Here is a 72089-nt window from a genome sequence, read left to right on the forward strand (position 1 = left end):
TTGGTCTGCAAATGCCATCCTTAAACCGGTGCCATCAAACAAAAATGTAATGCAAGACGTATCTATACTCTTAAAGTTTCTATTACACACATTAAATAGGTGAAGAGAAACAGGTGAAATCAATGTTAAAATACATTTTATTTAACCCAATATATCTAAAATATTATTATTTTAACATGAAATCAATACACAAATTATGAACAAAATATTTAACACTTTTTGTAATAAGTCTTTGAAATCCACCCTAATAAAACAACCATGCTGACTGAGTTGATGGGGGAGAATAAAGTCAGGGAAAGGCAGCAGCAGACTCAGACAAGAAGGCCACTGACTCCTGCTTTCCTAGCATGTTTTTACAAATGTTTATTAAACATAATTGTTAACTCATAAATATATTGTTTGTCTTTGTTTATTTCAGAGCCATGAAAGAGTTGTTTTGGAAAAAAAAAAATAGCCAGATTTATTCTTGTTTTGGGAGGGGATTAGAATTTTCTGAACTTTCACCTTTTTGTCATACCCAAAATCTGACTATTTTGATTTTGGCTGATTTTAATTTATTTTCCTGTGTGCAGGATGTTCTGGAAAGCTCAGAACATGCTACCATGTCATATATTCAGACCTTCTCTCTTGCTTTCTTTTTGAAATTATGCTTTATTTTGAAGATTTTTGTTTAATGTTTTAAAACTCTAAAATTTCTAGTGCAACTTTTCAGCAGGGATTTTTTTTTTAATTCTTATTTTTTTAAGTTTTTTTTAATTGAGATTGTTCACAAACCATACAATTGCCCAACAATCCAAACTGTACAATCAATTGCCCAAGTTACCATCATACAGCTGTGCATCCATCACAAGTTTTTTTTTTTCAATTTTTAGAACATTTTCATCACTCCAGATAAGAAATAAAGACAGAAAAAGGAAACTCAAATCTTCCCATACCCCTAACCATTCCTACTCCATTATTGATTCATAGTATTGATATAGTACATTTGTAACTGTTCATGAAAGATGTTAAAATCCTGCTAACTATAGTATATAGTTTGTAATAGGTATATTTTTCCTGTATGCCCCTCTATTATTAACTTCTAGTTATAGTGTCATACATTTATTCTAGTTCATGAGAGAGATTTCTAATATTTGTACAGTTAATCGTGGATATTGTCCACCACAAGATTCACTGTTTTATACATTCCCATCTTTTAACCTCCAACTTTCCTTCTGGTGACATACATGACTTTGAGCTTACCCTTTCCACCACCTTCACACACCTTTCAGCACTGTTAGTTATTCTCACAATGTGTTACCATCACCTCTGTCCAATTACAAATGTTTAGGTTCACCCTAGTTGAACATTCTGCTCATAATAAGCAACCGCTCCCCATTCTTTAGCCACTTTCTATATCCTGGTAACTTATATTTCATGTCTATGTTTTCACATATTAAAACTAGTTAGTATCAGTGAGACCCTGCAATATTTGCCCTTATGTGTCTGTCTTATTTCACGCAATATAGTGCCCTCAAGGTTTCTTCATCAAACCATTTTTTTTTTAAGATGGCTTTCTTAACACACAATACATTCAATCCTAGGTAAACAATTGATGATTCCCTGTATAGTATGTATTCACCACCATCACCACTATCTATATAAGGACATCTCTATTTCTTCCACAAAGAAAGAGGAAGAGTCAAAAAGGTAGAGGGGCAAAAGGAAAAATAAATAAATAAAAAAAAGACAAACATGGCAGCTAGGAAGTAACAAAAGAAAAGATAGCATTAAACCAAAGTAGAATAGAGTCAGACAACATCACCAATGCCAAGAGTCCCATACTCCTCCCATATGCTCCCCCCATATACATTTAGCTTTGGTATATTGCCTTTGTTACATTAAAGGAAGCATAATACAATGTTTCTTTAATTATAGTCTCTAGTTTGCATTGATCGTATTTTTCCCCCAATCCCACCCTATTTTTAACACCTTGCAAGGTTGACATTCATTTGTTCTCCCTTATGTAAAAACATAGTTGTACCTTTTATCACAATCATTGAGCACCCTAGGTTTCACTGAGTTATATAGTACCAGTCTTTATCTTTCCTTTTTCCTTCTGGTGTCCCACATGCTCCTAACCTTCCTCTTTCAACCATAATCACAGTCAACTTTGTTCGGTGCACTTGCATTGCTGTGCTACTATGTCCCAAAATTGTGTTCCAAACTTCTCACTCCTGTCTTTTCCTTTATGTCTGTAGTGTTCTCTTCAGTGTTTTCTGTAGCACAGTTACCTTGTTCACAAACTCTGTCATTGTCTGTATGTCAGAGAATATTTTATGCTCTCCCTCATATTTGAAAGACAGTTTTGCAGGATATAGTATTCTTGGTTGGTGGTTTTTCTTTTTCAGTGTCTTAACTATATCACACAACTTCCTTCTTGCCTCCATGGCTTCTACTTAGAAATCCACACATAGTCTTATCAAGCTTCCTTTGTATGTGATGCATCACTTTTTTCTTGCTGCTTTCAGGATTCTCTCTTTGTCTTTGAGGTTTAATAATCTGCTTATTAAGTGTCTTGGCATAGGCCTATTCAGATCTATTCTGTTGGAGTACACTGCGCTTCTTGGATCCGTAATTTTATGTCTTTCATGAAAGATGGGAAATTCTCATTTATTATTTCCTCTATTATTGCTCTGCCCCTTTTCCCTTCTTTTCTCCTTCTGGGACTCACATGACATGCACATCCCTGCATTTCATGTTGTCATTCTATTCCTGGAGATGTTGCTCGTGTTTTTCCATTCTTTTCTCTGTTCTTTTGTGCATAGGCTTTCAGGTATCTTGTTCTCCAGTTCCTGAGTGTTTTCTTCTGCTTCTTGGGATCTGCTGTTTATGTTTCCATTGTGTCTTTCATCTCTTGTGTTTAGCATTTCATTTCCATGGATTCTGCTAGTAGTTTTTTTCAAACTTTCAATTTCTATCTCATGTATGCCCAGTGTTTTCACTGTATGCTTCCTCTCTTTTTCCATATCTTCCCTAAACTTTTTGAATTGACTTAGCAGTAGTTTCAATTTCTGTATATCAATTGAAGTGTAAGTTTGTTCTTTTGAATGGGCCATAACTTCATTTGTCTTAGTGTAGGTCGTAGTTTTCTGTTGTCTAGGCATGTGGTTTCCTTGGTTACTCCAACCAGTTTTTCCCAGACCAGAAGAGGCACAGGTTTCAGAAGGAGGCAATAGTATCATGTCTCTCTGAAGGTGTGTCTTAGAAGATTGGTGCAACTTTTGAGGCACCAAGCCACTGTGCTTTTCTGCCTTGCATGTGTCACCTGTCAGCCTGTCACTCCAGACTAGTGTAAGGAGGTGTGGCCCATGGCTGTTTTCCCTCAGGTTCTGGGGTCTGATTTTGAATGGAAGGTGGATAATAGATCTTGGCACCACCTCTTTCCTCCTTGGGAAGACACACTCCTTGGGGAGATGTCATTTGCATTTGAATAGTCTCTCTGACTGCTACCTCCATGCTTGTCTGGGTCAGGGCACTGCAAACAGAAAATGGCTGAGGCTTTCTCCACTGAGCCAAGAAAAGGGACAGAAAGCCCCCCTTCAGGGCCAGTCCATGGCTACCATCAGTTTCATCCATCAGCCAGAGATAGCACCTGGTTCTCTGTGCTCCCCATCCCTCCCAAAGAGGTCCTTCAGCTCTCTAAGGTCAGTCATCACCAAAAGCCTCTGTCTGCTTGTTGGGGATTTGTAGCTTGTATTGAGCAGTCAACATTTGTTAATTACAACCTTAGTTGGAGCTGTGCTGATGTATATTTGCTTTTTCAGAGAGTGCTACCCCCAGCATAGGAAGCTTTGCAGTTTGGCCTGCCATGGGGTAGGAGATCTCAGCTTGGGTCTGAGTTTTTATGCTGTGATCTCAGGCATCCCTCCCAATCCAGGTTAGTGTATTATGTATGGATGGTCACATTTGTTGCCCAGCAGTTATTCCAGATTATTTACTAGTTGTTCCTAGTTGTTTATTTGTTTTTCCAGGGGGACTAACTAGCTTCCACTCCTTTCTGTTCTGCCATCTTCTTCTGACTCTAATTCTTACTTCTTTTAAAAGATAGATTGTTTTACTGAGAGAAATATCTCTTAAATATCTATTAAATATCTATTAAAGAAAATATGTCCTCTGGGGTTAGCTCCTCTTTGGTTTATCTTAGAGTCAACATATCATTGGATTTCCTCCACTATTTGATGGTACTTGGTTATCAAAGCATATTCATAAATGTGTTAATCGGTTATAATCTTTGTGAGATTTCAGTAGAACAGATAAACATTATCAACCTTTTGAGATAAAAGTTAATATTTATAACCAGATCTGGCTGAATTGAAAGGACCAAATTTTCTACCTATTTCTCAAAGAACATGGGCTCATTATCATCCTATGACAAACTGGAATTCCCAGTTTTTGAGAGTTACTCTCTAGGATGTATCCCAGAATCAAAAACCACTAAAGAGAAACTTGTGAAGAATGTAGATAGATATGACTGTCCTAAACCTGCTATTAAACTGCTATTAACCTGTTGTTGACTATCCCTGCAACAATTCCCATTCCTATCCAAAGATGTCTCTGTTTAAGTTACTTTGTAGGATTTAATTTTAGAAAAAAAGATTATTTTATTAATCTGTGTGATGGAAATGACAGGGTTCCTTCACCTATTTTTATGCCTTTTGTACTTCCTGGCCTATAGAGTCTCACCTGTTGAGTGAATGTTGTTCACTAGTTGATCGCCACCCTCAAATGTCCACATCCTAATCTCTGGTACATGCCAGAGGGGAATTGAATTTGCATATGGAATTAATATTCCTAATGATTTGACCTTCAAATAAGAATATAATCTGGGATTATCTGTGTGGGCCCAATACAATCATAAAGTTTCCTTAAATGTGGAAGAAGGAGGCAAAAGGGTCAGTATCAGAGTTATGCGGTGTAAGAAAGATGCCACCTCAAGAAGCCGTTGCTGACTTTCCAGATATAAGGGGACCACTAGCTGGGGAAAGCAGGCAGCCTTTGAAGTTGAAACAGGCAAGAAAAAGGATTTTCCTCTAGATCCTCCAGTAAGGCACACAGCCTTGCTAACACTTTGATTTTAGCTCCGTCAGACTTTCCAGAAAGGTACAATAATAAATCACATCATTTTAAGCCACCGTCTTTATGGTAATTTATTATAGCCTTCATTGGAAACTAATATTTTCTTATATTGCTGCTGGAATGCAAAATGATACAGCCAGTTTGGAAAACAGTTTGACAGTTTCTTTGAAAACAAAAAGATGTATTTATCATACAACATAGCAATTGCACTCTTAGGCATTTATCCCAGAAAATTGAAAACCTAAGTTCACACAGAAACCTGCACATGGGATACTCATAACAGCTTTGTTCATAATAACCCAAAACTGGAATCAGCGCAGATGCCTTTCTGTAGGTGAATGGTTAAACAAACTGTGGTAAATCCGTGCCAAGGAATTCTCCTTGGCAAAAAGAAGGAACAAAATATTGATACATGCAGCAACACAGATGAATCTCCAAAGAATTGTATTGAGTGAAAAGAAGTCCAATCCCAAAAGTTTACATACTTTATTATTTCTTTTACATAACACTTCTAAAAATAAAAAGCAAAATTGGAAAGAGAACAAAGTAGTGACTACTAGGTGCTAGGGAGGAGATATAAGGGAAAGAGACTAGGCAAAATGGTGGGTGTGGTTACAAGAATACAATAAAATGGTTCCTTGTTGTATCTTGACTGTGGTGGTGGGTACACAAACCTGCACAAGTGATTGGATTATATAGATGTAAATACACCCACATACATACTCTCAAACTCACACATAAGTACAAGTAAAACTGGGGAAATTTGAATAAGATCAATGAACTACATAACCATAAATGTACTGGTTGTGATATTTTACTATATAGGTATATAGTAAAATATATATATAGATCTCTTTATGTTACAGAAAACTGCTTATGAATCTACAGTTGTCATAAAATAGGGTAACATAAAAAGGGTATGCTTCTGCTTTACTATATAATGTATGTGAAAATTCATTTAAATGGTGTTGCTAGTCAAGTAAAACTTATAATTAGTTCTCATATATAAGAGACCAAGTTTTAGATTTGTTTACTAAGACATTAGTATTAAGCAATAGAAATTAAGCCAAACATGTGTTAAAATATAACAAAATGACTATTCACAACTGGAAATATCTCATGTACTAAAATTCAAGGATTTAAGCTTAATTAACATCACTTAGGTAAGGGTCCATAAAAGTGCTATGGATACTAAAGTATATAACAAATCATTTTGGTTGACTAAAAGATGTAATTATTTAATCTTTATGTATAAGCTCCCACAAAAACATGTGTGGCTCTTAAGGGCATAGTCTGTGACATTATATTTCATATATATCATAATTTCATAGCATAATATCCTAAACACAAATATATCATTAAATAAAAACAAATATAAATTATGAAAATTATTTTATTGTTCATCATATTCCATTTGTGATGTAGGCCTGATTTTATATTAAGAAATTTCAGCAGGAGAACATATAACACTTTTTTTTTTTAATGCTATTTGCAACGTCTTCAAACTTTGAAGCTCAAAAAGGTATGGGCAGATAAAACACACCTGAAGAAAATAAAAATATCACAAGATAGAAATATAAGAATAAGCTAAAAGGGATTATATTACACAGGGTAGCACTTAATTTCCAGATATTGCATTAATTGCCCCTCATTTTTCTGCTTCACAAATACCTTAGATTTCTCAAATAATCATTATATTGGAAATATCATTTGGACATATTAGAAAGTACACCTATTTTAAATTAGTTGTATTAAAAGTGAAATTTTACATGAATTACTTCATATGGCCACAGGTAGTTTTGAAGAAATATATTATATATAATTATATATTTATAATTAAATTATTATATGTGTATGTGTAACATATATGTATATTTACATTTAATTATAGTATAATTATATGTATATATAGCATCTTTTAAAAGTGCTATGAATGTGGTCAGTTATTGCTGGTTTCCATCACATTTATTATTATAGTTCCCGCTTCTACTGTTATGACAGCTGTTTCTTTAAGTAAGGGTATCTTACAACTCTCCAGTCGTCCTACATAAACCAGTTGTTACCTTTTCCCCTAAGTGCCCATTTCACCCTCAATCTTCCTGTTCATTAGGAAAGTTTCTTGGCAGGTATTACTCTTCTATTGGAGCCCTACATTTAGAGATCTTGCCCCATTACCATCGTGACTATTGTTGCTGATTCTCTAAGTACGTTATTTCTTATCCTTGCAACTCTGGGCTGTACCCTGAAATTTCACTCCTGCTGCTTAGAGAAATCAAGCTGTGAAGGCAACTGCCCACCACTGTTGGCAGAAAAGAAAGCAAAGGATCAAGAATGTGGCATCCTAAGATACTATTAAGAATATATTTTCCTTTAGAAAGAAATGGGGATTTAAATTTAAATGGGGGGTTAAGTCCTTAGTAATATTAGACTGTAACATAGCTTATAATAGATTTACTCTAAAGAATTTCTTAGACCTGGGAAGGAAGGGTGTTCCCATCCTTGTAGAATACAAATGTGTGGAGGCTTCTGAATCAAATTTTAGAATACGTTTCATTCAGAATATACTGATCATTGTATGTAAAAGAAAAAATCTAATTTGAATTTGAAATAGAAATGTTCTGTAGGACATTGCTGAAACTTGAAGTTCTTAACTGCTAATAACTGTGTTACTGTTGAGAGGCTAAGATTTCATCAAAGTTTAAGTCTAATACAATACAATCATTTTGCATGTTTTTATACTTAGAATACTTTGTACCATGTCAGGGAAATAGAGGTCTTGTACATTTCTTATGAGATTATATATGTGATGTCTAACTATAATTTTAAAAAATAATTATTTTTTTGCACAAAGTGAAATGGTCAATATCTTTAATATTCTACTGAATGCAATGATATGTGTGTGTGTATATATATAACATATATTTAATACCATGAGAGCATGTTATTTCTTATAACCATTATTTAATATTCATTATATACATTAGAGCTCTGTAAACAAATATACCACCATACTGATGGAACTTACTCAAGGTTGATGTAGACATTTAGTAACTTGAAACATAATTACCCAAATCATCTTGCCTTGCTCATGTTCTTCCTTTTCTACTTGTCACGTGCATACCCAAACTTCTACCTTTTAAAACCCTACTCCTCTATTGCTGCTGATCTCAAAAGCCACTATAAAATATATCACTACTTCATTTTTCACTGTTTCATTTTTTGTATATAGAATATTTAAAATATTGATTTCTTTTACTATATTTAAAATGATATGGAAACAAACTTAGTTATGAGCGCATCCTTGCATTACTTGACACTGAGTAATTCCCTAATTAATTCTGTTTAATTAATGTACATGGATCAATTCAACTCAAGTAAAATCTTTGCCTCAGAGTGTACAATATCATGCATGATTAGATTATAAAATTTGCATGTGATTTGGTCCATGTCCCAAATGTGTGTCTTGCAGACGTATATATAAATAAGTAATTGCAATAGATGCAGGGAGAAGAATAAGGAGGAAGAGTTAGACATCTGTTTCATAGAAGTGTTCTATTATTTCTGATGATCTAGAGAGCTCATATCTCCACATTTATGTGCTAAGCGATTTGCTTGTTCCCTGATCCCAAAGACTTTAAACTTATTCACTTTGTCTTAAACACAGTGCAACTGAGGCAAACTCATGTTGCTTCTATATTTTATGCACCCAATACCTCACATAGGTTGCCTTTCTAAATGTTTTCAAAATTCAATCTCATACTCATTACACAGATATCAAGTCAAATTAGACTAGATTCAAAATCTTCTCTGTACATAGATGAGCGCATAGTACGATTGTTAAATGTATTTCTTCCCGGTGCAGGTAGTAGCTTCCCTGAACAAACTGTTTTAATAAAAGTGAAAATATTAAGATTTATAGGAATATTTTACTTAAGTAATCAATTAAATAAGTAATATGATTTGGTCATTCTGGAAATGCTAATATGCTTTATCTATTGCTAATGCTACTAAATATAAATGCAGTGCCAACAAAATAATTATTATTTTCAAATGAAACACATATTACTCTAATTGATTGAATATCAAGGGCAATGACCCTAATAACCAAACAACATAAAATAATGGCTTCAATAATGCACAACTTGTTTTTAATTTATGAAAAGTTCATAGAAATAAAAAAGAACCTCAACATACAAACTCCTCTTTTGAAAACTTTGACAAATTTTCACACGGTATATTTTTGAGTGTGTTTCAAGATAAAAATTGTGAAAATGACCTTTACTTTTATGCTTTTATTTTCTTGATATGCTAGCTTGGATCATCATTTTATGCACTATTTATACTCCTTTTTTATGGGAAAGCTGACCTTTACTGGAATTTAGATATGGACAGAATACAAATGTGTAAGCATACATCTTATGAGCTGGAAAAAAATAAAGCGAATGATAAGCAGATGAGGAGAGTATCTGTGAAAGATGTCATAAAGTATATCTTTCAGGCTAGGGTTTATAAAAACCAATTACAATTTCTTAACTCTTTAGATTGTTTCATCAGTATTTAAAAATGAAAGATGAGGCAAGTACCTACAGGAAATACCCTTGATCAAATAACTCTTTAAATTACATATATGAATGCAATTTAGTAATTGTAAATGTTTTCTTTAATATTGTATTAAATAGGTATATGTTTGAAGCTCATAGATAAAGCCTCAGCTTCCCTTTTACAAAAATGCATCATAGTTAATTTTTAATTATGCTGTCTGAGTTGGTTTTGTAACAGTAACAAAATTTTGAGAACTGTAACTCTGCTTGAAGTAAAATGTTGAAAAACAACAGTGGCAAAATAAAATTGACTTGCTGAATATTAAAATTTTTCCTCAAAATTAAACATTGTTTTGACTGAGAGATACTAGAGATGGCAGAGATATTAGATTGGCTACAAAATGCTTGCTTGATCATTTGAATGAGTGTGCAGGACTGATTAGGGGATGCTTGAAAACCCTATGAAGTCATCAACTAACCAAATATCCTCACTTTACTTTATCAGTAAGGCAGAAAATTCTAGCTGTCTACCAAAATCCTTTCTGCTTCTCTGTGTAAAACAGAAAACATTTCACAACTAAATTTAGACATGGTCATGTGAGTAAATTCACACCAATGGAATGTGTTGTGAATAATGTACACCTCTTACAGGTCTGAGATTAAAAAAGCAAAACAACCTAAAACAGCCCAAATCAAACAAAACAACACAAAAATTCCCATCCTTCCAGTCTCCTCCATACTTTTTATTTCTTTCTATAGTCTAGAAAACAATAACCAGAATATCTTGAAAGTGACATATTGAAGCTGGAAGAGAAAGCATCAGGTTGGGCATTTGAAGGCTACAGAGGGTTCTGTGCCTGGTAATCTACCAACCCTGATTTGCTGTGGGAGAGATAAGTAAATAATTATTTCATTTAAGCATTTTCACTTTTTTATAATCAAGAAGAGAGAAAATACTAATTTTTAATTATTCAAGATCTAGAACCTCCCTAAGAAAAAACACAATTTAGATAATTAGTTTGATTTCTATCCAAAAAATTAGAGATTTACATTCACAAAGACAAATATGACATGAGATTATAGTGAAAGTAAGTGACCTGAAAATGGTTAATTATGTTTAGAGATAGTAACCAGGAAGTAAATTTGAATTAACATCAGCATCAAATCATGTCTCATTTTGGAAACAATGATTTTTCTTTTATCTTTTTAGTTTGATCTTCTCTTTTATTAAACAAGTAATAAACGGAGAACTATAGTGAGAAAAATAGGAAAGATCTTGTTTTTAACACTTTTCCTAATCTTATTCTATTCTGCACAGGTGACCACTGTCATTCGTTTGATATGTATCTCTTCAGTAATCTTGACTGATAGACAGATATAGTCATATTTATCTGTGATTAGAATTGTTGCCTAGGATTCACAGGACTAATTCACATACACTGCTCTAGCTTTTATGGGCCCTTTTATTGTTTTAAACATTTTTCTAATGCCATCAATGCATCCATGAACACCAATGTACATTTATTTGAGAAGATGGAATTGTTTGAGCTGTTTGTTCTTCAACATAATCCATTTACCTATTCAGTACATTTATTAAAATATAAATATTCATGTGTATACATATATACACATGGATATATGTATATGTGCACATGTTTGAAAAAATCCATGTACGTAAACCATAAACTTTATATTATCATTTTATTTATACAATCAGTATTTGCATCTATCTTAACGAGTAGCTCTCATTCGAGGTCTGGTTCTGTTTGTTCCAGTGTATCAAATATTTCTATGTCATGAATTTGTGTGCCTCCCTGCAATGATACAGGATTTGCTCAAGTGTTTGTTGTGTGCACATCTTTCCTTTGGACAATACTTTCCTGAGTATCCATTCTGTCTATCATAACATACTATGAGTTATTTGAGAAGAGATGAGGGGAAGAAATGATAACTTAAATACAGAGGCCTGACTTCACTGAATGCAGCCAAAATAAATAACTGAATAATTTTCAATACTTTGCTACTTATTGTATTCATTGACTCTATGCTTCAAGCTTTCTTAAATACACCTACATTTGAAATACACCGACTTGGGCTGATAGCTGTGGTATCCTGGTGTTATTTTTTTTCTGTTAAATTTATCCTATGTTGTGTCAGCATTTTCTCTATATATTTATTTCAAACATAAACTGATACTAGTGTTTTTCTGTCTTTTTTGTTTTTTCCTGCCATTTCATGGCATTTTTTTTTCAAGTAATGCCTCCTCAGGGTGACATAGGATTTCTTCATTATATTTCTTCCAGTGTTTTTCAGGAAATCACAGGAGATTTAACTTATATGCAAATTATTTTCAGCATACAACTGACTGTAAATACCAGAGTTTCTCTGTGCTACCAGCTCCTGGAGTTGATTCATTGCATACACATTTAAAATCAAATGAAATTCATAGTTCATGATAAAATACTTGGCATTCTAGAGACCATGATGACTTTGAATGAGGGAATATTTCTTTACTATTCAGTAAAAATATGGGAAGAAAAATATTTTTCTCATCTATTTGGAAAACCTGTGAGAGATGATGATGGATTGGATGGAACAAGTGGTAAATACATTATAAGTTATGAAACATTCTTGGTTCTGGATTTATTTTGACAGATATTACTAATAGTTTCTATGGGTGTTATAGAGAAAAAGAATAATAACCCAAATATTATTGACTGAGAAACTAGGAAATTTAATTGCTATTTATGAAGATGGGGAAGATTACTGGAAGATGTAGAGATAGGAAAAAAACATCAGTTGATGGAGGTGGTATTGATCTTGTTATATTCCATTCACAACACAGTAAACAGATTACTCTTTTAAAATGTCCTTCAGTTTATGTTACTTTTCTGCTAAAAAATTCTTTGTGGTTTACCATATCACTTTAGAGTAAAACTAAAGGTTCTTTTAATAACTCATAGCCTCTGTGTAGTCTTGCACCTTGCTAATTCTTTTCCTATCTGCAATCTCCTCTTTTGATTGGTACACTTGTGCTCTAATTGAATGCTCTATGTCTGCGTTTTTGCACTTAATGGTCCCTCTGTTTAGATTGCTCTTCCCCGAATCTATACATGACCCCTTACTTTATTTGTTAACTATCTTCTTACTAGTTTAGGGTTTCTGTCTTATCATTATAGAATTTCCATCCCCACCTACTTAAATTTTTCTTCCCTTTTTACCCTGTTTCATCATTATCTATTGCATGTATCATATATCACCACCAAATATCTCCCACTATTAGCACATGTGTTCCATAAAAACAAACTCTATTTTATTTAGTGATGGGTCCCAGTTCTAGAGCCACATAATAATACAAAATAGCTGAATATTTTTTGAGAGTGCGAATTATGATAAAAGAAATACCAAATATAAAGTTCCATATATGGACCTGGAGACAGAGTGAAAACCCCAAGTTTGAGATTTGGAAGTCATACATATATAGAGCCCTGAAACTGTTAACTCTTTAGACCTTGTTGCCATTTAGGAAGAGGAAAAGGGAAGACTGCAGATTTATTAAACATGCCATACTAAAGAAATGCTTTTTCATATGACTTTGTGTTATGTTCTTAGTAGATAGGCATTGGCAGTGTTGATGTCTTATAAAGGTTACTCCTGCTTTCACCAACTTAAAAGTTAAATGTGTATTTGCAATATTTTAATCAATGACATAGACAGTGTAAATGAAGCTGATGTTGCAAATTATTATTTAATTGAAGTGGAATATGTTTTCAACTAAGAATATCCTGGAATATTTAATGATCAAGCCAACCTAATCAGGCATAGCCAGCTATAAGTGCTCTTAGGTCATTGGCTACAGGGCCAATGTTTAAGATAAAATTTGGGAGTCTGAAAGACCATAAATCAACTTCTTTCTCTTTCATTTTACTAGAGTAAGGACTTTTGGGGGAAAAAATATTTAACCTATTTAAGCCTTAGTTTCTTAAAATGTGTCTATATAGTCTTTACCAAGCATCAATTGTGCCCAAAATATATTTGCTTTAGCATTGGCTTTAGTGACATTACATAGATACAAATTCATCTGACACAATTCTTTTCTGTCTAAATTATTGCCTAAATTGTATAATGAACTTTATTTAAAGAGGTCACTGGCATAAAAGTTTACTACCACTCAAGTTCCATATTTCATCTCATAGAAATGTTATTGGATTCCAATATTATCTGTTTGGTAACTATTAGGTATTAGAATATTAAAATGAAATAGGATATGAGAAAAATAACAAAATATGCTTGAATCAAATTTGGGATTTTAGTCATTAAAAGTCCAATTCTTATTAATTCTGTAAATCTGAATAATACACCTAGACACTGTTCATCTTGAATACAAGTCTTTGGATTTATCCAATGTAAATCATGTGACATATTTCAGCAGTTGCTTGAGATTTTAAGTGATTTTAATTAAAAGGAGTTAGAAAAATTCAATTTGCAATTGTGTGAGCAGCCTTGTCTTAACTGCTATAAACTATCACTGTTTAACTACATGAACTTAACTCAGATTTCAGTTTAACACTTCAATGAAAACTGTCCCATTTAGAAAACGAAATTGTCTTTATTTTTCAGTTTGTTTTTATACCTTGTTTTTATTCAAGGTTCTACTTGAATTGTGGTTATTTTTTCCCTTTATTTTGCATAATGACATTTTTCTCTTTACTTGTCTGCAAATTATTTATTAAAAAGTCAAAAACTCTTAAAAATTCTTTAAATGTAAAGATATTTAAAGAATTATTGACATTGATTCCTCACTGCCTAAATGAAGTTCTTTCAAATTGTGTTAATCAGACAACAGTTGTCTAGAAACTTCCTTTTATTTTCCCCCTTCAAAAAAGTTTTTCTTTATTAGAGAAGTTGTGGGTTATCATCTATGCTATCTAATATTTCTCCCCTTAATAACATTCAGATATATATTTCAGTGCTGTTAATTACATTCACAATGTTGTGCTGCTGTCACCACCATTCATTACCAAAACTTTTTCATCAACCCAAATAGAAATTTGAGAATTGAAGCATCAGTTTTCCATTCCCTATTCCCACACCATTTCCTAGTGACCTATATTCTAGATTCTGACTCTGTGAGTTTGCTTATTCTAACTATTTCTAATTGGTGTAATTATACAATATTTGTCCTTTTGTGTGTGGCTTATTTCACTCAACATGATGTCTTCCTGGTTCATCCATGTTATTACATGTATCAGGACTTCATTCTTTTTTTCTACATTTAAGTAGCATGATTTAATTTAGTTGCTGCTTTATCCCAAACCCTCTTCTTACAAAAAAAGTTGTAATTAACTATTAATGTTAATGAACTAAAACCTTCCAGAAAGCATGACTCCAAAAGGAAATGTCTAACAGGTGATATGAGCCAGATATTGTTATGCTCTTTCCTGTTTCGTTCTCAAACATTCTAAACATCAATGGAAAAAATTGTCTAGAGATTTTCAGTTCTGTTCTTCCAGAGCACAATTTTTCTGGCCTGTCACTGAGTATGGTCTTCTAATAGGTACACAATACATTCTATCAGTAGAGAATACAATGGCAGTATTCAGAATCTGCCTGATGAGCTGGGAGAAGAGTCCTTCATAAAAGGCAATTTAAGAGAGAGCTTGGCAAGATGGTGGATTGGTGAGGTGTATGTTTTAATTACTCCTCCAGGGAAGTAGGTAGAAAGCCAGGAACTGCGTGGACTGGACACAGCAGAGCAATCTAACTTTGGGCACACTTCATACAACACTCATGAAAACGTGGAACTGCTGAGATCAGTGAAATCTGTAGGTTTTTGTGGCCAGGGGACCCGCGCTCCTCCCTGCCAGGCTCAGTCCAATGGGAGGAGCGGTTGTCAGCGCCAGGAAGGAGAAGGAAGAACTGCAGTGGCAGCTTTTCGGAAACTCATTCTACTGATCCAAACTCCAACCATAAATAGACTGAGACGAGACGGCAGAAAATCTGAGAACAGCCAGCCCAGCAGAGAGGAGATAGGCATAGCCAAAAACAGCAAGAAATACTCAAAAATAAAAGCGGAGGCTTTTTGGAGTTCTGGTGAACATAGAAAGGGGAAGGGCAGAGCTCAGGCCCTGAGGCTCACTTACAAATCCCGAAGAAAAACTGATCTCTCTGCCCCCTGGATCTTTCCTTAATAGCCTTAATTGCTTTGTCTCTTAGCATTTCAATAGCCCATTAGATCTGCCAGGAGGGCCCTTTTTTTTTAATATATCTTTTTTTTCTTTTTCTAAAACATTTACTCTAAGAAGCTCAATACAGAAAGCCTCAAAAACTTGCAATTTGGGCAGGTCAAGACAAGAGCAGAACTAAGAGAGCTCTGAGACAAAAGGCAATAATCCAGTGGCTGAGAAAATTCACTAAACACCACAACTTCCCAAGAAAAGGGGGGCATCCACTCACAGCCATCATCCTGGTGGACAGGAAACACTCCTGCCCATTGCTGGCCCCATAGCCCAGAGCTGCCCCAGACAACCAAGTGTGATGGAAGTGCTTCCAATAACATGCATACACCACCATGGACATTAGCCTTCCCTGCACCCTCAGCTGTTTGTTCCAGAGTTGGGAAGGTGGAGCAGTGTGAATTAACAAGCACCATTCAGACATCATTTCAGCAGACTGGGAGCCTCCCTACACAGACCGGCAGCTCAGAACTGCCCTGGGGGGACAGCACTCACCTGTGACATAGCACAGTCATCCCTCAACAGGGGACCAGGGGGTGCAAGGCCTGGAAGAGGGACCCACTAGAAAGTCTGAGGGGCCACACGCTAGTACCAAGGACTTGTGGGTCAGTGGCAGAGACAAACTGTGGCAGGACTGAACTGAAGGATTAGACTATTGCAGCAGCTTTAAAACTCCAGGAACACCAGGGAGATTTGATTGTTAGAGCCGTCCCCCCCTCCCTAACCACCCAGACACACACCCCTTACACAGGGCGGGCAACACCAACTACACACCCAAGCTTGGTACACCAATTGGACCCCACAAGACTTACTCCCCCACTCACCACAGAGGCAAAGCAGGGGAGAACTGGCTTGAGGGGAGCAGGTGGCTCATGGATGCCACCTGCTGGTTAGTCAGAGAAAGTGTACTCCACAAAGCTGTAGATCTGACAAATTAGAGATAAGGATTTCAATTGGTCTACAAATCCTAAAAGAACCCTATCAAGTTCAGCAAATGCCAAGAGGCCAAAAAACAACAGAAAATTTTAAAGTATATGAAAAAAACAGATGATATGGATAACCCAAGCCCAATCAACCAAATCAAAAGATCAGAAGAGACACAGTTCTACAGCAACTAATCAAAGAACTAAAGATGAATGAGACTATGGCACAGGATATAAAGGACATCAAGAAGAGCATGGGACAGAATATAAAGGACATCAAGAAGACCCTAGAAGAGCATAAAGAAGACATTGCAAGACTAAATAAAAAAAAAATAGATGAACTTATGGAAATTAAAGAAACTGTTGACCAAAAAAAAAAATTCTGAATACTCATAGTACAAGACTAGAGGAAGTTGAACAATGAATCAGTGACCTGGAAGATGACAGAATGGAAAATGAAAGCACAAAAGAAAGAATGGGGAAAAAAATTGAAAAAATTGAAATGGACCTCAGGGATCTGACAGATAATATAAAACGTCCAAACATAAGACTTATTGGTGTTCCAGAAGGAGAAGAAAAGGGGAAAGGTCTAGGAAGAGTATTCAAAGAAATTGTTGGGGAAAACTTCCCTAGTCTTCTGAACACCATAAATTCACAAATCATAAATGCCTAGCGAACTCCAAATAGAATAAATCCAAGTAAACCCACTCAGAGACATATTCTGATCACACTGTCAAATACAGAAGAGAAGGAGCAAGTTCTGAAAGCAGCAAAAGAAAAGCAATTCACCACATACAAAGGAAACAACATAAGACTAAGCAGTGACTACTCAGCAGCCACCATGGAGACGAGAAGGCAGTGGCACGTCATATTTAAAATTCTGAGTGAGAAAAATTTCCAACCAAGAATACTTTATCCAGCAGAGCTCTCCTTCAAATTTGAGGGAGAGCTTAAATTTTTCACAGACAAACAAATGCTGAGAGAATTTGCTAACAAGAGACCTGCTCTACTGGAGATACTAAAGGGAGCCCTACAGACAGAGAAACAAAGAAAGGAGAGAGAGACATGGAGATAGGTTCAGTACTAAAGAGATTTGGTATGGGTACATTAAAGTATATGAATAGAGAGAGGGAAAAATATATAACACAAACATAAACCAAAGGATAAGATGGCTGATTCAAGAAATGCCTTCATGGTTATAATGTTGAATGTAAATGGATTAACTCACCAATTAAAAGATACAGATTTTCAGAGTGGATCAAAAAAAATGAACCATCAATATGCTGCATACAAGAGACTCATCTTAGACACAGGGACACAAAGAAATTGAAAGTGAAAGGATGGAAAAACAATATTTCATGCAGGCTACAGCCAAAAGAAAGCAGGTGTAGCAATATCAATCTCAGATGAAATAGACTTTAAATGCAGGGATGTTTTGAGAGACAAAGAAGGTCACTACATACTAATAACAGGGGCAATTCAACAAGAAGAAATAACAATCATAAGTGTTTATGCACCCTATCAAGGTGCCACAAAATGCATGAGAGAAACACTGGCAAAATTAAAGGAAGCAATTGATGTTTCCAAAATAATTGTGGGAGACTTCAACACATCACTCTCTCCCATAGATAGATCAACCAGACAGAAGACCAATACGGAAATTGAAAACCTAAACAATCTGATAAATGAATTGGATTTAACAGACATATAAAGAATATTACATCCCAAATCACCAGGATACACATACTTCTCTAGTGCTCATGGAACTTTCTCCAGAATACATCATATGCTGGGACATAAAACAAGGCTCAATAAATTTAAGAAGATTGAAATTATTCAAAGCACATTCTCTGACCACAGTGGAATACAATTAGAAGTAAATAACCACCAGAGACAGAAAATTCACAAATACCTGGAGGTTAAACAGCACACTCCTAAACAATCAATGGGTTAAAGAAGAAATAGCAAGATAAATTGCTAAATATATAGAGACGAATGAAAATGAGAACACAATATACCAAAACCTATGGGTTGCAGCAAAAGCGGTACTGAGGGGGAAATTTATAGCACTAAATGCATATATTAAAAAGGAAGAAAGAGCTAAAATCAAAGAACTAATGGATCAACTGAAGAAGCTAGAAACTGAACAGCAAACCAATCCTAAACCAAGTAGAAGAAAAGAAATAACAAGGATTAAAGCCGAAATAAATGATGTAGAGAACATAAAAAAAAAAAAAATAGAGAAGATAAATAACACCAAAAGTTGGTTCTTTGAGAAGATCAACAAGATTGACAAGCCCCTAGCTAGACTGACAAAATCAAAAAGAGAGAAGACCCATATAAACAAAATAATGAATGAGACAGGTGACATTACTGCAGATCCTGAGGAAATTAAAAAAATTATAAGAGGATACCATGAACAACTGTATGGCAACAAGCTGGATAATGTAAAGGAAATGGACAATTTCCTGGAAACATATGAACAACCTAGACTGACCAGAGAAGAAACAGAAGACCTCATCCAACTAATCACAAGCAAAGAAATCCAATCAGTCATCAAAAAGCTTCCCACAAATAAATGCCCAGGGCCAAATGGCTTCACAGGGAATTCTACCAAACTTTCCAAAAGAATTGACACCAATCTTACTTAAACTCTTTCAAAACATTGAAGAAAATGGAACACTACCTAACTCATTTTATGAAGCTAAGATCAATCTGATACCAAAACCAGGAAAAGATGCTACAAAAAAGGAAAACTACTGGCCAATCTCCCTAACGAATATAGATGCAAAAATCCTCAACAAAATACTTGCAAATTGAATCCAAAGACACATTAAAAAAATCATACACCATGACCAAGTGGGGGTCATTCCAGGCATGCAAGTATGGTTCAACATAAGAAAATCAATCAATATATTACAACACATTAACAAATCAAAAGGGAAAAATCAAATGATCATCTCAATAGATGCTGAAAAAGCATTCAACAAAATCCAACATCCCTTTTTGATAAAAACACTTCAAAAGTTAGGAATTGAAGGAAACTTCCTCAATATGATAAAGAGCATATATGAAAAACCCACAGCCAGCATAGTACTCAATGGTGAGAGACTGAAAGCCTTCCCTCTAAGATCAGGAACAAGACAAGGATGCCCGCTATCACCACTGTTATTCAACATTGTGCTGGAAGTGCTAGCCAGGGCAATCCAGCAAGACAAAGAAATAATAGGCATCCAAATTGGAAACAGAGGAGTAAAACTGTCATTGCTTGCAGATGGTATGATCTTATATCTGGAAATCCCTGAGAAATCGACGATACAGCTACTAGACCTAATAAACAAATTTAGCAAAGTAGCGGGATAAAAGATTAATGCACGTAAGTCAGTAATGTTTCTATATGCCAGAAATGAACAAACTGAAGGGACACTCAAGAAAAAGACACCATTTTCAATAGCAACTAAAAAAATAAAGTACCTAGGAATAAACTTAACCAAAGATGTAAAAGACCTATAAAAGAAAACTACATAAGTCTATTAAAAGAAATAGAAGGGGACCTTAAAAGATGGAAACATATTCCATGTTCATGGATAGGAAGGCTAAATGTCATTAAGAAGTTAATTCTACCCAAACTCATCTACAGATTCAATGCAATTCCAATCAAAATTCCAACAACCTACTTTGCAGACTTGGAAAAGCTAGTTATCAAATTTATTTGGAAAGGGAAGATGCCTAAAATTGCTAAAGACACCCTAAAAAAGAAAACCAAGTGGGAAGACTTACACTCCCTGACTTTAAAGCTTATTATAAAGCCACAGTTGTCAAAACAACATGGTACTGACACAAAAATAGACCTATAGATCAATGGAATTGAATTGAGAATTCAGAGATAGACCCCCAGATCTATGGCCGACTGATCTTTGATAAGGCCCCCAAAGTCACTGAACTGGGTCATAATGGTCTTTTCAACAAATGGGGCTGGGAGAATTGGATATCCATATCCAAAAGAATGAAAGAGGACCTCTACTTCATACCCGACACAAAAATTAACTCATAATGGACCAAAGATCTCAATATAAAAGAAAGTACCACAAAACTCCTAGAAGATAATGTAGGAAAACCTCTTCAAGACCTTGTATTAGGAGGACACTTCCTAGACTTTACACCCAAAGCACAAGCAACAGAAGAAAAAATAGATAAATGGGAACTCCTCAAGCTTAGAAGTTTCTGTATCTCAAAGGAATTTGTCAAAAAGGTAAAGAGGCAGCCAACTCAATGGGAAAAAAATTTTGGAAACCATGTATCTGACAAAAGACTGATATCTTGCATATATAAAGAAATCCTACAACTCAATGACGATAGTACAGACAGCCCAATTATAAAATGGGCAAAAGATATGAAAAGACAGTTCTCTGAAGAGGAAATGCAAATGGCCAAGAAACACATGAAAAAATTTTCAGCTTCACTAGCTATTAGAGAGATGCAAATTAAGACCACAATGAGATACCATCTCACACCAATTAGAATGGCTGCCATTAAACAAACAGGAAACTACAAATGCTGGAGGAGATGTGGAGAAATTAGAACTCTCATTCATTGTTGGTGGGACTGTACAATGGTTCAGCCACTCTGGAGGTCAGTCTGGCAGTTCCTTAGAAAACTAAATATAGAGATACCCTTCGATCCAGCGATTGCGCTTCTCGGTATATACCCGGAAGATCGGAAAGCAGTGACACGAACAGATATCTGCATGCCAATGTTCATAGCAGCATTATTCACAATTGCCAAGAGATAGAAACAACCCAAATGTCCTTCAACAGATGAGTGAATAAATAAAATGTGATATATATACACGATGGAATACTACATGGCAGTAAGAAGGAATGATGTCGTGAAACATATGACAACATGGATGAACCTTGAAGACATAATGCTGAGCGAAATAAGCCAGGCACAAAAAGACAAATATTATATGCTACCACTAATGTGAACTTTGAAAAATGTAAAACAAATGGTTTATAATGTAGAATGTGGGGGAACTAGCGATATAGAGCAATTAAGGAAGGGGGAACAATAATCCAAGAAGAACAGATAAGCTATCATGGGTAAATTTAACATTCTGGGAATGCCCAGGAATGACTATGGTCTGTTAATTTCAGATGGGTATAGTAGGAACAAGGTCACAAAAATGTTGCTATATTAGGTTACTTTCTTGGTGTAGAGTAGGAACATGTTGGAAGTGAAGTAGTTATCTTAGGTTAGTTGTCTTTTTCTTACTCCCTTGTTATGGTCTCTTTGAAATGTTCTTTTATTGTATGTTTTTTTTTAATTTTTTTTAATTTTTTTATTTTTCATACAGTTGATTTACAAAAAAAAGTTTAAAAAAAAAACAAAAAAAAAACAAGGTAAAATATATGCAGAGCCCCCTTGAGGAGCTGGTGGAGAATGCAGGGGTATTGGCCTGCCCCACCTCGATGGTTGCTAACATGCCCACAGACATAGGGGACTGGTGGTTTGATGGGTTGAGCCCTCTACCACGGGATTTGCCCTAGGAAAGACTGTTGCTGCAAAGGAGAGGCTAGGCCTCCCTATAATTGTGCCTAAGAGCCTCCTCCCGAATGCCTCTTTGTTGCTCAGATGTGGCCCTCTCTCTCTAGCTAAGCCAACTTGAAAGGTGAAATCACTTCCCTCCCCGCTACGTGGGATCAGATACCCAGGGGAGTGAATCTCCCTGGCAACGTGGAATATGACTCCCGGGGAGGAATGTAGACCCGGCATCGTGGGATGGAGAACATCTTCTTGACCAAAAGGGGGATGTGAAAGGAAATGAAATAAGCTTCAGTGGCAGAGAGATTCCAAGAGGAGCCGAGAGGTCACTCTGGTGGGGCACTCTTATGCACAATATAGACAACCCTTTTTAGGTTCTAATGAATTGGGGTAACTGGTGGTGGATACCTGAAACTATAAGACTACAACCCAGAACCCATGAATCTTGAAGATAATTGTATAAAAATGTGGCTTATGAGGGGAGACAGTGGGATTGGGGGGGCCATGGGGATCACACTCCCCTTTGTCTAGTTTGTGGATGGATGAGTGGAAAGGTGGGGGAAGGAAACAAACAAACAAACAGACAAGGGCGCCCAGTGTTCTTTTTTACTTTAGTTGCTCTTTTTCACTTTAATTATTATTCTGTTTATTTTTGTGTGTGTGGTAATGAGGGTGTCAGGGATTGATTTTGGTGATGAATGTACAACTATGTAATGGTACTGTGAACAATCGAATGTACGACTTGTTTTGTATGACTGCGTGGTATGTGAATATATGTCAATAAAATGAATATTAAAAAAACAAAAAAACAATGAGAAGGGTTGTCTGAAGTCATGTATCTCACCGATTGATACTAAAAATATAAATAAGTTCTTGCATGAATTACTTCAAATGCATGACACTTGTACAGAGTTAATTAAAGAGTTGTATATTGGGAAAATTAAAAAAAAAAAAGGCAATTTAACCTTCTTCCAGAAATAACTGATAAGCAGTCTGAATCAAAGGCTAGCACTTGGCGCCTTCGTCACCAAACCATGCCCTTATGACTTCCTGTGGATAAGTGATACAGGAGCCACATCCCTTGGAAATTGCAGCGGCTTTTATGAGTTCAAAAAAGTGTGGATTTTTTCTCAGTTCCCTTTGTAGAAGAGGCTAATGGACCTTCTTTCAGATATTTCTGTAAACTTTCACAAATAGCAAAACAGATATTTTCTGAAATCCCAGCATATTTGGCAGTTAATCCTCTGCAGAAACACAAATGCCTTCTGTCTGTTAAACACAGCGAGCACACTGGAGTGTATTCATCTGCTTGGAGCCTCACTCTCCATTCTCACTGCATCCATGCTTCAACCATCCATATAGGATTCATTAAGGAATGTGTGACAAAGGCTGTAGACCCAGCTGAGAAAATATGCACAACATTGCTATTAAGCAAGAAAATGCTGTTAAATTGCTCTTTGGCTTCAGAGTAACATGCAAAGTATACAAGCCCTTATAGGAGCAACTCTGGCCAAATTTGGGCCCAAGCCTCCAAAATGTTACTTTGGACCACCTTCTCCAAGATGGACTTCAGAACCTGTAAGATCCCAGGTGTCATGGAGGTTGGTCTCACCATCCCAGCTCCTCTAATGGTCTCCAGATGGACCCATCGGTAGAGAGGTGTAGCTGCTTCTGTGGAGTGCCAGTTGCCCTGGCCGTGCTGGCTCTGCCGCCCCTGGTGGCTCCTGGGGACCTGATATACTCGCCCAGTGGGCCGTGCCTCCTGCCTGTGCAGTGCCGGCTGCGACCCACCTCCCCTCAGGTCAGCCCAGAATCTCCCTTAATGCACCCTAATTCAATAAAGCAATAAGTAAGCAGACATAAGTGTAGCTTATGTGAGGATGGTTATTGATATTGTCTCCATGTTTCTACATAGGTTTTAAAGGTTTGATAAAGTCTTCAAGAACATCATAGTCATGATAGGTGAATGCATTTTTCACAATTTCATAACTATACATAATTTAAAGAAACCAAGGAATGGATACCAGTATAAAATAAACCATAGAATCATAAGAATAAGAAAGAGACTATTCTTTCCTATCGGAATATTTCCTATTCCTGGTAGGGGGGAAACTGCTGAAATTTAGGAATCTATAAGTTTTCATTGAGAGTCAACAATTTTCTGTGTTTCTAAGTGATCAAAAAACTGACTAATGCTGTACTTGGGACTTTTGGATCAAAATGCTCACCTTTGCAAATTTAATTATTGAAGGAATACAAACTAGAAATTTAAAGAAAAAGTCAACTTCAGAAATGCCCCCATTTAAATTTTCTTTTTTAAACTCAGAGTTTTTATAACTTGTCTAGATTCTGTTCATTCCAAACACAATAAAAATATGTTAAATTTTAATTCATTTCTCTACAAAACTACATTTATTCCCATTAAATTAAATAATGTTAAAAGAAATCTTGGTTTTAACTTTCAACACTATCCTTTCAAATCCTGTTCCTGTTTTCCCAATAAAATAACATTTCATTTAATAAATAGAAGTTTTTAGTAACATATTTTCTTGCAAGTTATCTCGGAGAATAACATTGAACACTGCATTTCTTCAAAATATTTCAACATATATAAACATTTTGTATTATTTTTGTTCAGTTTTTCAGCAGACCAAATTGTTCCTTGGAAAGACAAAGATTTATAGCCTCCACCACACCTAATCTTTTGAGTGATTTGCCTTAATTGCAAAGTAGTTTGGTAAAAAAAAATACCAGCAATTTAAAGTTAATTGATCTATCATTGAAAATGTTTAACTACAATTAAGGAACTAACACGCTGTTCAAGAGGTGGTTTAGAGTGAACGTAGAGTGTAGGCTCATCCATAATAAATACTTAGATCTAAATTTGCATCTATAGTTAGCCATGTAAATATTGGATGGACCTTGAAATATCAGCTCAAATCAAATAAAAGCAAATAAATAAACAAAACCATAACATCCAGAATAATATTTTGGCTTTTATTTTTTAAATACTATTAAAATAGTTTAGCTTTATATTGAAATATTGTACAAAGTTATAATTATTCAGTTAGCACAATCTTTAATTATAAACGGTAGCACTTACTCCTTGGGTTATGATTAAATTGCTAAGTATGATGGCATAATTTCAAATAAAGGTCATTGAACTCAGTAGCTACAGAGTTATTAATTGCAAAAACTTAGCATTTCTGTCTTGTCAGTCAGCTCAAGTCACAGGTCAGTCAGGTGATAAATATAGGAATCAAGGTCAGAAAGAAGCATAATTTCTGACTATAGTAAAATATATTTCCTGTTTTTAGTGGAAAATAATTATCAATTGTTTTTGTCATGGCAGAAGTTCAGTTTTGAATATGCATGTCTTCTATCAATTTCATGGTTCAACATTCTATTAGTTTTCAACCATTTATACTGTGAAAATGCTTCATTTTAACATTTCAACTTTCTCCGTGTCTTACACTTTCATCCCTCTCAACACTTGTCTTATTTTCCTCAGTAAATAGCAAAAGATAAAAATGACTCATACTCATAATCTAAATGAAAAAGTAGGAAAGAAATATTTTTCTTCATAAATAATGTAGAGCTCAGAATTTAGACAAAAATTTTCCCATAAATATTTCAGTGCTTTTGTAACAGATATTTTATAGTCATTGGTTTTTATGTTTCTGTGTTGAACAAACAAATTCATTCATGATTTCATTCAGAGTGAAATAATTGCATTTTATTAGGTAAATTTTGTGTTATTTAAATTTTACCAAAAAATTTCCATTCTTAGTAAAGAATGCACTCTCTGATTCTTAAATTAGCATCTAAAGATGATAATGCCATAAGACTATTGAATCTTGTATTAGTCAGGTTTCACTAGGGAAATAGAACCAACACTGACTATAAATATCTCCTCATGTATATTTATAAAATGTAAATATTATGAGGTTTTTAATGGGGATTGTCTCACACAACTGTGAGGATGGGCAATTCTGCAGGACAGGCCACAAGCTGGGAACTCCAATGAAGGTTTTCAATGATTTCCCCGGGAGAAGCTGGCTGGTTGAAGTTAAAATGGAAATTCTCTCTTCTTACTGCTGAAATCAACAGTTCTTTTAAAGCCTTCAACTCACTGAATGAGATTCCCTCATTGTTGAAAGCAATCTCCTCAACTGATTGTAGATGTTAGCAGCCATAGATGCAATCAACTTACTGAAATTTTAAATCCATAAAACATCTTCATAGTAACAATCAGGATGGTGCTCGCTCGAACAAGTAACTGGACACTATAACCAGCCAAGTTGACAAAATAACTTAATCATCATAAATTTCTCAAAGCATATTTCAAACACAATATAATTATTTTATATAAAATATTTAATATCTATTTAAGTGTACCACGGTATATTTTTTTACTTCTCATTTTCAGTTGATATTAGTTTAATGAAAATGCTTCTAGAAGATATGAAACACATTACTGTTAAAATCTGAATTGAAATGAAAAAACATACATTGCAAAAGGAGACATTTCATAGAAAATTGATTAATTTTATTCATCCTATATCATTTCCAATTAAAAAGATCTTCAAATAGTAGAGCAAAAATACTTTAAAATTTTACTATTTTATAATGATCTCTTTTTTCCTTCTCATATTTTCCTGCATATATAATACATCACATTTGCTTTCAGTTTCAAATAGGTTTATGATGAAATTATAAAATTAAAATGCATATCTAATATACCAGGTTATGTATCCATTCATTGGTATTTAACAAAAATATTATTAAAAAGATGATCAGATGTTGGCATGTTAATAGCATATTAAAAACAAAAAAAGTGGCTAACATTGATGTACATTTCCTTTAACAGTAATATTTAATTAACATCTTATGTTTATTCAATCTGTGTGGAACTCCTTCTGGATGTACTCTTTTGGCTAGCAGTTCTGATATGAGCCTCTACCATGAAACTATAAACTTCTGCTCTTTCTCCAGTTTCAAATTGCTACATAAAGTTTAATGGATCATTGCACATCTTTCTAAACACTGACTATGAAATGCCTTTCTAGGTATATTCAGACAATATCAATGCCTCATATATGTGGCACTGCAATTGGGCCTTCTAATGCCAAAAAAAAATATGCATATGTTAAACTATTTTCAACACGCTAGACAGATATGTTTAAACCTTGTTTACACCCTAATGTAAAGATCATAGAAAAATGTAGATTGATTTATTTGACATGCTGAGTATGTGCTTTAAACAGAAATGCCAAACTTTTGTACTGAAAACAAATTGTGGTAAAAATAGTTGATTTTATTGCTTTCCTTTTTTTCCCTCTTACAAAAGTAAAATAGAAACTGAAATCCTGTAAGATATATTCACATTTTCAAACAAAGCATTTAAATAAAATATAATAAACATATGATTGATTAAAACTTGAAATATCCTAATGAATAAGACTTGAAGATAACATGTTATTAAGATAATAATTATATCCATTACATTTAGTGTTGTACTCCCAGCTCTTTCTAAATCTTGGTGGAAGAAGATATCATGGTATCAGTTGAATTTTTTTTTTTTTTAATTCTTAAGTCATGGAGGTTGTAACAGGAATGGAGGAACAAGTCAATGATGTAATGGAGGAGTCAGCAAATATATAGGCATTGTGGGCCATAAGATCTCTGCTACAATTACTTAATTCTTCCATTTTTAGTGTGTAACTGTGCATAACAGAAATGTACATAAATGGATAGTGTTGTTTTCCAGTAAAATGTTATTTATGAAAACAGATGATAAACCTTAGCTTGTTGAACCCTAATATGATGGCAAGAATTGACAACAACAAAAACAACATAACAAGAAAAATGACTGGCTTTATCCTCCTCTCTGTAGCTTAGAATCACTTAAGTAATTGAAGTCAAATAGAGTTTGCTTTTTGTTGTCTTCTTCCTGGAACATACATTATTCCCTATATGTTCTAACGACTCCATAAATTGATTGATAACCAAAAAATTATGTTGCCAATTTTATTAGAATTAAATTACAAAGTTCCATGTCATATTAAAACCATACATGCTTTCTCATAAATCAAATAAGCTATTCCTTGTTTAATGGCTTAAATTCACTCCTGGGTTCCTTGTTCTGATTTAAAACATTTTTTATTAATTTAAATAGGGAGACTATGAAATGCTCCATTCCACTCTAGATACACAAACCATTTCACACATAAAATTTATCAATTATACAATGCAAATATATCTCATATAAGTAATAAACAATAGCACAAATATTAATTAATATGGTTTCTACATATGATACAATGTCATGAAGGATTATTAATAAGTTTCAATCTTTTGTGGACATGTTAATAACTTGCATTCATATTAAACTTAAATTTATTGCACAGGAAATATTTTAAGACAAAATAAAGACTAAATACAAAGAACTTTGAATCATGGATGTGCCAGTTTGGAAGTATTATGTCCCCCAAAACATCATGTTCTTTAATGCAGTCTTATGGAGCAGATGTATTAGTGTTAAGTGAAATCTTTTGATTAGGTTGTTTCCATGGAGATGTGACCCACACAACTGTGGATAATACCTTTGATTAGATTATTTCCATGGAGGTGTGGTCCCATCCAGTCAGCATGGGTCCTGATTAGTTTACTGCAGTACTTTAAAAAGAGCCACACAGACCCAGATGATGAAGATGGCTGGTGAAAGCAGAATTTGGCTATGCTTCAGAAATGCTAGCCCAGAATTTGTTCCAGAGCAGCTAAGAGAGGATAAAATGCCTGAGAGCAACATTTTGAAGAATGCACAGGAGCTAAGAGAGGAGCTGGAACACAACCCAGGATCAGCAGACTCCAGTTATGTGCCTTCTCAGCTAACAGAGGTTTCCTGGATGCCATTGGCCTTCCTTCACTGAAGGCATACTTGTATTGATGCCTTAATTTGGACATTTTCATGGCCTTCAGACTGTAACTTTGTAAACAAATAAATGCCCTTAATAAAAGCCAATCCATTTCTGGTATTTTGTATAATGGCTGCATTAGCCAACCAGAACAATAAGGAAATAACAAACATTCCAACATACTGAAGAATATTTAAACATCCATCCTTCTTGCTTGGCATATGCATGTAAAACAAAATATTTTGTGTTTATCCAACATGGCGTTCTATTGAAATGACTCCATTTGATAATCTCAAGAAACTGTTTTGTTGAATAAATTGTTAAGAGCCTTTGTCTAAGACCATGAAAAGTGAAATGGCCCTTTACAGCATAATTATTTACTATTTTGGTGTGAAAACATCATTGGAAGAGCTTTATGTTGCCTAGAAGCAGTACAATAACTTTATCTGAATTAGATGTCTTATAAGATAAAAGTTGCTCTCCCCTTGATCTTTCCTTGCCTCCACTAATTGTTACATGACAAAGCAGCATGGACCAGAAATTAAAATTTCTCCTCCATAGAAAATAGTTTCTATGCCAAGGAAATTATAGTTCATGGATAAATGTGCTAGAAGGATCAGAAGGAATTTGAGTGCAAATGGATCTTGAGAATGTTGGATGGTGTGGCAAAATGGCACATGGGGCTGACTATAGGCTTAATAAGAAAAAAAATAATACACACACACACACACACACACACACACATATGTACATATATATATATTTTTTAATATGGGCACATTCTCCCATGATTGAGAATTCTGCATTTTAGGACAGAAACTTGGAGCAAATCTTAATAATCTTTTGTTATGCTTGTAGTTTGGGCATGGAAATACATACCTTAAATGAGGGGAAAATGTCAGAAATTAATTGTTATATTAGTCAGGAAGGGGAAGGTTCTGGGGTTGGGATTATTAAAATTCCTTTACTAAGTAAAATCTGAGTTTCTTTGTATGCATACATTTCTTGGGAGAATCTAGATGACACTCCTCACACAAAGGTAATAAGCAATGCATTGACAAGGTGGAGCACAGTATTTTTAAGAAGCATGGTCTTAGCAACCTCTGTAGGTTGAAGTTGGAGATAAGAAATATTTGCATAGATTTAGTATCCTTAGTGAGAATGTAGATGATGGAATTAGGAACTAAATAATGTAGAAAGAGCTATAACTGATAAAATGGGTAAAAAGGTCAGGGTTAAAATCATGGTGTCCTGACTTGCATATATTTTTAGCAAAGCCAATAGACCACAATGTTCCAAGGGACAAGAGATGACATTTAACTAGGATTTACCAGATATACATAATATTGAGAGCTAGGAAGTAGAAAGCTAACATAAGAGTCCTCAGTTGAAAATTGTGGTTCTTTACATAATTCCCTGATCTAAGTCAGTTTAAAGACCTAAAGCCCTTAATCCAATCCCAAAGGGATATATGGCTAATGTTTTGGCACAGTAGCTCTGCACTGGAAAAGGGTAACATACAAATACTATGAGACATTTAAATATGAGGTTTGGACTGACACTGAAATTAGAGGATTAAAAACAACATCCCTCATAACTCCCAGTTTTTGAGGGAGCTTACTGAAGATAGGAGACAAATGGTCTATTGGCCCACATCAAATAGTGAGTCAATGTTTCAATGAAACCTCTCTGTGGTTTTCCTTGTCCCTGAGCATGTAAATGGGATAGATATAACTAGCAAATGGTAAAGGTATTACTTTGGTTTCTACTCTTTTAAAATAAAGACTACAAAATAAGAATATGTTCAATATAAAACAAAAACAGACAAACAAACCAAACACTGACTACAAATAGTTGTACTGACAATATGTGGATGGATGTTGTGATCACATTCAGTCTTTAAAAGCATTATGTGAATTGTGACAAATAAAAGTGGAATAACTTGGAAGATACCAGGTGGTTGTTCTAATCACAGCTGTTCTGCCAGATGTGATAGCTCACTGGGATAGAATAACACAGCAACTGGCACTTTATCTCTTCTAATTTTCTGGTAAATGTGTTGACTTTAATTTCCATCACTAGGGAATATCAAAAGTATGAAATATAACAGACTATCACTCCTGTCCACATATTAATAACATCATGATAATTGGAATGGTTTAGCTAAAATTGGAAAGTAACTTAGATGCCATAGTAACATACATACATATTAGAGAAGGAGATAAATGTTAACATTTTTCATGGTCCTATAAATTGGTAAAGTTTTCACAGATCCAGTGTTCTCAGGAATAATGTGATATCTTCTCTGAGGTAGAAATTCAACCATCAAAAACTAATTCTACGGAAAACATCATCTGGATATCAGTCAGCCTTTATCATCAGCATCCTGATTTTTGGAGCAAAGGGTCCATGAACTTAGTGCCTATATTGTCAGAGATGGAAGCTAAAAATATGTTCAACAGCATTAGCTCTGTTTTGCCTACTTGTATATTGCTACTGCTAATTGTGAATAACAAATCTCACAGTCTCTGGGACAAAAGTTAAGCACCATTCTTCAAGGAGACCAAGCAAACATTTGGTGCCAGTTTGATTGTATCAGACTTCTTTTTTAGTGGAGAAGCAGTGATCTCATCCCACTAGAATGTATGTCAACACCAGATGTGGATTTACCTTCATTACCTGCAATGATTACATTGCCATCTTGGGGCTCACAAAATACCTTTATAATAATAAAGTATTTATACAGAATTTACTCAAACTAAGAACACATTTTAAGGCAAAAAAAAATGTACATCAATATGACCAAGACTTAAGTATCCACTGACTTTTCAAGTTACCCAGTCACATGAAATCAATTGGCATAATAAAAAGTAGAATAATTTGTCAGAGATAATTCCATCTTGATGGAAAAAATCCTTCAGGATTCGGGTGTTATTCTCCAGGATGAATTATATCCTCTGTAGTAGATTGAATTTAGACATAGTCTTAATCTTCATCTGCATTGCTGTGGATGTGAACCTATTGTTAAGGTGTGATCCTACTGCATGAGGATGGGTCTTAATCTGGATTACTGGAGGTTTTATAAAAAGGACCCAGAAGTTACAGAAGCAGAAGTCAGTGCAACCTGCAAATAATAAGAGAGGACAACGCCATGAGACATGATGCACATATACAAACAAGGTACCCTAGAGATTGATGTAAGCCAGCATCAGGAGCTACCGATCCCAGAAAGAAGCAAGCCTCTAGCCACCAAAACTCTGAGACAATAAATTCACATTGTTTAAGACAACCTACTGTCAAAACTTATTGGTATTTATCAAATCAGTCTGGCAATCTAAGACGTCTTCTGAGCAGATGCTATATTATCTTTTCCCATACAGGTTAGAAAATGCTGGATTAGAAACCAAAGGATATAAGTAAGATTGGTTACTTTCACTATCATTCCTAGTTTTCAATATGCATAATTTGGGCTTTCTACCCCCACAATGTTAGGTTTGGTCAGGTTACTGGTTCTGATTACCTATAATTGAAATTTCATTATCTTTTCATTTTGGGCTGCTCATGTTGGTAGATAAATAGACAAAACAAACAAAACAAACAAAACAAAAACAGTCATTATACATCTATATAGGTGAGAATACTAGATTCTGATTAAAATAAGGGATTTATGTGGGAAAGGAGAAGTATATTTGGAACACAATATTCACTGGGTCAAGTGTCATTTGATAATACTGAACAGGAAATTGCAACAATCATTGCCCAAGAAGGAAAAGGTAAATGAGGAGTCAGACACACCAGGGATAAAGGGCTTGACTACTCAGAATAGCTGAAGTTCCATCCAAGGGTGGGGGAAATAAAAAAAAAAAGGGGAGGGGGTTGATGCCAAGAGATTATATATACAAATTATGTCAAGGATCAGCTAAGTAGCAGGAATTATAGCTTTATTACTAAATTGTTACCTTAAAACTTTTTCAAGCTTGTATCTGGCAATGAAATTGAACGTTTTCTGTGATATATTGGACTTTTGCTTCTACTTTTAAATAACAGGTGAAGGTATCTTATGTCACAAAAATTGGACACCTCAATATTGTTTTATGAAAGTGAAGGGACATGAGTATATCTGAGCTATAAAAAGGTTGTATTGTATTTAAAATCATGTCTTCCATTTTACAACCATTTGGCTTCACCTATCACAGCATTTTGGATACTTGTTCCAACCAAAATTTGAATTATGGACACAAGCTCATGCAAATGTTAACCACATCTACAAAATACATTCAGAGCAGCCCTTTGACCAGTGTTTTATCAGTTAACTGGATATTGTAGCCTAGACAATTTGACACATAAGATGAACTATCACAATGCCTTGACATTAACTCTACTGAAAAAAGTCTCAAGCACAAAAGAGGAACAGTATGAGAGAGAGAGACAGAAACTCTGTGATAAAGTTGAATTTTATGACTATATGCAGTAGAAAATTTCCCAATATGAGTAACATGATAATAAACATAGTGTGATAATAAATGACTCCATTGGCATGGGGAGAACTAGCTCCATACTGATGCAGATCTTGCGCATGCAGCACAACCTGTGACATAATGGGATCCAGGAACATCTTTTCTACTGATGAAGTACAGACACACACATGCACACACACACACACATACATATACAAACACACATGCAAATATATAATATATATACATTATTAATGTTATTCAAATTTCCTGTTTTTAACTTTTTGCTTGAAAAAGCATGGTACTGAGTATCAAATGCTGACCTCTGGAATTTTCCCTTCAAAAGTGTACAAATTTGATTGGTTCACTTTGTAAAGCAATTTGTGCTCCAGAACATTGTTGAGAACAATAAAGCAATCAGCTGGCAATGAGGGGAATTAAACAGTTGGGTTTTTCAGAAAACAAGAGGAATAAAGTCTTATCAATACTTCTGTCATCCCAGGAGTCCATTAAGTGCACCGACATATATGTAATGAGATTACCAAAAGAGGAAGAGAGTAATAATGAAAAAGGAAAAATTTTGAATAAATAATGGATAAAAGCTTCTGAAAATTATTGAAAATCAATAACCTATACATCCAGGCAGCTTCCTGAGCTTCAAGTAGGGTAAATGCAAAGAGATCCACAAACAGACACATCATAGTAAAAATTCTAAAATTCGAAGTCTAGGAAGAATGCTGAAGGCAGCAAGAGGAAAAACACCAAATGATTTACAATTAGAAAAATAGCTGACTTCTCAGCAGAAACAATGGAGGCAAAAATGTAGTGGTATGGTATATTCAAAATGCTCCAAGAAGCAGCTGTCAACCAAGAGTATTATATCCAATAACGCCATATTTGAAAATGAAGGCAAAATAAAGTCTTGCTCAAATAAACATAAACTGAAAGTAGACCCACTTTATAAGACATACTAAAGGAATTTATTCAGTATTAAAGCAAGTGAAACCAGGCAGCCATTCAAATCCCCCTCCAAATGAAAACAAGAAAGAACATCAGTAAAAATAATTATGTAATTATAAAAGACAATATAAATGCATATTTATTTTCCCTTCTAACCTTATTTTAAAAAGAAATTATAGGAGGGGCAAGATGGTGGCAAAGGAGGAGTGTAATTTAGTCTGTCCCCTGGAACAACTAAGAAACAAACAGGAATAGCTAGTAAATAATCTGAAACAACTGCTGTGTGCCATGACTGTCCACACATCATACACCAACCTGGATTGGGAAGAATGCCTGAGACTGCAGCATAGAATCTGTAAGTAAAAGTTGTGGAACTATAGACAGAAGAAGATGGCAGCATAGAGAGGAGTGGAGGTTAATTAGTGCTCCCAGAACAACAAATAAACAACCAGGAACAACTAGTAAATAATCTGGAATAATTGCTGGGGGACAACTGTGACAGTCCACACATCATGCACCAACCTGGACTGGGAGGAATGCCTGAGATGGCACCATGGAATCTGTGAGTAGAAACTGCAGAAGTGAGCTGGGAGCACCCTCCCCCCATGGCGACCCAACTTGCAATGCCTCTCTGTGCTAAAGAGCAGCACTCTCTGAACAAGCGAATATACCTCAGGCAAGCTCCAACTGGGGTTTTAATTGGCACATATGGACTTCTTGATGCAAGCTGCAAATCTCCAAAAATCAGACAGAGGCTTTTAGTGACAACTGATCTTGAAGTGTCAGGGACTTCTCTTTCTCAGTCAGGGGATCCCAGAGGACCAGGTGCTATCTCTGGTGGGTGGATGAAACTGGGGGCCATGGACTGACACTGAAAGGGGGCTTTCTTTCCCTTTTTCTCTCTCTCAACCTGAGTGGCTCAGTAGAAAAAAACCCAGTCAATTTCAGTACCCAGCATTCTGTAGTGGAGAAACCTCAGCCATTTTCACTTCTCAGCACGCTGACCCAGACAAGGGTGGAGATAGCTATGTCAGAGGGACAAATAACCTATTTAAACGGAAATGAAAATTCCCTAGAGGGTGTATCTTCCCTAAGAGGAGAGGTGGTGCCCAGCTCTACTACCCACCTTCCATTAAAAACCAGACTACAGGGTCTGGGGGAAAATAATCAAACCAGAAACAAGCTGAGAATTAAAGGGGCCACACTTCCTTACACCAGTCAGGAGTGACAGGCTGACAGGTGCCACTTGCTACCAGGTGAGGAAAAGCATAGAACCTTCAGGCATCACAGGGTCTGTCAATCTTCTAAGACAACACCCTCAGGGAAACATGGTGCTGAATATTTCCTCCTTCTGGGACCTGAGAGAGTTGTGGCCTGGGAAAACCTGATTGGGGTAACCAAGGAAACCAGATACCTAGAAAACAGAAAACTACAACCTACATTAGAAAAAAAATAGGTATGGCCCAGTCAAAGGAACAAACTTACACTTCAACTGAGATACAGGAATAGAAACAACTAATGCTAAATCAATTCAAAAAGTTTAGGGAAGATATGGCAAAAGAGATGAAGTGTATAATGAAAACACTGGGCATACATAAGGTAGAAATTGAAAGCTCAAAAAAAAAACTGGCAAAATCTATGGAAATGAAACACACAACACAGGAGATGAAAGACACAATTGAGACATACAACAGCAGATCTCAAGAGGCAGAAGAAAACACTCAGGAACTGGAGAAAAAGATAACTGAAATCTTACACATGGAAGAACAGAGGGGGGAAAGAATGGAAAAATATGATCAATGTCTCAGGGAATTAAATGGCAACATGAAACACTTGAATGTACATGTAATGGGTGTCCCAGAGGAAGAAGAAGAGGAGGAAAAAGGGGCAGAAGCAATAATAGAGAAAATAATCAATGAAAATTTCCCATCTCTTTTGAAAGACATGAAATTACAGATAAAAGAAGTGCAGTGTACCCCAAACAGAATAGATCTGAGTAGGCCTATGCCAAGACACTTAATAATCAGTGACTGTGGCCAGGTCTGCCTTGGTGAATGGAAGTCCATGTTGCTGAGCCCATGCATAACCTCCATCCCTACCACCATGACCACTTTGTTCATGAGCCCATTGGGCAATGACAGGAGTTGCTGGGGAAAGAGGCTGATTGGTATCCACCAAATGAGTCATTTTATCCACAAGGTTATTCAAATATTCTGCTGAAGTCACCCTCTGGTGAGCTTTCACATGGGACACAAATATCTAAATGTTTTTTGCCCACTCAGAAAGGTGTATCCACATACCTCTTCCCTAGACTTCATTGTCACCAGTCTTTCAATCATATTCTTCCAAGTCCTTGACCATCCAGCCAAACCATTAGCAACAGCCCATGAATCAGTATAAAAAACCCCTTGGACCAGTTCTCCTTCCAAGCAAAGTGAACAATCAGGTGCACTGCTCAAAGTTCTGCCCACTGGTAGGACTTCCCCTCACCACTGTCCTTCAGGGACATCCCAGAAAGGGGCTGCAGTGCTACAGCAGTCCACTTTTGGGTGGTGCCTGAATATTGTGCAGAACTGTCTGTTAAACCAGACCTGAGTTTTCTCTTCCTCTATCAGCTGATTGTAAGGAACTCCCTAAGATTCCATAGCTGTGGGCTGGGAAAGAGAAGATGAGATGGCAGGAGTGGGGGACTTATGAATTTGGGCCACTTCCTCATGTAACTTACTTGTGCCTTCAGGACCCACTTGAGTTCTATCTCATATATACCATTTCCATTTTATGATGGACTGCTGCTATACATGCATAACTTTATGGCTTGGTGGGTCAGACAACACTGAGCTCATGATAGGTAACTCAGGTCTCATGGTAACTTGGTGGCCCATGGTTAAATATTCTCTCTCTACTAAGGCTCAGTAGCAGGCCAAAAGCTGCTTCTCAAATAGAGGGTAGTTATCTGCACAGGATGTTAAAGCTTTACTCCAAAATCCTAAGGACATGCATTGTGATTCTCCTATAGGAGCCTGCCAAAGGCTCCAAACAGCATCTCTATTTGCCAGTAACACTTCCAGCATCATTGGATCAGATGGATCATATGGTTCAAGCAGCAAAGCACTTGTACAGCAGCCTGGCCTGTCACAGAGCCTCATTTTGTTCTGGTCCCCACTCAAAACTAGAAGCTTTTCTGGTCATTCAGTAAATGGGCCAGAGTAGCACACCCATATGAGGAATATGTTGTCTCCAAAATACAAAGAGGCCAACTAAGCATTGTGCCTCTTTTTTGGTCATAGGAGGGGCCAGATGCAACAGCTTATCCATCACCTTAGAAGGGATATCTTGACATGTCCCACACCATTAGACACCTAGATATTTTACTGAGATGGAAGGCCCCTGTGTTTTTGTTGGATTTATCTCCCATCCTCTGCCATGCAAATACCTTACCAACAAATCTAGAGTAGTTGCTACTTCTTCCTCAGTAGGTCCAGTCAACATGATATCATCAATATAATGGATCAGTGTTATGTCTTGTGGGAAGGAGAAATAATCAAGATCCCTGAAGAGGATATTATGACATAGGACTGGATAGTTGTTATAACCCTGAGATAGCACAGTGAATGAAAACTGCTGGCCTTGCCAGCTGAATGCAAACTGTTTCTGGTTGGTCCTTACTAACAGCTATTGAGAAAAGAGCATTTTCCAGATCAATAGCTGCATACCACGTACCAGAGCATATGTTGATTTGCTGAAGCAATGATACCACATCTGGAACAGCAGCTGTAATTGCAGTCACCACCTGGTTTAGTTTACAATAATCCACTGTCATCCTCCATCTGTTTTCTGCACAGGGCAAACAGAGTTGAATGGGGGTGTGTTGTGAATCATCACCCCTGCATTCTTCAAGTCCTTAAGAGTGGCATTAATCTATGCAATCCCTCTAGGAATCCAGTATTGCTTCTGGTTTACTATTTTCCTAGGCAGGGGCAGTCCTAGCTGCTTCCTCTTGGCCTTCCGACAACAATAGCCCTCACTCCATGAGTCAGGGAACCAATGTGAGGATTCCACCAGTGGCTGAGTATGTCTATTCTAATTATGCATTCCAGAACAGGGGAAATAACCACAGAATGAGTCCTGGGACACACTGGGCCCACTGTGAGAGGGACCTGAGCTAAAACTCCATCAATTACCTGACCTGCATAAGACCCAACTCTGACCAGTGGACCAGAGTGACATTTTGGGTCTCTTGGAATTAATGTGACTTCTGAACCATTGTCTAATAATCCCTGAAATATCTGATCATTTGTTTTTTCCCAGTGCACAGTTACCCTGGTAAAAGGCTGTAGGTCCCCCTGGAGAAGGTTGGGAGGAAGATTAACAGTATAAGTCTTTGGCAGTGTATCAGGGTCCTTCCCCAAGGGTACCTGTCCTTCCCCTCATTCAGGGGGCTCTGGATCTGTAAACTCTCTCAAGTCTGGGAATTGATTAATGGGCCTTGACTCTCTGTTTTTATAATTCAAGGTAAACTTTTGTTTACTTGAACTAGAATTCTGCTTATATAGTTCAAACAAAAATTTAATCGATTGCCCATGTATTTTACTGCTAGGTACTTCATGATCTATTAGCCAACACCATAAGTCCCTGCAAGTCAGATTATTTTGACTGCTGCTTTGAGTATGTTTTCCATTATGATAGCCATGCCCACCTTGTCTTTGGTGACTAACTGCTGCCTCATGGCTTCTGATGACTTGGGATCTGATTATCCCCATTGTGTTTAAGGATTCCAGCTCAGTGACAGCAGTTCCCATAGTAATATCTGACCTATAGAGAAGGGTGACTACAGAGCTCTTTAGGGATAATGGAGCTAGTCTCACAGTTTTATTCCACACAGTCCTGGTAAAAGGTGTGTCTTCTGGACATTCCAGGGGTTTGTGAGCAAGTCTTCCATGATAAATTCACTCTTATATTCCAATCTCTTGAAGCTTTTGAATTCCCTCCTCTACATTATACAAAGGTAGTTCTGGTATTTGAACTTCAGGTAATGTTGGCCACCTTTTGGCCCATGTTTCAGCCAACCATCCAAACAATTAATGCCCTTTCTAACCCCCAAGCTACAACATTTACTGCAGAAACTCTGCTTAGTGGGCCCATATTAGTAAATTCAGCCTGATCCTACTTTATGTTTCTTCCACCATTATTCCACACCCTTAATATCCACCCCCACACATATTCCCTTGGTTTCTGTCTGTATAAGTTGGAAAACTCATACAGTTCTTTTGAAGTATAGTGCACTTCCTCATGAGTCACACTTTGTACCTCACCCTTTGGGGACTCTTAGGACTTTAGTATAGTTATAGGTCTCAAAGCAAAGATTGGTGGTGGGGGTAGGTCATGAAAAGAATTGGAAGTGTCCCTCAAGCCATTTACCTTAGGATAATCCATTGCACTTTCATCTCATAAAACAGAATTAATCTCTCTGGACAGTGGAGTAAGGGCTTCTTCCTCAAGGGAGGTGATTACAGGTTTAGTGGGCACTGAAGGGTTAATCTCTTTAGGTGGAGATTGGATGGCAGGCTCCTCAGAGAAGACTGGAGGTTGGGAAGCTGTTTCCTTCAAGCAGGCTAGAGGTTGGGTAGCTGTCTCCTCAAAGCAGACTGGAGGTGGAGGGGCTGTTTCCTCAGGACAGTCCACTTCAGGTATATCTAACAATGTCTCAGCAGAATCCAGGGTTCCAATATCCTCACTGCCATTATTATCAATCCATATGTCCCCATCCCAAGTTTCAGGATCCCATTTTCTTTTCCAATCAATGCCTTTATTTTAACAGCAGACACACTGCAAGGTTGAAATTTTGATTTACATTGTAAATCTGCTACTCATGCAATGAAACTCTGTGTCTGGTTTTCAGAAATCTCAAGTCTGCAGCCACAGAAAATAAGATTTTATTCCAGGGCACACATAGAAAACTTTATATCTGTCATATGGCACTTAAGTTTCAAATTTGAAGCCTTTAGTTCATCCCTTTCTCTTATAACTTTATCCAGCATATCTAAGAGCAGCCAGCCACCATCATTATAACACCAAACTCTGCAAAACTCTGTGAAGGTGTTGAAAACACTGTCAGCTGGAGCCTTGTTTAGTACAAGAGTATGATTAGGAGAATCAAACTGTGCTATTTTGCTTATCTCCATTGCCAACTCGCACCATGGACTGTCAGTGCTTTCTTGATCATTGGAAATGGAGCCATTAGTACCTTTGAATCTAATCAGAGTAAAAAACAAATTGTAAAAGCCCATTTTATGATTCTGTTTCTCAAGAACCACTCCTGGTGCAAAGTTGTATTAGTTAGGGTTCGCTAGGGAAACAGAATCAACAAGAGATATCTATAAATATAAGATTTACAAAAGTGCCTCATGTAACTGTGGGTATGCATGAGTCCAAATTCCCTAGGGCAGGCAGTAGATTGGCAATTCCAATGAAGATGTTCAATACACTCCTCAGGCAGCAAACTGGCAACTCCAATGAATGTGTTTGATCAACTCCTCAGGCAATGAACTGGCAACTTCATTGCACTCCTCAGGAAATGCTTCACTTGTTAGCTGAAAAAGAAGTAAAGTCCTTTGTTTTGCTTATAAGTCTTCAAGTGATTGGATTAAATCCAGCTGATTGCACTCTCTGATTGTGGAAGACATGCCCTTCATTGATGTAATCAGTTACAGCTGCAGCCATTTGACTGATGATTTAATAAACCAGTCTTCTGGTTTATTAACTGGTCACAAATGTTCTTGCAGTAATGGTGAGCCCAGTGCTTGGTTGACCAGATATCTGGGTAACATCACCTGGCCAAGTAGCCACATGAACCTAACTATCACAAGGCTTTGGGTGATGACTAACCTTAAAGAGCCAGAGGAATCCTCTGTCCTGGGAAGGTTTGCCCAGGTGGCCAGGTGTTACCTCTGGCCCAGTGAAACCATGGGGCCACGTACTGTTTACAGAAGGGTGTTTTCTGTCCCTTTTTCTCACTTTCAACCTGAGGGGTTCAGGAGAGAGAGCTTCAGACACTTATAGTGGAGAGAGCCTCAGTCATGTTCAGTTTGCAGTACTCTTACCCAGACAGGGGTGGAGATAACAGAGTCAGAGAGATATTCAAATGAAAATAGCTCCCTAAGGGGTTTATCTTCCCTAAGAGTAAGGAGGTAGGGTCCAGCTTTCCCTTCAGAATCAGACCCCAGAGATAAGGGTCAAACAGCCAAAACAGAAATTAAGGAGGCCATACTTCCTTACAGAAGTTGGGAATGACAGGCTGACAGACACAACATGCTGGGATGGTTAGGAAAATCACAGCAACTGGAAACTTCAGATGAAAGTCTGTCATTCCTCTAAGATACACCCTGAATATAAGCCCATTCAGAGACCTGAACCCATTCTGGTCTGGGAAAATCTGACTGGGGTAACCAAGGAAGCCACATGCCTAGAAAACAGAAAATGGCAATGTATACTAGAAAAAACAAATATATGGTCCAGTCAAAGGAACAAACTTACACATCAATCAAGATACAGTTGAGATATTGCTTCACTTTAATGGAAGAATCTACTAAAGATTTTCAAAAATAAAATATGCTAAATCAAATAAAAAGCCAAATCAAAGAGTTAAGGGAAGAGGAAACAAAAGAGACCAAGGATATAAAGAAAACACTGGGTGAACATAAGGTAGAAATTGAAAGTTTGAAAAAACAGCTAGCAGAATCTATGGAAATGAAATGCACAACAAAAGAGATGAAAAACACAATGGAGACAAAAACCAGTAGACTGCAAGAGGCTGAGGAAAACACTCAGGAACTGGAGAACAAGACATCTTAAATCCTTCACAAAAAAACAACAGATAGGGAAAATAATGGAAAAATATGAGCAACATCCCAGTGAATTAATTGACAACATGTCACACATGAATGTGTGTGTCATGGGAGTCCCAGAAGAAGAAGAGGGAAAAGAGTCAGAAGCAATAATAGAGAAAATAATCAATGAAAATTTCCCATATCTTATGAAAGACATAAAATTTCAGATCCAAGAAGTGCAACATACCGCAAACAGAATACATCTGAATAGATCTATGCTAAGACACTTAATAATCAGATTATCAAATGTCAAAGACAAAGAGAGAATCCTGAAAGCAGCAAGAGAAAAGTGATCCATCATATATAAAGGAAGCTTGATAAGATTATGTGTTGATTTCTCAGTAGATACCATGGAGGCAAGAGGGAAGTGGTGTGATATATTTAAGATATTGAAAGAGAAAAACCACCCACCAAGAATCCTATATCCAGCAAAACTATTCTTCACATATGAGGGAGAGTTTAAAATATTCTCTGACAAACAGACAATGGGAGCTTGTGAGCAAGATACCTGCTCTACAGGAAACACCAAAGGGAGCACTACAGACATAAAGGAAAAGACAGGAGTGAGAGGTTTAGAGCACAAATTTGGGTGATGGTAGCACAGGAAATGAAGTATACTGAACAAAGATGACTGTGAGTATGTTGAAAGAGGACGGTTAGGAGCATGTGGGACACCAGAAGAAAAGAAGAGAGGTAAAGACTTGGACTGTATAACTCAGTGAAACCTAGAGTGCTCAACAATTGTGATAAGTACAAATATGTTTTTATATGAGGGAGAACAAATGAATGTCAACCTTGCAAGGTGTTAAAAATAGGGTGGTATTGGGGAAAAATTACAATCAATGCAAAGTAGAGACTATAGTTAGCAGAAACTTTGTATTATGCTTCCTTTAATATAAGAAAGGCAATATACCAAAGCTAAATGCCTATAAGAGGGGGACATAAAGGGGAGGTGTGGGACTCTTGACATTGGTGATGTTGTCTGACTGCTTTATTCCGCTTTAGTTTAATGCTATCTTTCCTTTTGTTGATTTTTAGCTGTCATGCTTTTTAAATTTCATTCTTTCTCTTTTTCTCTTCTATCTCTACCTTCTTTGACTCTCCCTTATGTAGATAGTGGTGATGGTGGTGAATACATCATTATGTAACTACCAGGAAGCTTCAGTTGTTTACTTAGGACAGAAAATATGGTGGGTGAACAAAACCATCTTAAAACAAAATGGGTTGATGAAGAAATTTTGAGGGCACTACATTGAGTGAAATAAATCAGATACATAAGGACAAATACTGTGTGATCTCACTGATATGAACTAATTATAATATGTAAACACATAGATATGAAATATAAATTACCAAGATACAGAATGAGGTTAAAATGGAGAATGGTTGTTTATTATGAGCAGAATGTTAAACTAAGTTGAACCTAAATGTTTGGAAATAAACAGAGGTGTGCTGGTTTGGATGTATAATGACCCCCAAAATGTCATGTGCTTTGATGAAATCTTGTGTGAGTAGACTTTATTAGTGTTGATTAGATTGTAATTCTTTGAGTGTTTCCATGGTGATGCAATCCACCCAACTGTATGTGATAACTCTGGATAATTTTGGGGATGTGGCCCCACCCATTCAGCATGGGCCTTGATTGGTTTACTGGAGCACAATATAAGCTCAGACAGAAGGAGCGAGCTTGCTACAGCTAAGAGGGACACTTTGAAGAATGCACAGGAGCTGTGAGAGGAGCTGCAGCTCACAGAGCAACATTTTGGAGATGGCCTTTGAAAGCAGACTTTTGCTCCTGAAAAATTAAGAGAGGACAAATGCCCCAAGAGCAACTGAGAGTAACATTTTGGTGGGAAGCTGCAGCTTAGAGAGGAACATCCTGGGAGAAAGCCATTTTGAAACCAGAACTCCAGAGCAAACGCCAGCCATGTACCTTCCCAGCTAACAGAGGTTTCAGTCACCACTGGTCAAGGTACCCTGTGTTGATGCCTTACCTTGGACACTTTATGGCCTTAAGACTATAACTTCATAACCAAGTAAACCCCCTTTATAAAAGCAAATCCATCTCTGGTGCTTTGCATTCTGGCAGCATTAGCAAACTGGAACAAGAGGTTATGGCAGCACATTATTGTGAGCATAACTAAGAGTGCTGATTGGTGTGTGAATGTGGTGGAAAGGGGAAGCTTGGAGTCATGTATGTCACCAGAAGGAAAGTTGGAGGTTAAAAGAAGGGAATGTATAAAACAGTGAATCTTGTGTTGTACAATCTCCATGATTAACTGTACAAATATTAGAAATCTCTTTCACAAACTAGAACAAATGTATGACACTATAACTAGAAGCTAATAATAGAGGGGTATATAGGGAAAATATCCCTATGCAAACTATGTACTACAGTTAACAGTACAAATGTACTATACCAATAATATTAGTCAACAATGGAGGGGGTTGGTTAGGGGCTTATGTTTTCTTTTTTGTCTTTATTTCTTTTCTGGAGTAATGAAAATGTTCTAAAAATTGGAAAAAATTAAGGTGGTGATGGATGTATAGCTGTATGAAGGTACTGTGGGTGATTGATTGTGCACTTTGGATATTTGGATAATTGTATGGTATGTGATCAATCTCAATAAAATACAATTTTAAAAAGAAATTATATAAAGTTCAAAGAAAGATGCATATAATATATTGTTGTACCTATAATAATATATAGAATGCAATATAAGTTTAACATACCTGCCAATTACATCGCAAAGACATTGGTTGGGATCAAAGCTGTATTGGAGTAAATAAATGACTACAGACTGTAACTTAATAATTATGACAATTTATTTGTGGGTTTGTAACAACAGATGTGGCAAGGCATAGAAATATTGCCACAAAAAGAGAAAAAAGGGAATGGAACTATATAGGAGTAATGATTCTATATTGTACTGGGACCAAGCTATTTTATATATGAAGCTGATTATGATAATTTAAGATGTATGTGGTAATTCATAGAATAGTTACTTAAACAATAGCTCAATTAATCATTGTTAAACCATCCCTGAGGGAGGAAGAATAAGTCAAGAGGAAATATCCACTCAATGTAAAATAAAGTAGTAACAGAGGAAATGAGTATCAAAAAATACATGAGACAAAAACACAAAAAATAAAAAATAAAAAATTACATAGGACACCTAGAAAACAAAATGTAAAACAGCAGACTAAATTCCAACCATATCAATAATAACATTAAATGTAAATTAATTATGCAACCTATCCAAAAAGTAGATATTGCCAGACCAGATTAAAAAAAAGGGTCCAAATATATGTGTCTACAGTTAAAATATTATATATTCAAATAAAAATAGGTTGAAAGAAAATGGATGGAAAAATATATGTCACATACACAGCAACCACAAAATATTAGTGACTGTACTGATATCTGGCAAATGGACTTTACAATAAAAATACCAGTAGAGAAAGAGAAGACATTTTATAAGGTTGTAAATGTCAATACATTAAGAATATATAACAATTATAAAAAGGTATGCACCTAATAAGAAATCACCAAAATGACTGAAGTAAAAACGGAAAACAATCAGGTCAGAAATAGACAAATCAAGCGTTAATAGTTGAAAATTTCAATACCCCACTTTCAGTAATGTATAGAACAACTGGAGGTCAGTTGATGGAATTTTGGCTCAGTTCCATCTTATAGTGGGTCCAGTGGGTCCCCAGTCTCACTCTGTTATTTTCCCAGTTCTGGAATGCGTAATTGGAATACACATACTCATCAACTGGCAGAATCCCCACACTGGTTCCCTGAATTGTAGAGTGAAGGCTATTATGGTAAGAAAAGCCAAGTGGAAGCTGCTAGAACTGCCCCTACCTATCAAAATAGTAAACCAGAAGCAATACTGCATTCCTGGATGTATTGCAGAGATTAATGCAACTCTTAAGGACTTGAAGAATGCAGGGGTGGTGATTCCCACCATATCCCCATTCAACTCTCTTATTTGGCCTGTGCAGAAAACAGATAGGTATTGGAGGATGACAGTAGATTATTGTAAACATAAACAGCCAGTGACTCTAATTGCAACTGGTGTTCCAGGTGTGGTATCATTACTTGAACAAATCAACAACTCCCCTGGTACCTGGTATGCGGCTTGATCTGGCAAACACTTTTTTTCTCAATAGCTGTTAGTAAGGACCATGAGAAACAGTTTGTTTTCAGCTGGCAAGGCCAGCAGCATACCTTAACTGTCTTCCCTCAGGAGTATTTCAACTCTCTAGCCCTGTGTCAAAATCCACAGAGAACTTTATCATTTCTCCCTCCCACAAGACATCACACTGGTCCATTATATTGATGATATGTTGATGGGATGTAGTGAACAAGAAGTAGCAACAACTCTAGACATATTTGTAAGGCATTTGCATCTCAGAGGATGGGAGATAAATTCAACATAATTACATAGACCTTCCTCCTTTTGAAATTTCTAGGTGTCCAGTCATGTGGGACATGTCAAGATATCCCTTCTAAGGTGAAGGTTAAGCTGTTGCATCTGGCCACTCTTGCAACCAAAAAAAATAGTCAAAACACCTAATTAACTTCTTTGATTTTGGATACAACATATTCCACATTTGGGTGTACAATGCTCGCATTTTTACTGAGTGACCAGAAAAGCTGCTAGGTTTGAGTGGAGCCAGAATAAGAGGAGGCTTTGCAAAAGGTCCATGCTGCTGTGCCACTTGGGCCATAGGATCCATCAGATCCAATGGTGCTGGAAGTGTCATTGGCTAATAGAGATGCTGTCTGGAGTCTTTGGCAAGACCCTACAGGAGAATTAAAATGCAGGTCCCTGGGATTTTGGAATAAAGCCTTGTCATACTCTGCAGATAACTAGTCTCCTTTTGAGAAATAGCTTTTGGGATGCTACTAATTCTTAGCAGAGACCAACTTCTTAACCATGGGCCACAAGTTATCCTGTGACCTGAGGTTGCCTATCATGAGCTGGATGTAGTCTGAACCACCAAGCCATCAAGTTGGGTGTGCACAGCAGCACTCCATCATAAAATGGAAATGGTATGTATGAGATAGGGCTCAAGTGGGTCCTGAAGGCAAAAATAAATTACATGAAGAAGTGACCCAATGTCCATGGCCCCCACCCCTGACACAATTCTTTCTCTTTCCAAGCCCAGAGCTATGGCTTCTTGGAGAATTCCTTACAGTGAGTTTATGGAGGAAGAGAAAACTCAGGCCTAGTTTACAGACGGTTCTGCATGATAAGCAAGAACCACTGAAAGTTGACAGCTACAGCTCTGCAGTCCCTTTCTGGAATGTCCCTGAAGGGCAGTGGTGAGGGGAAATCCTCCCAGTGTGCAGAACTTCAAGCAGTGCACCTTGATGTTCATTTTGCTTGGAAGGAGAACTGGCCAGAGATGTGCTTATATACTGATTCATGGGCTGACTGGACAATTGGTGGCAATGAGGTCTGGTGAGGAGGTATGTGGATAGAACTTTCTGTGTGGGCAAAAGACATGAAGATATTTGTGTCCCATGTTAATGCTCACCAGAAGGTGACGTCAGGAGAGGAGGTTTAATAATCAAGTGAATAAGATGCTCCATTCTGTGGATAACAGTCAGGTTCTTTACCCACCACTCCTATCATTGCCCAATGGGCTCATGAAGAAAGTGCTCATGGTGGTAGGGATGGGGATTATGCATGGGCTCAGAAACATGGACTTCCACTCATCAAGGTCATTCTGGCTACAGCCCAATCTGCCAGCATCAGAAGCCTACACTCAGTATCTGACATGGCACGATTCCCTGAGGTGATCAGCCTGCTACCTGGTGACAGGTTGATTATATTGGACCACTTCCATATTTCAGTATCTTAAATATAACACACCACTTCCTTCTTGCCTCCATGGCTTCTATTCAGAAATATGCACATAGTCTTATAAAGCTTCCTTTGTATGTGATGGATCACTTTTCTCTTGCTGCTTTCAGGATTCTCTTTATCTTTGACTTTTGATAATCTGATTATTAAGTTTCTTGATGTAGACCTATTCAGATCTATTCTGTTTGGGGTATGCTGCACTTCTTGTATTTGTAATTCTATATCTTTAATAAAAGATGGGAAATTTTCATTGATTATTTCCTCTAGTATTGCTTATGCCCCTTTTCCTTTCTCTTCTCCTTCTGGGACACCCATGACATGTACTTTCATGTGTTTCATGTCATCCTTCAGTTCCCTGAAATGTTGCTCATATTTTTCCATTCTTTTCCTTATCTGTTCTTTTGTGTGTAGACTTCCAGGTGTCTTGTTCTCCCATTCCTGAGTGTTTTCTTCTGCCTTTGAGATCTGCTGTTCTATGTCTCCATTGTGGTTTTCATCTTTTGTGTTCCGCCTTTCATTCCATAGATTTTGCCAATAGTTGTTTTCAAACTTTCAATTTCTACCTTACGTATACCTAGTATTTTCATAATACACTTCGTCTCTTTTGCCATATCTTCCCTAAACTTTTTGAACTGATTTAGCATTAGTTGTTTCAATTCCTGTATCTCATTTGAAATGTAAGTTTGTTCCACTGACTGGGCCATAACGTCATTTTTCTTAGTGTCAGTTGTCATTTTCTGTTTTCTAGGTATCTGGTTTCCTTGGTTACCCCAATCATGTTTTCCCAGACTAGAATTGACTCAGGTCTCAGAAGGAGACAATAGTATCAAGTTTCTCTGATGGTGTGTCTTAGAAGATTGACACACCTGTGAGGCCTCAAAACACTGTTTTTCTGTGCAGGAGGTGGTGCCTGTCACCCTGTCACTCATGACTGGTATAATGTGCATGGTCCATGGCTGTTTTCCCCCAGGCTCTTGGGTCTGATTCTGAATGGAAGGTGGGTTGTAGAGCTTGGCACAACCTCCTTCCTCTTAGGGAGGATACACCCTCTAGGGAGATATCATTTGCACTTGAATAGTCTCTCTGACTGCTATCTCCACTCTTGTCTGGGTCAGAGCACTGGGAACTGAAAATGGCTGAGGTTTTCTCCACTGAGCCAAGAAAGGGGCAGAAGACCCCCCTTCAGGGCCAGTCTGAGGCCCTCATCAATTTCACCCATCAGTCAGAGATAGCACATGATCCTCAGCTTCCCCTCCCTCAGAGGAAGGTCCTCTGGCTCTCCAAGGTCAGTCATCACCAGAAGCCTCTGTCTGCTTACTGAGGATTCATGGCTTGTATTGAGCAGTCCCCAATTGCTAAATAAAACTCCAGTTGAGCCTGGACTGACCTATATTTGCTTGCTTTGGAAATGCTGCTTTCTGCCACAGTAAGGTTTTGCAGTTTTGACTGCCATGATGGGAAGGGGCTCTGAGCTCAGTCCTCAGTTTTTACTTACAGATTTTATGCTGTGACCTAAGGCATTCCTCCCAATACAGGTTGGTGTAAGATCTATGGACAGTCACAGTTGACCCCCACCAGTTATTGCAGATCATTTACTAATTTTTCCTGCTTGTTTACTAGTTGTTCCAGGGGGACTAACTAACTTCCACTCCTATCTATGCTGCCATGTTCTTCCTCTCCCTCAATACTGTTTTGACATCAAAAAGTCAATTAATGTAACACATCATACCCATAGAATAAAAATTTAAAAATCACATGATTATCTTGACAGAAGCAGAATAATCATTTGAGAAAATCCAATAATTTTTGATTAAAATATTCATAAAACTAGTAATAGAAAGAAACATCCTGAACCTAATAAAGGGCATCTACAAATAACCCAAACCTAACATCATATTTATTTGTGAAAGACTGGGTACTTCCCTTCTAAGATCAGAAACAGGACCAGGAATTTCACTTTTGCCACTTCTATTTAACATTTTACTGGGGATTTCAGCTGAGGAAGTTAGGCAAAAAAAATAAATAAATGATGTCCACATTGGAAAAGAAGAATTAAAACTACTCATAGATGACAAGAATTTTATATAGAAAATCCTAAGATACTCACTAAAACCTAACAGAACTAATAAATGACTTCAACAAGTTTTCAGGATATAAGATCACTGCACTTAAATTCAATTCTTTCTATACACTTGCAATTGTCAATCTGAAAATGAATGGTAGACAGCAATTCCACTCACAACAGCATAAAATCTACTTATGAATAAATGTAAAAAAGAAGTTGAAATTCATCCTCCGAATACTAAAAACTACTGGAAGAAATTTAGAAAGATTTACATACAAGGAAAAACATTCCATGTTCATCAACTGGAACTTAGCATTGTTAAGATGGCAATACTCCCCCAATTGATATGCAGATTCAGTGTACCCATATCAGAATCCCAGTTGACTTCTTTTTAGAGCTTATTCTAAAATTCATAATTAGTTATAGCCAATAAAATCTGAAAAAATAATAAAGTAGGAGGACTCACACTCCATAACTTCAAATCTTAATACAAAGCAATGGTAATCAAGACAGTGTAGTACTGCCACAGAGTAGATATTTCCTCCCTTCTGACTGCTGAAATTATCAGTTCTCCTTTTGAAGCATTCAGCTGATTGGATAAGACTTCTCTCATTGTTGATGGCAGTCTACTCAGCTGATTGTAGTTCTAACCAGCCATAGTTTCAATCAATTTGCTGATCATTTAAGTCGCTGAAATATCCTCACAGAAAAAATCAGGCCAGTGCTTGTTTGACCAAAAACTGGACACAATAAACTGGCCAAGTTGACACCTATCTCAACCATCATACCTTGGATTGGGGAAAGTATTCTTAGATATGACACAAAAAGTGCAAGCAACAACAACAAAAAATAGATAAATTGAACATCATCAAAATTAGAAACTTTTGCATTTCAAAGATTACCATGCAGAAAGTGAAAAGACAACCCAGATTATATAGAATTTATAAAGAACTCTTAGAAATCAGTAACAAAAATAAAGCTTAATTAAAATATGGGCAAAGGTTCCTGTGCCAGTTGAATGTATTATGTCCCCAAGAAAAAGCCATATTCTTTGATGTAATCTTGTGTGGGCAGACGTATCAGTGTCAGTGTTTCCATGGAGATGTGCCCCAACCAACTGTGAGTGATGACTCTGATTGGATAATATCCATAAGGTGCTGGCCTGCCTTTTCAGGGTGGGTCTGAGTTAAATTACTGGAGCACTATATAAGATCAGAGAGAAGGAGCAAGCTACTACAGTGAAGAGGGACACTTTAAAGAAAGCACAGGAGCTGCAGATGAGAGACAGTTTGAAGATGGCCGTTGAAAGCAGGCTCTTGCTCCAGAGAAGCTGAGAGAGGACAAATACCCCAAGTACAACTAAGAGTGACATTTTTGAGGAACTGCAGCCTAGAGAGGAACGTCCTGGGAGAGAGCCATTTTGAAACTAGAACTTTGGAGCAGATGCCAGTCACATGCCTTCCCAGCTAACAAAGGTTTCCTGGACACCATTGGCCATCCTTCAGTGTAGGTACCTGATTGCTAATGTGTTACCTTGGACACTTTATGGCCTTCAGACTGTAACTGTATAACCAAATAAACCCCCTTTTATAAAGGACAATCATTCTGTGGTGTTTTGCATTCCAGCAGCATTAGCAAACTAGAACAGATCCTTTTTCCAAGGAAGATACATAAATGACCAATAAGCACATGAATAGATACTTAACCACATTAGGAAAATTCAAATAAAAATCACACCAGCTACCACTTTCACTAGAAGCACTAAATTAAAAATTCAGAATCAAAAAGTCAGATAACGATATTTAGTGATGATGGGAAGAAAGCAGAAGCATAATACAGTGCAGGTGGATACGTAAAATGATGCAGCTGCTTTGAAAACAGTCTGAAAGTTCCTCAAAGTATTAAACATAGTGTTACCACATTACCAGCAACTCCACCCCCGAATATATATCCAAAGAAACGAAAATATATTTTCACTCAAAAACTTGAACATGAATGTTTATTGCAGAATCATTCATAATAATCAAAAGGTGAAAATAACCCAAATGTCCAACAATGTATAAATGAATGAACAAAATGCTATGTCTATTCAATGGAATATTGTTCAGCCATAAAAAGAAATTATGTACAGATACATGTGGCAACATGTATGAACCCTGAAAAATTATGTTAAGTGAAAGTAATCAGTTACAAAAGACCATATATTATATTATTCCGTTCCTATGAATGTCCAAAATAGGGAAAACTATAGAGACATAAAATACATTAGTGGAAGATGCCAGGATAAGGGGTAATAGCTAAAGTATACAGTTTCTCTCTGAAGTGAAAAAAATGCTCTGAAATTTACAGTGGAAATGGTTCTACAAACCTATGAATACGCTAAAAAATCACTGAATTATGCAATGTAAATGGGCAAATTTTATGGTATGTGAATTACATATCAATAAAGCTGTTTTGAAAAGTGTATTACTGATTTTCTGTATAATGGCTGTCAAAGAATTCTATATATTTATGAAAAAAATCTTTATTTCTCTTGATTCTGATATTTTAAAAGTATATATATGTAATTCTGACCATTATTTTGTTCATCATTTAAACATTTTTTCCATTCCCTTCTCATGAAAAGTGTTCCATAATTTTGTCTTTTATCCTTTATATGTAATTTACCTTTTATCTCTGGAACTCTTCAAGACTGTCACTTTACTTTTCAGCTGTTTGAATATAAAATGCTCATTTGGTACTTCATCTTGTTTGGTGATATCTAAGTTTCTTGGATATGTGGTTGGGGACTTGCCTTTAATTAGAAAAACTTACTGTTATTATCTCTTCAATTGTTCCTTCTACTGAATTCTTTGTCTCTCTTCAACTCTGGCATTCCAATTAACCCAACTTGTTTAATATTGGCTCATAGCTCTTCGTTGCTCTGTTTTGTTTTTTGTTGTTGGTTTGTTTGCTTTCTCACTCTTTTATCATTTGTTTCAGTTTGTCATATCTATTAATCCATTTACAAATTTACTGATTCTTTCCTCCACTAATTACCAGTTTTCATCTATTCTTATATTTTTAATTTCTAGTACTTACATTTGATTTCTTAAACTGTCTATTTCTCTGCTGAAATTACCATCCATCATGCATGTTGGTCACCTTTTTCACCAATGCCTGTAATACATTAGCCATAGTTGTTTTAAATTTTCTCTCTGATTTTTCCAACATTTGTGTTACATTACAGTCTGTTTCTGTTCATTGTTTTGTCTCTTAATTGCAGGGTGATCAACTCATCCCAGTTTGACAAGTCTTTTCCAATTTTAGCCCTGAAAATCCAGCACCCAGGGAAAACCCTCAAATGTAGGGCAAAATGGTATGATTATCCTATTCCACTTCACAGTGTTTTTTTTCTTGCTGTTTTGCATAACTCATATTTTCGTTACTGCTGTTGAAAGCCAGGTATCTTGTTTAAGACAGTAGGATAATGAGCTACATAGTTTAATGCCTGGAATAGGCACACCTTTTGTTTTGCTAAGGCTTTTATTTGGAGGGTTGAGTCAATCAAGTTAGTAGTTGATCTGGGTTTGGGTTTTGTTGCTGCTATTATTGCACTCAATGCCCCACCGGCTTTAAATTCCTGTACTCTTATCTTGTGTTTAGGATTGTGTCTGATATGTCATAATATTTTTCTCAGTACCTGCTCCACCCTCTGATGTAGCTCTTTTCTTTTGTCTGCACCTCTTAGAATGTGTCTCTCAATGGCCTTCCACAGCTCCTAACAGACTGCAATTATTCATTGCTTGATGCATCCTAAATTTGTGGAGAGATTGAAGTGGGACATATTCTCTGCTGCACTAATTCAGTCTGACTCTTAAAATAGAAACTGTCACCTTGATTCATGAGGGTTGGGCATTTGTCAGTGCTCCTCTGTTATCACAAGCTTTAGAAGACTTCTAAAGGTCTGGGTTGAGGGTATGTTCCTGCTCTCCCCCCAGAGGGAAAGCCTGTTTCCTCTTCTCTGCACCTGTGCTAGGTCTTCACTAGTGCTCTGTGGAGTTGCAGCCCTTCCCTTTGAACCTTCAGGATTTAGTACCCTGGGGAATATGAGGGAGTGGGATATTGGTGGGACATCTTACTTTACCCACAGTGGTTGCTCTTTCCATTCCCAAGGATTGCACAAGGAGTGAGGATTTTTCAGGACTCTCTGTATGTATGCAATGTTCATTGTAGGTACCAGTGGGGTCTATGTGAAAGAACCTGTGAGTCAACACAAATTTGTTTTGTATGTGTGTTTCTTTGGGAGCTATAGTATCACTCTAGCCAATGTTCCAAGTTTTGCAATTCATTGATAATTTCAGTTAAATTCTTATTGGCTTGTATAGAATCTGGAAACTCTGTCCCTTATAAGCAAATTCTCACTTTCCATCTCTCTGTGTAGTCTCTCATGTCTTCTTGATGTAGATTAGTTGATTGCCTTGTGACCTTAACCCACTGCTGAATTAAAAAAATTGCAGAATTTGGTATTGTACTGCAGAGGTAATTGATGCTGTCTCCAGCTTTCTTTATTTAAATACCCCGTAACCATGTAGTACAACTCCTTCCAGATTATGGAAATAAGTTAATCCTTTTTTGTTGACTTACAATAGTTTGATTATTTATTTTCACTTTTTTCTTTGAGTATTTATATCATATATATTATTAGAGTCCTATTTGGACTCTATTATTAGAATTCAAAAAGTCTTTTTAGACTGTGTGTTAGAGCCTGGTATCTAGATGCAATTTAAATACATGATCAGATATTTACCACTTAATTTATGTATTATTTTATCTCAGCTAGAACTAATGATAATGCTTCTGTTATAATTGTTCTCATGCACATCCAAAGAGAGTTATATTGAGTGCCTGATAATTGGCAATTGCTGGTATAATGGGAAATTCAGAAAAGAACGTGTCCTCCAAATTTGAAAGACATTACATATCCTGACCAATGTTTGTGGATCTGTATGTGTGTATGCACATGTATGTGTCCCCATTCCCCACTATGTTACATTTCAACTAATATCAGAATTCTAGCTCTCATTAAGGATAATTTATTAAAAGTTGAATACATGCAATCAGGAAATAAAAAAAAACATAACTCCAGGTTTTCTAAATATATTTTCTCCAACTTTTAACCATTGCAGTTAAGAAAATCATCTCACTCCAATTTATTGCATCTTAAAACAATTCAAGACACACTTTTCTTGTTACCAAAGCTATTCCCATAACTAAAGATGGTATAGAATAAAATGTGTTTTCACCCAAGGTTACTGTAATATAAGAAATGCTCATGTATTTTTATGTGTAACTATTACATAGTTTGTCACATTACATGTTAAGTTAATCTCTGTAACTGATTACCTTTAGGTACTTGATTGCATTTTGAAGAATTATATAACCAACACCTGTTGTATATCAGATAGATTTTGCTAGATACACCATGGAAACTTTAGGATGAAGATATTTATGAGCATAATTGAATTTCTCATGCTCCTAAGTTTATGTTCAAATATTATCATTAGTGTATGTAAGACTGTTATGGAATTTTATTTGATTATTCTCTTTTATTCTTATACTCTGTATCTGTTATTCTCCCCACAATGTGCTTGAAATTCTAATGTACATATTTTCACTCAACATTATGTTTTTAAGCTCCATCTAGGGTAGCATTTACCTGTTAGTTTTAACTGCTGAATTATGTTCATTGGTAGACTTACACCACATTCTGTCTATTGTCTCAGAAATGAGCTGACAACTTCCTGATACAATAAATAACATTTGAGTGAACACACTTGTGTATGCCTTCTTAATGACTATTGTGAGCATTTATTTGGGATATACACCTGGACAAACAGTTCTCAGTTAACAGAATCTGGGAGGATATATCTATAATCTATTTGCCCCTGTAATGTTAGATTGTACTCTAGAATGACTATGTGGTTTACACTATCTTGATCAGTGCACAAGAATGCCTTATAATTTTCATCATGTAGTCCTGTGAATGCAGAAACTTTTAGTTTTAATGATGGCCAGTTCATCATCCATTTTTCCTCGTGGTTCATGCTTTTTTTTTTGCCAACATCTCAAAGATTGTATTCATATTTTTTACTTAAATTTTATACTTTTACCTTTTATCTATTGATCTATGCTCCATTAAAAATTAATTTGTGTGAATGTTGTGAAGTCAGGGTTAAGACTCATTTTTTTTCCACATAGAAATCTGGATGTTTCAGTATTATTTGTTGAAAATACTATGTTTCCCATCCTTGATATGCAGTTGACTTTGTAGTAAACCAATTGTGAATCAATTTACCGTATATGGGTGATTTTTTTCCACTGATCTATATAGTATCATTACAGCAATAACACAAGGCTGCAGTAACTGTAGATTTGCATAAGTTTTGGAGGTTCTTGATTCATTTTTGTTATTTCCTTATTCTTTTTTAATTCTTTTAATTAGAGAAATTGTAGGATTACAGAAAAATCATGTAAAAATACATTGTTCCCACATACCTGCTTCCTATTATTAACATTTTGCCTTACTATGGTACTTCTGTTAGAATTGATGAAATAGTGTTATAATTGTTCTACTAACCATAATCTATACTTTGCATTTGGATGCACTTTTTCCAGTATATCACTCTATTGTTAACACCTTGCATTAGTGTGTTACATTTGTTACAATCTATTTAAAAAACATTTTTATAATTGTACCATTAACTATAGTTCATCATTTATAATAGGGCTCACTGTGTTGGGCAATCTTACATTTTATCTTTTAATTTTTAGCCTAGTACCATATTATGACATAAAATTTCTGCTTTTAACCACATTCACATGTAAAATTATGTGCCATTAATTACATTCATAATGTTCTACTACCAATACACCATCTACTTCCAAAATTTTACAATCAATCCAAATAGGAATTCTATACAAATTAAGCATTAACTCCTTATTACCTATCCCCAACTCAGCCCCTGGTAACCAATATTCTAGATTCTATCTCTGTGAGTTTGCTTATTCTAATTATTTCATATCAGTGAGATCATACTATATTTGTCCTTTGTGTTTGGCTTATTTCACCCAACATAAAGTCTTAAAGATTTACCCATGTTGTGACATGAACATATTTATTCATTATCCTACCCCTGAGGAGCAAATAATACAGTATACTTTAATCTATTATTTCCCTTGCATACACATGCCTCTAGTGAGCACCTGTATTTTAATTCACAGAATTTCTGTTATACACCCCATTTTTGTTTCTTATTTTTCAATTAGAATATTGTATGATTCCTTTAGATATATTCAACCCATTTCTTCTTACGTGATGTCAACTACCTTTCTTATTTTACCTATCTCCCAACAATGGACACTTAGACTCCTTTGTAATTCCTGCTACGACAAATGATTATGGGATGAATGAATATCCTTCTACATGTATGGTTAGGGACCTAGATGAGGATTACATATATATACATATATAGGAAACTGCTATGTCATGCATTAAGATTATATTTATTTTCCTGAATAATGCCAGATTGCATTCCAGAATGGTATAAATGCCCACTGATGGGATGTTGGATGTTTTATAAATTTTGCCAGTCTATTAAGTGCAAAATAATATCGATTGAGGCTTTAACTTTCATTTCTTATATAAAGAGCTTGAATTTCTATCAGTCTTCTTAATATATCTTTTGTTAATTACTGGTACAAAACATAAACTGTTTTTTGTTTGCATAATTGCAGTTTTCCTTTTAATTTTCTATAAATAAGCACCTTGCTGATTTTAGATATTTCAAATAGTTTTTTTCCAGTCTTCCAACCATCATTAACTTTAATTATGGTTTCCTTACAGACATCAATTTTCATGTAAGCAGACTGATTTCTTGATATTTTATTTGTGCTACTGAAGATCTAAGAATTATGCATAGTTTACCATGGCTGAAAAATAATAATTAATATTTGTTCTATTACTTTTATAGTTTTACCTTTTCAAATTTAGTTTTTAATCCACCTAGAGCCCACCTTTACTTCCACTGTTAGGAAATTAACCAGTTTTATTTTTCTTTTCACACAGAGTCAATTTTCTCAACATCATATACTAAACAACATGTACTCCCACTATTGATATACAGAACTACTTTTATAATATATTACTTTCCTATAAATACACATCATTTTCTGACTTTTTTTGTTGTTGTTATAATGGTATAGTTGTAGGTTCTCGCTGTTTCAGTTGCTATGTTTGTGGTATGTAGACTTCAAAGATGGCCTCCAATAATGCCCCCCTCCTGATATTCTGGTCCTTGTACAGTTCCCACTCCCTTGAGTGTGGGTTAGAACTACCAGGATTTGCTTCTAACTAACATAATACAGTAAAAAGGATAAATTATTAGATTATAAGACTGTGAATTCCATTTTGCAAACATATGCACGCTCTTGCTAGCTTTAATGAAGCAAGCTGCTATGTGAGACATGCCCACATGGCAAGAAGCTGAAGATAACATCCAGCCAACAGACAGCAAGTAATTTAAGTTCTCAATGCAATAGCCCATGGCAACTTAATCTCAATGATGGGGTGATAAATCATGTCCCTCAGAAGACATTTTCCATTCTTTAGCCCAGCCCTGTGAGTAGGGACTCAAGTGTAAATAGGATCTTCAAAGATTCTATTCAGATGAGGCCAAATTGATTCTGGAGTCCTTATAAGTAGAGGAAATCTATACACAGTCTGACAACTAAGCAGGAGAACTAGAATCTCAAGAGGAGACTGAAGGCAACATATCACCATGTGACAGAAGCAGAGATTGCTTGCCATCAAGCCACCAGCAGAATGCTACACAGTTCAGAGAAAGTACCACCTGCAATAACTTTGATTTTGGACTCCTAGTCTCCAACACTGTAAGACAATAAATTCCTCTTGTTTGAACCAATCAGACGGACTGTGGTATCTGTCATAGAAACCTTGGCAAACTAAGACATACACAACAAACACAGAGTAAATTTGGAAGCAGATCTTTTCCCAGTTGAACCATATTTGCAGCCTTATAAGAGACCCTGAAGTAATATTTTCGTATGGCCTTTTGAGAGGTCCTGAGGCAGAGGACACCACGAAGCCATACTGAATTCCTGATCCACAGAAACTGTAGCATAAGCAATGTGTTCATTTTCAAGCTGCTAAATTTTTGGATAATTCCTTAACCTGTAATGGGTAACCAGTAGAATGATTCTATGGTATTTTTAGAATATGAAAGGTAATTCTACTCAATTTTAAGTTTTGTGGTAAGTGCCTTATATATTCTAGTTCAAGGTCAATTCTTAAGACACTATATCTGTGAGTGCTATCTTATTTCTACCATATTTCAAGTTAGCAATTAATTTATATCACAAAATATTGATTTGTAAATTTGTGTTTGGACAGCTGTTGTGGACAATATTATTATTATTTTTTTAATTACAGATTCAACAGCTTTACTGATTTAGTACTGTTCTGATTTTCATTCCATTTTATCAGTTTTAGTAAATTGCAATTCTCTAATTTTTAATCTTTTCAATACTTTCAAGTTCATCCACACATTTTCAAAATATATTCATGTAATTGTCAGTAAGTCTGATTATATTCTTTTCAGTATTATTGTTAGTTTTGAATGTTTTTTTTTTCCTCATATTTCAGACGAACAACGGCTTTGTTTATCTCTCCATTGTAGGTTTGTTGTTTATTTCAATTATGGGTCTCTTATAATTGTATTCCTTACATCTACTTTTTCTTTTTTTAACTCCCTCAATTGTAAAGAGGACATTGATTTCCAAATTTTCATGTTTTCTAATATATGAATTTATGGTTTCAAATGTCCATCTAATCATGATTTCTGCATCATCATACATGCTTTTAATGTTGCATTTTCATTACTATTCACTTCAAAATATATTTCTAAAATTTGAAAAGTTTTTTTTTTCCTTTGATGCATATATTCCTTTGAAGTGTGTTGTTTAATTTGCAAATGTATGAAATTTTAAGTTGTATTATTATTGTTATCTAGCTTTAGTTCACAAGAGTCAGAAAACATACTTTGAATTTCTTCCCGTTGTTGAGACTTTTAATCTAAGAGGAGACTCCATGTGTGTACTTTCTGTTAATTTAATGTAGTTAGATTTGCTTCTATGACTTTATTCAAAATATATTAAAGGTTAACTCTCCTTGATTGTCTGCCCTATTTCTTTTTGTGGGGGATTATTCCTCCAATTGTAATATAAACTACAGTGCTGAATTATATATTAATTATTATTGGCCATGCTCTGTGGACCTGTATCAGGAGTTATAGAAAGGCATTTAGAAACCATTTCTCTACCTTTTTTCCCTATTTTCATGACCCACAGCACTGACGTTTAGCCAAATATACCACAGTAAAGCTTATATCCAACATTTCCTGCTTCAAGCTATTTAATGGAACCTAGGTTAGAAATAGGTTAGAAAATATGTGTATCATGTGCCCATGAACATTTTCCTTTTCTCTGTGAAATGTGCTTGCTTTTTTGTGTCTTACCTGAAAAAAGGGGCTATGTGATGTTATTACAAATCTTTCTTGGGATTCACAGGGCAGAGAAAATTGAGGACATTGCTGTATGTTGGCTCATTTAGCCTTATTGCTGGGGCTTTGAAATATATGGTTAAGATTGTTCTACCTGTCATCATCCCTGTAATTCAAACATTTTTAGTTGGGCTTTTAGAATACTCTTCACATAATGCCATTCTTAAGGTGAGAAAGAAAGAAGAAAATTACCTAGAATAATACATCTAGTGAAAATATCAAGCAAAATAAAGTTTTCCACTTACCAGAATGACTAAAAAAAAAGAGAAAAAGATTTATAATCCTAAATTTCAGAAAGGATGAGTAGCAACCAGAATAGTAAAATTGCCTAAGAAAAAAATACAAAAATCAAAAAATGATAAAAACTTTTGCTAGTTCAGCTCCTAGGTATTTATGTAAGTGAATCAAAAATATTTAGCCACTGAAAACTTGTGCAAGAATATTGATAGCAGTTTTAATAATAATGGTTCAAAGAGAGAAACAGCACCAACATCCAATAAGAAGAGAATAGATAAATAAACTGTAGTATTTCATACAATGAAATACCACTAAACTGGGAATGCAAAATGATATAACCAATTTGAAAGAGTCTGGCAGTTTCTCATAAAGCTAAACATAGGCTTAGCATATGATCTGGCAATCATACTCCTAGGTATTTGCTCAAATGAGTGGAAAACTTTTGTCCACAAAAAATTTACACACAAATATTCATAGCAGCTTTATTCATAATTGCCAAACATTGGAAACAACCAAGATATACTTCAGTAGATGAATGGATAAACAAACTGTGTCATATCTATACAATAGAATATTATTCTGTGATAAAAATAAATAAGCTGTCAATGTGTGAAAAGACACATGGGAAACATAAATGCATGCTGCTGACTGTAAGAAGCCAGTCTCAAAAGGTGACATTCTGTATGATTCCAATTACATGACACCCTAAAAAAGGCACAACTATAGAGACATTAAAAAGATCAGTGAATGCTAGGCATTTGGGAGAGTAGGAGAAAGGATGTATAGGTGGAGCACAGGACATTCTTAGGACAGTGAAACTGTTCTGTATGATGAATACATGATGAGGCATTTGTCTAAACTTATTGAACTGTACAACATGAGTGAACTGTAATGTAAACTATGAACTTTAGTTAATAAAAATGTATCAATAGGAGTTAACCAAATTGTAACGTATCAGTTTTAAGGCCTAATGCAAGATGTTAATAAATATCTTTCTGGGGGTATGAGGTATAGGGGAACTCTATGTTCTTTCTGAGTAATTTTCTGTAAATTGGAAACTGCTCTAAAACTGAGTCTACTTCAAAAAAAAATCTGAGCACGGGATGCCTATCCTTCTCTGGACACACATGGCACCCACCCAAAGTTGGGTCATAGAGCAGGGCAAGAAGGCAGCATAGAGAGGAGTATAAAATAGTTATTGCCCTAGAACAACTAATAAACAACCAAGAACTACTGGTAAATAATCTGGAATAACTTCTCATGGACAACCATGACAGTCCACACATCATACACCAACCTGGATTAGAAGGAATGCCTGAGATTGCAGCATAAAATCTGCAAGTAAAAGCTGCAGAACCATGCCAGGAGCCCCTTCCCCCACAGTTCAAACTGCAAAGTCTCACTGTGGTAGAAAGCAGCACTCTCTGAGCAAGTGAATATAGATCAGCTTACCTCCAACTGGGGCTTTAATTAACAAATGTGGACTGCCTAACACAAGCTACAAACATAAACAAACCTCTAACAATCAGCAAAGTACCCTGAGGTTGTACCCAGTGTGTGTGTGGGGGGGGAGCTAATGGGAAAAAATAATTAAAAAAGGAAGGAAAAATGCAGAGGCTTTTAGAGACTGACCTTAGAGAGCCAGAAAACACCTGTGCCCCAGGAAAGGGAGCCCAGAACACCAGGTGCTCTATCTGAATGATGGGTGAAACTGGGGATCTGTGGAATGGCTCTGAAAGGGGATTTCCATTCCCTTTTTCTCTCTCCCAACCTCAGTGGCTCAGTGGAGAGAACTTGAGCCATTTTCAGTACACACATTCTGACCCAGACTGGGGTGGAGTTAACAGAGTCAGAGAGACAAAGAAGTAATTCAAATGAAAAGGATAACTCATTAAGGGGTATATCTTCCATAAGAGGAAGGAGTTGGAGCCCAGCTCAAAGGCCTGCCCTCCCCTCTGAACTCATATTCCTGGGCCTGGGGAAACAGTCAAAACAGAAACAACCTAAGTTAAGAATTAAGGAGACCATACCTCTTTAAACCAGTAGGGAGTGACAGGCTCACAGGAACCACCTGCTGGGCAGGTTAAGAAAAGCACATTGGTTAGAGGCCTCACAGGAAAGTCTGTCAATCTTCTAAGACACAGCCTCAGGGGAACCTGACTCTGAATATAGTCCTACTATAAAACCTGAACCCAGTCTGGTCTGGGAAAATCTGATTGAAGTATACAAGGAAACCAGATGCCTAGACAACAGAAAACTACAAATTACATTAGAAAAAAACAAAGATATGGCCCAATCAAAGGAACAAACTTACACCTCAATTAAGATACAGTTGAGATATTGTTTCACTTTAATGAAACAATCAATTAAAGATTTTCAAAGAAATATGCTAATTCAAATCAAAACCAAATCAATGAGTTCAGGGAAGATATGGCAAGAGATGAAGGCTATAAAGAAAACATGGGGAGAACATAGAGTAGAAATCAAAAGTTTGAAAAAAATAACTGGCAGAATCTATGGAAATGAAGGCACAACAAAAAGAGATGAAAAACACATTGGAGACATACAACAGCAGATCTCAAGAGGCAGAAGAAAGTGCTCAGGAACTGGAGAACAAGACACCTGAAATCTTACACACAAAAGAACAGATAGGGAAAAGAATGGAAAAATATGAGCAACATCTCAGGGAACTGAAAGACAAAATGAAGCACATGAATGTCCATGTCATGGGTATCCCAGAAGGAGAAGAGCAGGGAAAAGGGGCAGAAACAATAATAAAGGAAATAATTAATGAAAATTTCCCATCTTTTATGAAAGACAGAAAAATTACAGATCCATGAAGTGCAGTATACCCCAAACAAAATAGATCTGAAAAGACCTATGCTAAGACACTTAATAATCAGACTATCAACTGTCAAAAACACAGAATCCTGAAAGCAGCAAGAGAAAAGTGATCCATCATATACAAAAGAAGCTTGTTAAGACTGCATGTGGGTTTCTCATTAGAAACCATGGAAGCAAGAAGGAAGTGGTGTGATATATTTAAAATACTGAAAGAGAAAAACCACTAACCAAGAATCTATATCTGGCAAATCTGTCCTTCAAATATGAGAGAATGTCAAAATTCTCTCTGAAAAACCAACAATGAGAGACCTATGAACAAGAAACCTACTCTACAGGAAATACTAAATGGAGTGCTACAGACAGATAGGAAAAGACAGGAGTGAGAGGTTTGAACACAATTTTGGGTGATGGTAGCACTGCAATGTAAGCACACTGAAGAAAGATGACTGTGAGTATGGTTGAAAGAGGAAGATTAGGATCATGTGGGACAGCAGAAGGAAAGAGGAAAGATAAAGACTGGGACTTTATAACTCAGTGAAACCTAGAGTGCTCAACAATTGTGATAAAATGCACAAATATGTTTTTACACGAGGAAGAACAAATTAATGTCAATCTTGCAAGGTGTTAAAAACAGTGTGGTATTGGGTAAAAATATAATCAATGCAAACTAGAGAAGAAACAACTCTGCTCAGCAAGCTGAGGGAGACACAAGTTTCCTCAAATAAGATAAACAAAAGAAAATGATAAAAACAATTTAAAAAAGGACTTTAACCATCTAGAAAGGAAAGAAGACATGTAACTTTCTATGCATATATCATTTATTATTATGTTTTTCTGTTTTTAAGGAAGTGTACAGAGAGTATTTGCCCTGATGTAGCACACAATCCGTGTAGGAATCTGTTTGGGAAAGGATTTCTGCTCCAGCCAGAAAAAGAAGAGGGCAAAGAAGGAGGGGTTGCCCTTGAATTTGCAAATGAAGTTTTAGTCTTTCAGTTCTGAGATAGAATTGGGGGAAGGAAAAGAACCCAAAGTGGTTTAGAAACAGTGCATCAGTCAACAGGGTAGTTACAATGCATAATAATAATAATAATAATAATAATAATAATAATAATAAATATGAATTCAAAGCTAAAAGCAATAAGTGAATACAAATACCTCAGAATTAACCCATTCCCAATGTATACTTTCATATTTTATTTATATTTTTAAAATTTTCTTTTATATTATTTTTGTAAAGTTCTTTTAAGAAAGATTTCTGGCACATTTAGGATCAATTAATTAATGATTGATGTTTTCTCTTTTTTACTGTGGGGTTAATTTGTTTCATTTTGTTCTTCCAAAGCAAACCATTAACTTATGCCAGGTGCTAAGATATTATATGTCACTTGGGCCTAAAAATCATTGCACTTATCCAGTATCAATTTTGTAGACTCTTAGGAAGTTCCTGAAGTCTTTCTTAGTCCATGTTTCAGCTCCTCATAAAATACACATGAACTATTTTGTCAAAAGTAGATGAGTGGAATTTCTACTGACACAATAATTCTGCATGGAAAACAACAAACCTCAGTGGCTTACTTACCAAGCATTTATTTTTGTTCATGAAGAAGCTGTGCTCTGGCTAGGCAGTTTCTACTAATCTGGGCCAGGCTTGGCTGATCTTAGGAGGGTTTGCTTATGTGTCTGCAATCAGCAGAGAGTTTGCTGAGAATTGGCTGGGATAGAATACACTCAGCTGCACACTCACTTGTCTCTGCTCCATGTTGTCTTGCATACCCCAGCAGGTTAACCTGGGCTTGTTATTTAGCAGTGGCAGAAATGTGAAAGCCTCTTTGCAAGCCTCTGCTGATAACAAATTTGCTTTGTCCAACTGTCCCAAGTCAAAAATCAGAGTGAAGAATCAGAGGGAAATAAAAGCTACAAAGAAAGGGGTATAGCTAAAGAAAAGCCATTAATTGGTAATGTTAATGTAATTGATCTATCAGAGGAGCCACTTCTAGAAATCCTAAATTCTAGACATACGTTTTTGGTAAAATAAATTACTATACAGGACATTAAATAATTAAATTATAATTTTCCTATGATAGCAAAGAAAATTATAACAGTTGGTTATGAAAATACAGTTGCCAGTTCACTATTCAACCAAAGGAACAGAAATTATACATTTAATTTGTAACACATTTAAAGTTTATATGTTCAATTGAGGATGGTTTTCCATTTTTAAAATAGAGATAATGATCCCTGGGTTTCTTTATTGTTTGTTTTGCTTTGTTTTGATGAAATTTTATGGAGATGTATTCACATACAAGATAATCATTCAAAGTGTACAACTAATGGTTCACAGTATCATATGGTTGCGTATTCATCACCACAATCAATTTTTGAACATTTTCATTACTCCAAAAAAAATAAAACAATAAAAAATAAAAAATAAAAATAAAAATAAAAATAAAAAAGAGCACCCAAAACATCCCATACTCCTTATCCCTCACCTATTGTTTATTTATTGTCTTTATTTTCTTGCTCATCTGTCCATACACTGTATACAGGGAGTGTCAATTGCAAGGTTTTCACAATTAAAGAGTTACACAGTAAAAGCTATATAGTTGTACCATCATCTTCAAGAATCAAGACTGGAGGCAGGGCAGGATGATAGCATAGAGATGTGTAGAATTTAGTTAGTCCTCTAGATCAACTAGTAAAAAGCCAGAACAACTAGTAAATAGTCTATAAAACTGTTAGCAGACATCTGTGAGTGGACACATATCATACACCAGCCTAGAATGGGTGGAACAGCTGAGATTGCAGCACAAAACTGTAAGTAAAGCTCTCCAAAATGTGCAACAGGTGGCTCCTCCCTCACCAGCATGGCAGGCTGAATTGGAAAACCTCCCTGTGGGAAAAAGAAGCAGGCTACCTGAAAGAAGGGACAGTAACTCAACCAAGCTCCAATTGTCATTTTAATTAATAAATTTGGACTACTGAATACAAGCTACATCACAGATAAACCCAGAGCAAGCTGGAAAGTAACCTGAGGTTCCTCTCAGCAGAGAGGAAATGGGGCTGATGGAAAAAAAATAATAAAAACAGAGGCTTTTGAAGACAGCTGAGCTCAGAATACTGCAAAATGACTGTCCCCAAAAAAGGGGGGCACAGAGAAATGGGTAACAACACCACTCAACCAGTAAAACTGGGAGACTGAGGACTGGCTCTGAAAAGTGCTCTTTTTCCTTTTTTCCCCCTCCCATTCCAAGTAGCTCATTAGAGAAATCCTCAGGCGTTTTCAATTGTCAGCACTGACCCATGCAAGGGTGGAGTTCAGAGAGTCAGAGAGACAAAGGAATAATTTAAGTGTACAAGATAACTCCCTAAAAGGTATATTTTCCCTAAGAAAAGGGAGGTAGGGCCCAGCTCAAGTGGCTGCCCTCCCTCAGAGAATTCGGCACCTGGGGCCTTGGAAGGGGGATGCAACCAGAAACAACTTAAGTTTGGCTTCTGACACCCCTGGACCCTGGCTAGGACAGAGTTAACTGGGAATTAAAGGGGCCTCACCTCTTTGTGCCAGTGGGGAGCTACAGGCTGACAAGCACCAGTTACTGGGCAGGATAAGAAAACCACAGAGTCTAGAGGGATCACAGGAAAGTGAGACAATCATCTGTATCTCACCCTCAGGAAACCTGATACTGAATACAATCTCCTCCTGAGACCTGGGCCCATCTGGTCTGCAAAAATGTGATTGTTGCCTAGACAACATAAATTACAAGTCACATTAGGATAAATAAATATATGGCCCAGTCAAAGGAACAAACTTACACTTCAACTGAGTTACAGGAATTGAAACAAATAATTATGAATCAAACAAATCTCATAAATCCATTAAAAATCACATCAACTAGTTGAGGGAAGATGTGGCAAAAGAAACAAAGGATATAAAGAAGATATTGGGCAAACATAAGGAAGAACTTAAAAGTTTGAAAAAACAAGTGGCAGAATTTATGGGAATGAAAGGCAAAAAGAAGAAATGAAAAACATAATGGAGACATACTATAACAGATTTGAAGAGGCAGAAGAAAGGATTCATGAACTGGAGGACAGAACAGCTGAAATATTACACATAAAAGAACAGATGGGGAAAAGAATGGAAAAATTTGAGCAGGGTCTCAGGGAACTGAATGACAACATGAAACACATGAATGTATGTGTCCTGGTTTTCCCAGAAGTAGAAGAGAAGGGAAGAGGGGCAGAAAGAATAAAGGAGGATATAATCACTGAGAATTTCCCATTTGTTATGAAAGAAATAAAATTACAGATCCAAGAATCACAGCATACCCCAAATGGAATAGATCCAATAGACTGATTCCAGGACACTTAATAATCAGATTATCAAATGTCAAAGATAAAGGGAGAATTCTGAAAGCAGCAAGAGAAAATTGAACCATCATATACAAAGGAAGCTTAATAAGACTATGTGCAAATTTCTCAGTAGAAACCATGGAGGCAAGAAGGCAATGGTATGATATATTTAAGATATTGAAAGAGAAAAACTGCCAACCAAGAATTCTATATCTGGCAAATTTCCCCTTCAAAAATAAGGGCAAGTTTAAAATATTTTCAGACAAATGGACACTGAGAGAGTTTTTGAGAAAGATACTGGCTCTACAAGAAATACTAAAGGGACAACTATAGGCAGATTAGGAAAAACAAGAGAGAGGTTTGGAGAAGAATGTAGAAATGAAAACTGTCAATAAGGGTAAAAAGAGAGCAAGAGGGAGAAATAAAAATAAATGAAGATATGACATAAAAATCAAAAAGACATAATGGTAGAGAGTAGACATTATGTTGAGTGAAATTAACCAGAAACATAAGGATGGATACTGTATGATCTCACTAATATGGACTAACATTGATGAGCAAAATTTGGGAGTTGAGTACACAGGTTACCAGCGTATAGAAAGAGGTTAGAGATCAGACACTTGATTCAGAAATAGTACAAAAGATTCAACAGGGTAGATTGTATAGGTCCAAAATAGAATGGACAGCATAATGGTGTGTGATGGTAATACAATATTGTAAGTACTCTGAAAAAAAATGAGTGTGTATAGGGGTGAAAGAGAAAGGCTAAGGGCAGGAATGACACATGACAGAAAGATAGAAGATAAAGACGGAGATTATAAAATTTAGTGAAACCTATAGGGGTCAGTGATGGTGACTCAATGTACAAATGTTAGAATGCTTTCAAATGAGGGAGAACAAATGAATGTCAACTTTACAAGGTATTGAAAATTGGATGGTATGGGGGAAAATACAATCAATGCAAACTAGAGTCTACAGTCAATGGTAACATAGTAAGGTGCTTCCATTAATTGTAACAAAGGCAATATACCAAAGGTAAATGTCTATAAGAGGGGGATACAAGGGAGTGATATGGGATTCTTGGTGGTGATGATGTTGTCCGAAATTTTCATTGTATTTTATTCTTATTTTTCTTCTATATTTTGTATTTTTATTCTTCATTTCTTCCTTTTCATTTTTCATTGTAAAAGAAATGGAAATGTCCTCATATAGACTGTGGTGCTGAATGAATAATTATATGATTATACTGGGAATCATTGAATGTTTACTTAGGGTGGATTATATGGTGTGTGAATAAAATTGTTAAAAGTAAACAGAGGGATACAAGTGCTAGAGAAAATGTGGAGAGAGGGATGTACCTATACACTGATGGAAGAGAAGTAAAATGGTACAACCCAGCTGGAGAGCAGTGTGGTGGTTCCACAGGAAGCTAACTTTGAGGTTGCCATATGGCCCTGAAACCCCATCATTGGGTATGTAGTTGGAAGAACTGAGAGCAGGGAAATTACTGGACACTGCACACTGGTGTCTATGGCAGCCATTTTCATGATTCACAATGGATGAAAGTGACGTAAAGCTACATTGGCTGATAAACAGAATGGTGAACTACAGTGTATCCATAAAATGGAATACTGAGTGGTGGCAAGAAAAAATGAAGTTGTGAGGTATACACCTAGGTGAATGGACCTTGAAGACTGTAGGTTTAGTGAAATAAGCCAGAATCTAAAAGACAAACATAATAATGCCTCACTAATATGGGCTAAATATAATGTGCAAACTCTGAGAATTGAATCTGAGAACACAAGTTATCAAGGGAAGGCTTATGGTAAAGGTTGCTAGATTGTAAGCTCTTACATCTTACAGCAGTCACATCTATTCATGAGTTGTGATGGTTATCTCTAAATTCTGAGATACAGAGCTGTTTGGTCCCTGTAAATTTGGGTATTTGTGTGGCACCTGAGACTCAGAGTCAGAGTTTGGCAGCTGTGAATGTCATTACTCCATACAGTAGATGTTAGAAAAGCTGAAAAAGAGACAAGACTTCAATTAGAGATATGAACAAAGTGGACTTGATGAGAACTAAGGTAAACCACACTAAAGGGAAAAGGATGGCACTATGTTTTAAAACCTCAACTTCTGTGTGAGACCAAAGGAAAAGAGGTTTATTTGGTGCAAAATCTATATTTTCTGTAGCATACCATAAATTTAACTTATATGATCAGCTTATTCAAACACAATAATTATATGGAATCTTGAATACAAGATGATGTCTGCTTTGTTTGTACAGGTTAGCCTGAAGCCCCAATACATACCAGAGTAATTTGGGCAGAGAATAAAAGTATTTGCAAAGCCCCCTTGAGGGCCTGGGGAAAATGTGGAAACATTAAACTTCCCCACCTGGGGAATTACTGACATTCTCAAAAGCATTGGGGAAAATCACTGTAGTAGGCCAAGTCCTCAGTCTTGTGGCTTGCCCTTATGAAGCTTTTTACTGCAAAGGAGAAGCTAAGCCTATTCATAATGGTGCCTAAGAGCTACCCCAGAGAACCTCTTTTGTTGCTCAGATATGTCCTGTTTCTCTCTAAGCCCACTCAGCTGGTAAACTCACTGCACTCCCCCCCCTACATGGGACATGACTCCTAGTGCTGTAAATCTTCCTGGCAATGTGGGACATGACCCCTGGGGATAAGCCCTGACCAGGAATCATGGGATTAAGAAAAACTTCCTGACCCAAAGAGGGAAGAGAAATTAAACAAAATGAAATTTCAGTGGCTGAGAGATCTCAAATGGAGTTGAGAGGTGATTCTGGAGGTTATTCTTATGCATTATATAGATATACCTTTTGTTTTTTAGTGTACTAGGCTAGCTAGTAGGAAATACCTGAAACTGTTGAACTGCAATCTTTGATTCTTGAAGATTCTTTGATTCTTGAAGATTCTTTGATTATTGAAGATTCTTGAAGAATCTTTGATTCTTGAAGATGATCATATAACTATATAATCTATATGGTGTGACTGTGTGATTGTGAAAAGCTTGTGGTCCTCATTCCCTTTATTCAGTGTATGGAAAAATGAGTAGAAAAAAGGGGGACAAACGGAAATAAATAACAGCGGGGTAAGTGTATGAGATGTTTTGGGTGTTCTTTTTTTACTTTTGTTTTTATTCTTATTCTTGTTTTTGGGACTAATAAAAATGTTCAAAAAATTGTCATAATGAATGCACAACTATATGATGATACTGTGAACAATTTCTTGTACACTTTGGATGATTGTATGGTATATGAATATATCTCAATAAAATTGCATTAAAAATAATCAAGGCTACTGGATTATAGTTCAACAGTTTCAGGTATTTCCTTCTAGCTATTCCAATACACTAAAACTAAAAAGGGATATCTATATAGCGCATAAGAATATCTTCCAGAATGACCTCTTGACCCTACTTGAAATCTCTTTACCATGGAAACTCTATTTCATTTCTATGCCACTTTTGTCCAATAAGGCTTTCTTA

At 36.1% G+C, this 72089-nt stretch overlaps 1 pseudogene; it reads right to left on the reverse strand.

Annotated features, from left to right (window-relative positions):
• Positions 1-15192: 15192 nt before the first annotated feature.
• LOC119506012 lies at positions 15193-49411 on the reverse strand (annotated as a pseudogene).
• Between the last annotated feature and the right edge of the window lie 22678 nt (positions 49412-72089).

The sequence above is a fragment of the Choloepus didactylus genome, chromosome 11 (genome assembly GCF_015220235.1).
Source record: "Choloepus didactylus isolate mChoDid1 chromosome 11, mChoDid1.pri, whole genome shotgun sequence".
Taxonomy (NCBI): Eukaryota; Metazoa; Chordata; class Mammalia; order Pilosa; family Megalonychidae; genus Choloepus; species Choloepus didactylus.